This window comes from Equus caballus, chromosome 13 (genome assembly GCF_041296265.1).
Source record: "Equus caballus isolate H_3958 breed thoroughbred chromosome 13, TB-T2T, whole genome shotgun sequence".
Taxonomy (NCBI): domain Eukaryota; kingdom Metazoa; phylum Chordata; class Mammalia; order Perissodactyla; family Equidae; genus Equus; species Equus caballus.
The window spans coordinates 8,105,997-8,178,085 of NC_091696.1; the positions used below are offsets into that span (position 1 = coordinate 8,105,997).

Consider the following 72,089-nt stretch of genomic DNA (forward strand, 5'->3'; position numbering starts at 1 on the left):
GAATCAATAGTTCCTTTTTGTAATTTGATGAGTTTTCTCTGTCCCTATTATCCATATTCTGCAAGAAGTGTAGCTCTGCTCTGTGAGTTTGAGCCCTTGCGATGCTCTCTCATTGTGTCAGTCTAGGCTGCTTGCTCCTGGCAGCTTCTGCAGAGCTGTGGTTTTGGGCATTTCCCTCCCCTCTCTCCTGCCCTGGATTGCCTGGTCCCGCATCCGATGCCTTCTCTTTGTTGGTTTTCTCCCTTGTTTTGGTAGAGGGCACTTTCTTGTAACTTTCTAGGAAAGATGTGCAAGAGTAAATCTTTTTTGAAAGAACTTGCATGTCTGAATAATTCTGTATTCTACCCTCAGGCTTGATTGATAGTTTAGACGTAGAATTCTAGGTGGCATAGAATTTTTTCTCTGAATTTGAAGCCATAGAGTCTTGCTTTTACTATTGTTGTTGAGAAGTTGAATGCCCTTCAGATTTCTGATCCTTTGTAGGTGACCTCTTTCTTGCTCCCCTACCCTCTTTGGAAGCTTTTGGGATCTTCATTTTGTTCCTGGTGTTCTGAAAGTTCATGGCCTTGTGCCTTGGTGGATCTGCTTTCATCCATTATTCTAGGCCAGGGTTATCCAATCAGGGTTTCTCCAGTGATGCAAATGCTCTATGTCTGTGTTGTCCAATATGGTAGCCTCCATCGCACGAGGCTATTGAGGACCTGAATTGTGGCTGGTGTGACCAAGAAATCGTGTTTCTCATTTTATCTGATTTTAATAAATTTGTACTTAAATTTAGCCACATTTGTCTAGGGGGCTCCTCTGTTTGACAATGCAGTGTATGGGCCTTCGGTTATGGGAAATTTTCTTGAATTATTTCTTTCATTTTTTCTTTTCTCTATTCTGAAAACCCTATTTGTCAGATGAGGGAACTCCTGGAATGATTCTCCAATTTTCTTATTTTTCTCTCGCATTTTCGTCTATTCTCTTTTGGAGTCAAATGCTTAACTATATCTTTGTACCTTTCTACAGAGTGTTACATCTTCTGTTATATATTTTTATTCCCAAGAGTTCCTTTTTGCTCTCCATTCTGATTTCACGTGAATTCAGCTCTCAGGCTGCTGTAACAGTTTTCGAAGCTCCCTTCTTCCTCCCACATTCATTCATGTCCTTTGAACGTGTTTCTCTGTTTTTTGGGTGTTTTTGACATGCCATTGAATGTTGGCTGGACCTTGCCTGGCAGCTTGTATTTGAGAGTGCATGGGATTTGTGGATGGTGAGCTTCCAGGTAGAACCATCGGGCTGGAGACTGCCTAATATCAGGATCTATAGATCCTTTGGGCTGTGCAGCTTCCCAAGGAAGAATTCTCTGGTTTTCTGCCCAGGAGGTGGACATCTGGCCTCCTGGCCAGGTGGCTGAGGGTGATGGAAATCTCATGGTTCCTTCAAGTTTCCATTAAGCATCCCATCCTCCTTTCTGCCAGTGTCTCCAAGTTCAGTGAGTGTTCAGTTCAATAAGTGCAGAGAATAGTCCTTCACTCTTCTGCAGGATTGATGAGTTGGTCGTAGCAAGGTACCACTAACTGTTGTCTTAAAACAACAGAAATTGATTCTCTCACTGTTCTGGAGTCTAGGATCCCAAGAGTAAAGCGTTGGCAGGGTGAGTTCCTACTGGAGACTCTGAGCGAGAATCTGCTCCATGCCTCTTCCAAGCATCTGGTGGTTGCCAGCAATCCTTGGTGTTCCTTGACTTGTGGCAGTGTCAGTTCAATCTCTGCACTGAGCTTCACACAGCTGCCTTCCCTCTTGGTGTCTCTGTGTGTCTTCTTATAAGGACATCAGTCATTGAATTAGGGCTCCCTCAACTCCAGTTTGACCATATCTTAACTAGTCACATCTGAAAAGACCCTGTTTCCAAATAGGGCCACATACTGAGGTTGCCGGTGGACATGACTTGGTGGAGAATTATATTCAACCAAGTACAGGAGGGAATCTGGAAGTCTAACACTTTCTCATACAGACTTTAAACAGTTTTCTGTTTTCAGCCTCCCTCTCACCTTCCAATTTCAAACATACCTGGTTAATTCAGTTTCTGAGTGTTTCTGGGCTCCAACAGCCTGGTTCTGGTTGCTGCTGGTCTCCCCAGTGCTGTGAGCCTCAGTTTCAACCTTCTCTGCTTTGAGAATTGAGAGATATTTCATGGAAGACATACAGTGGTCACAGGCATAGACTCTAGGTCCAGACCACCTGGGTTTACATCGTGGCTCTGTGGTTGTGTGACCTTTCCCGAGTGACTTAACCTCTCTGTTCCTGTAGAAAGGGGGAGATAATAAGATGATAAAACTTACTGCATACAGTTATTCTGAGGACTAAGGAGAGCACTTAGAAATTTGTCTGGAATGAAGAGCTTCTGATGACTCTTGGCTATGTCTACTTGCATGTTTAAAGGTTTGGTGGCTCTCATCTCCTCTCTGGTTGTCTTTGTCCCCATTGACTTATGTGTTTTAAGAAAGTCCCTTAGTGCATTTTTACTGAGACCGCAGGAGGGTTTAGAAGTAAATGCACGTGTTCTATCCACTATGTTTAAGTTTCTGAAGGACTCTGAAAGATGAGGAGGTATTTGGGAGTGAATAGGCAGGCAGAGCACCCTTAGCAAAGGTGTGGAGCATGGGGTATGCAGGGACCTGCAAAGACTCCAGTTTGAGACACTATGGGGTCTGAGCAGGGGCTCTAGGAACCCAGCTGGGCTGTGATCTCTCACCGGACAAAGCACAGCAGCACTTGACCATGGGAGGGGTCTAACCTGGGAGCACCTGAGTAGATGTGCAAAGGTCCCCTCTGAAAGGAGATCAGCCAGGAGGCTGTGGTTATTGTCTAGGTCAGAGATGATGAGGGTCTGACTGGGGCATGGGGAGTGGGGAGTCAACTAAAGTGTATTTTGTCTGATATTAGTATAGCCACCCTTGCTCCCCTTTGGTTTTCCTTTACATGGAACATTTTTTTCTAGCCTTTCAATTTTAAAATCTGTGTGTCATTAGATCTAAAGTGAATCTCTTGCAGACACAACATAGTTGCATTCTATTTGTTTTACTTGATCTCACAATCTATGTCTTTTGCTTGGGTCATTTAGTTCATCTATATTTACCTTTATAGTAACTACTGTTAGGCAAGGACTTGCTCTTGCCATTTTGATGTCTTCTGCACGTCTTACCACTGTTGGCCCCTCAGTTCCTCCCTTACTACCTTCCTTTGAGTTTGGTGGACGTGTTGTAGTGACATAGTTTCATTCCCTTCTCATATCTTATTGTGCATATTCTACAGAGATTCTCTTTGTGGTTACCATAAGGATTACAGAAAACATCCCAAAGTTATAACAATATGCTTTAAACTAACTTCAATTGCATAAAAGTCTTTACTCCTTTACAGCTCTGCACTGCCCCTCCCATGTTATGTTACTGATGCCATAAATTAGATCTTTATGTAGTGTGTACCCATTAATATGGATTTATAGTTATTTTTTATGCTTTTGTGGTTATTTTTTTTCCTGAGGAAGATTCGCCCTGATCTAACATCTGTGCCATCTTCCGCTATTTTGGATGTGGTTTCCCGCCACAGTAGGGCTGCTGCTGAGTGGTGCAGATTTGCACAGGGGAACTGAACCCAGGCTGCTGAAGCAGAACATGCCGAACTTTACCACTAGGCCATGTGGCCAGCCCCTGTGGTTTTGTCTTTTAAATCCTATAGTAGAATAAAAAGTGGAATCACAAACCAAAATTACAATCACACAGGTTTTTATATTTGTCCATACGTTTACCTTTACTAGAGCACTATATATTTTTGTATGGTATGATTTATTGTGTAGCAACAAGAAAAGAAATGAGAATCCATTTCTACAAGCCTACCTGAGTCCTAAGGGAATGGTACACAGTCCCTTCTTCCTTTCTGAGAGGTATTTTAAAAATATTGGCTTCTGTCGTTGCTAAAATAAGTTCCCCAGTTTTGGGTTTTATTGATGAAAGTCCCCCAGATAATTAAGTGGGTATGAACCTATTATGTTTCAGTCAACTTCCATAGGGCCTTTGCTTTGGTGATTATAATGTCTGGACATCAAGAAACTGCCTTTTAGGTTCTACTTCATTGGCTACATTCTGGGAGAAGTGAAACTGTCAAAGAAATCTTGATGTTTAGTGGCAGGCACTAGAGTTGTCCCATAATAGCGTGTTCCTGGGGTGAGTTGAATTCATATTCTCAACTTGACTGAACTTTTCTGATTATAAGTGAAGTTGCTAAGGTTCATGTGCCAAGTTGCGGTAATTGTTTAATATTCAATAAAGATTATGCCAGGAGGCAGTGTTGTAGGAAAACATCAGATAAGTGTCATCATTGGTGATTTGATTTGAGTTGCAACATATTCCATCTGGCTACTGATCTCAGCCACCACCCCTGCCTTATCCTCTCTCTATCTCTGCAGTCTTGGAAGCTTTGAACTTTAATCATGGACTCCTAGTACCTGGGAACTGATAAGATGGAGTACAACCTCCCTATGTGACAGATGGGGAGTTGAGGATGGAAGGGTCAAGTGAGTGAATGACAGATTGGAGTGGGACGCTGGGGTCTAGAGTCCCATTATGACATCCCTTAACAAGAAGCTTCCATTTGTCCCTTCATTTCGTCCATAATGTCATGTCTGGTCTGATCTGGCTGTTTCCTGCTTTCTACTCCTTGCCTTCTCCAGTGCCCCTTTCCATAAGTCACTCTGTGACTCAGAGACTGACTGTGACCCTTGGCCACAGTCTTAGAAGGTATGCTAAGTCTCAATTTACAAGGCTCTTCTGGGTGAAGCCAATGGGCTTGTCCACTTGGGCATTGTCATCTGCTGACATCTGTTTTCCACCTGTGGTGGTGCCTTGGCTTGAACAGAGCTGATTTAGAAGGTCAGACAGGACACTTTGGCTCATCTTGGAGTGCTCACTTAAGCTGCTGCCCTGTTTTTTCCCTTCTCCATCTTTCATCCTCTAGACATATCCCCTGTTTCAACCCAGGAATTCTGTGTGTTGTCTCTCGGCAGGGACTTTGTCTTCCAGGACTATGCTGGACCCATGGAGATTGCTGCAGGCCTTTGGGAGCAGCTTTTTGAAGGCTCTGGGACAGGCCATGAGGGCAGCACCAGCCGTTGGCAGTCCAGGAAGGAAGGCTGAGCATAGAACGACCCTCACCGTCATCCTTGGATAAACAAATCTTCCTAAGCTCTCTTGCCAGGCATGGTGCTTGCTGGTGGAGAAATAAAAGGAATTTTACTTCTATCAAGATATTCAACCAGTGATGTTTTACTTTTCTTCTCCTGAGAACTTTTGCTTTAGGCAGAAAGGAGAAAAGGGAAGTAAAACTAACATTCAGCTTTGTGTGTATCAGAGTAGGTACTTTGGTGCCCTCACACATTCGTGCACACAGTCTATGCTGAGAGCTGCTTGGCTTGAGGGACTGAGGATGCTCTGTGCCCTCTAGTATGTACTTGGCTCCCTGAGGGACAAGCAGGAAGTGCTTGGTGGTTCATGTCCAAAGGAGCTGCTGCTGAGCACATAGTAGTCCCTCAGTAAAAACATCTCATGGTTGTTTGTGAAAGACAGATTAGAAACACCACATGTAGTCCCACTGTCACCAGTCATCTGTATGGTATTTGGGGAATTTCCAACACCTGATATGAGGAGGTCATCTGAACCTCAGTCACCCCTGGGAGGTCAGCCGGAAGGCTCTTCTCAGCATTTCTGTTTGGACCCACAGACATTTCCTGACCCACTCTGGTCAAGCATGAGATGCCCAAGTTTGGTGGGGAAAAGTCAGACCCATGGATGCACCAATTCAATGTGGTGGGAGGTCATCCTTGGCACTTTGGGTGCACCAGGAGGAGCACTTGTCCCCAAAGAGGATTGAGAGAAGCTGACAACTGATCTGAGGCTTTAAAAAATTTATTTAAAAAATGAAATTTATGGATGTACATGTTTTATAATATCACACAGTCCTACCAGTTTATAACAACATGGGGAGTGCCTTGCCCTACCTGATCCCTACTGATTTTTCCCTCCAGAATCGAGTTTTGACCAGTCTAATGGTTTCTTCTGGTGATTATTGCCATGCCATTAAATGACATGCTTATATTACTGTTTCTTGATTGCTCTGGAAGATGACAGTTTAGTTTTCTGACATCCTCCTTGCCCTATACCCACTTCCCACCTTCCCCAGACAGGGATGGGAATTAGATTCCTCTTTGGTGTCTGCATCAGTATGATTTAGGTACTTCTTATTCAAAATTGAGCCACACACACTTCTATGCTTCCGTTTATGTTCTTGACAACTTTTCATTTTCCTTGGAATCAAGAATTACGTTTTGTAATTTGAAGAGTTTTGTATGCCCCATAATCTGTTTTTCACCAGAAGCGTAACCCTGCTCTCTGCATGTTGAAGCCCTCCTAATGCTCTCTTCTTGCTTTAGTTCAGCCTGCTTGCTCTGGTCGCTTCCACAGTGCCATTGTCCTGGACATTCCCCTTGCTTCTCTGCTGCACTGGAGTGCCTGTTCCCTGATCCCACGGCTGTCTCTTTCTTGGTTTTTGCTCTCATTTCCTAGAGAGCATCTTCTTGTTGCTTTCTGATGAATGATGCAGAGGAGTAAGTTCTTTGTTTTTTTGTAAAGAACTTGCTTGTCTGAATAATTCTGTGTTCTACCCTCATACTTGATTGATAGTTTGGGTAAAGAATTCTAGGTAGGCTAGTATTTTCTCTCTGAATTTGAAGACATGGCGTCTTGCTTCTAGTATTGCTGTTGAGAAGTGTTTCCCTTTCTGATTTCTGAGTCTTTTTATGTGACCTGTTTCTTGTTCCCCCTACCCTTTCTGGAAGCTTTTGAGATCTTTGCTTTGTTCTTGGTGTTGTGAAATTCCATGACCATGTGCTTTGGTTGCTCTGCTTTCATCCATTACACTAACACCAGAGTTGTCCAATCAAACTTCTTGATGATGCAAATGTTCTGTACCTGTGTTGTCCAATATGGCGACCTTCACCACATGAGGCTATTGAACACTAGAATCATGGCTGTTGTGACCAATGAATTGCATTATCTAATTTTAATAAATCTATATTTAAATTTCACTAACTGCGTGGGCGTAGGAGCTAGTCTTTTGGACAACACAGAGTATTGACTTTTGTTTCTGGAATATTTTCTTGGATCATTTCTTTGCTTTTTCTATTCTGTTTTCTGAAACCCCTATTGGTTATATGATGGAACTCCCTGAGTGATTCTCTACTTCTCTTATTTTTCCTCTCCCATTTTCCATCTCTTTATTTTTTTGGGGGTGACTAAGTTAATTTCGTCTTCCTACCTCTACAGAATGATACATTTTATGTTATATTTTTTATTTCCAAGAGTTCCTCTTTTGCTTCCTGTTCTGATTTCACATTAGCACTGCTCTCAGGCTGCTTTGAATATTTTCCAATGTTTTCTTCCTCCTCTCACATTGCTGCAGTACCCTTGAGTCCCTTTCTTTTTTATTTATTCATTTATTTTTCATCATTTCCTTGAACGTTGGGTGGTGCTTGCCTCTCTGCTTGTATTTGTCAATGGTGGGCTTCAGTATAGAGGCTTCTTGCTGGACACCCCCCTCAATATCAGGATCTGTATATCTTTTGAGCTCTGCAGATTCTTGAAGAGGAATTCTGTGGTTTTATGCCCAGGAGATGGTTGACTGGTCTGCTGGCCAAGTAGCAGAGGGTGGTTGAAATCCCATCATTTCTCCCGCTTTCAATCCTGCATCTTGCTGGTCTCTCTACCAGGGGTCCCCAAGTCCAGAGTCTGTACAGTTCAGCACGTTCAGAGAAAAGTCCCTCAGTATTCTGCAGGGTACATGAGGTAGCTGTAATAAGTACCACTAATTGGGTGGCTTCAATTAACAGAAATTCATTTTCTCCCAGTGTGGAGGCAAGAATTTCAAGATCAAAGTGTTCACAGGGCAGGTTCCTACTGGAGGCTGTGAGGGAGAATCTGCTTCATGCCTCTTTTAAACTTCTCTTGGTTACCAGGATTCCTTGGTGCCCCTTGGCTTATGGCAGCATCACTCCAGTCTCTGCCTCCATCTTCACACAGCTGCCTTCCCTCTGTGTGTGTCTCTTCATATAAGGACACCAGTCATTGAATTAGGGCCCACACACTCCAGTATTACCACATCTTAATTAATTACATCTACAAAGACCCTATTTGCAAATAGGGTCACATTCTGAGGTTGCTGGTGGACTGGAATTTTTTGGGGGGAACACTATACAATCCAGTACACGCAAGAATCTGGAAGTTTAACTCTTTCTTATTTGGACTTTAAACAATATTCTGTTTTTAGCCCCACTTGTACCTCCTGATTTCAGAGGTCCCTGGTGCGTTCAGTTCCTGAGTCTTCCTGGGCTCCAGCAGCCTGGTTCTGTTTGCTTCTGGTGTCTGCAGCACTGCAGGCTTCAGCTTCAACTTTCTCTGCTCTGCCCAGTGAGTGCCCTTTCATGGCAGACATACAGTGGTCGTAGGCATAGACTCTTGGGCCAGACCACCTGGGTTTATAACCTGACTCTGTGTCTGTGTGACCTTGCCCAAGAAACTTAGCCTCTCTGTGCCTGTAAAAAGGGGATGTTAATGAGTACCTCCTATGTACGGTTATTGTGAGGACTAAGGAGAATGCTTAGAAAGGTGTCTGGCATGAAGAGCTTGTGATGACTCTTGGCTACATCTACTTGTAGGTTCAAACTCTTGTCTCCTCTCTGGTTGTCTGTCTCTGTGGATTTATGCCTTTTAAGAAAACCCTTTAGTGTACTTTACTGGGACTTCAGGTGGCTTCAGAGGTAAATGCAAGTGTCAAACCACCATCTTTAAGTTTGCGAAGGAGCCTTATAGATGAAGAGGCATTTGGGAGGGAATAAGGCAGGCACAGCAGCCTGAGCAAAGGTGCAGAGTAGGGTGTACAGGGACCTGCAAAGACTCTGGTCTGACACAGCATGGGGTCTGAAAAGGGGCACTGGGAACCTAGCTGGGTGTGGCCAACTCTCCCCTGTAGGAGGCATAGACAGTGCTGGACTGAGGGAGGGGTCAAATTTGAGAGTGCCCTGATTAAATGTGCAAAGGTGGCCCTCTGTAGTGAGGTCAGCAGGAGGCTGTGGTTGTTGTCTATGTGGGAGATGATGAGGGTCTGACCACGGCAGGACGAATGGGGAGAGGGCAGGGGAATGTTTGAAAGACATTTAAGCTCTTAAAAAACATGATAGTTGTCACCTCCCAAAATTTATAATGACAATTTTTCAATGCAGAAAATTTGAAGAATGTGATGAAAACAATGTCTTAGTAACAGCCATGTCGCCACCACCCAGACTGAACAATTAGCATTTTGCTTTATTTGCTTTATCACTTATCTTTACTCCTCTATCTATCCATTGATCCATTTCACTCTTTGTCTCATTTAGGTGTAAGATGCTGAAAAATAACACTCTGCCTCTAAACGCTGCAGTACATGTGTCATTAATTAGGTGAATCCTAATATAGAAGTAAAATTAACCTACTGATCCCATCTTTATTTGAAATTTTGATATTTTATCTCTCATGGTTTTTTTGCATGAATATTGGCTTTTAAAAATATTAGAGTATAATTCATCATGATTAGTGTAGATTTTGGCAGTTTTTTTCTCATGTAAAATACCTCACTCTCCCTCCCCCATTTCCAGCCTTGCCTGGAAGTCTTGACTAATTTTTATAAACACACTGTGCCTATAGAGAGGTAATGAGTTCTCTCTACCCATTTTTATGGTTCCTTTGAGGTTAGCCTTTTCTCTGCCTACAATGCACTCACATTTGTGAATTGTTTAGACACAGATTAGGTCCAGTCTAGGAGGATGAATGTGGAAAAAACTTCAACCAAGCAGGGCTTTAAGATCCTACATGGGTGGGGAAAGGTGGGACTTCGTGCTCCAGCTCTGGGCCCTGTGCTCACATTGTTGGACAGACACTGCCAGCCCCTATTAGAATCCTGGATTTAAGTTTCTGAACATTTGTGACCTCAGTGCCCGCTACACAGAAGGTGGTAAAAGTATTCCTTAAACACAATTGAAAAGAAGGAAATTTTAAGCAATCCACACTCAGCAAACCCCTAACCTTGTAATTATTTTTTCAACTAAAACTTGAACTCACATCTTCTCTTCTTGCTAAAAGAAAATATATTACATAATTTGTGGTTACTCTATAACTCTTGTCCTCTCTCAACTGCTGCTTGAACTGTCCATGAGTTCATACCGGGCGAACTTTTCCTGAGGCCCTTTCGAGTGTCAGTTGTCTGGCTGTGCAACATCTCGTGTTTTCTTCAGTCTAAGCCACCAGGAGCCAGACTTGCAGATCTAGGCCCCAAATTCCTGCAGGTCATGGGCCAGAGGTGGTCTGGTCTGGTTTCCTTTGGAAGGAACAACATAATTATTAATGCTCATTTATGGATTAGGCAACTGAGGCTGAGAGTGTTTATGTAACTCACAGAGGCCCTGCATATCAGTCACATTTTGTGGATCCTTACCTGCTTGCTGTCCACACAACAGAGAGCACACATGTCCCTGGAGTCCATAGAGAGCTCAGAGGCCACCTGGGCTAGGTTCTCAGCCACACTCTTTCCTTGTCCCCCTCTAGCTCTGGCATGTTCTCACAGATTCTTCCCCATTGTGGTTGCACTTAGTCAAAATCTCAAAAATTTTACTACTTCACAACCACTAGAATGGCTTTAAAATAAAAGGAAAATAAGAAGTGTTGGTGAGACAATGGAGAAATCGGAACCCTCCAACATTGCTGGTGGGAATGTAAAATGGTGCAGAAACTGTGGAGAATAGTTTGACAGTTCCTCAAAGAGTTAAGCATAGAATTGCCGTATGACCCAGCAATTCCACTCCTGAGTATACACCTGAGAGAACTGAAAACAGTTTCTCAAACAAATACATGTATCTTCATGTTCATAGCAGCACTAGTCGCAATAGCCAAAAGTTGGAAACAATGCAAATCAGTGGATGAATGGATAAAGAAATTGTGGCACAGCCATACAGTAGAATATTATTCAGCCATGAGAGGAATGAAGTGCTGACACATGCTCCAACAGGGATGAACATTGGGAACGTTATCCTAAATGAAAGAATCCTGATACAAGGGGCACATATTACATGGTTCCATTTACATGAAACTTCTAGAATGAGTAAATCCAAGAAGACAGAATGTAGATTGGAGGTTATCATGTTCTGGGAAGAGGAGAGGGAGGGTAGAAACTGCTTAATGGGCAAGGGATTTTCTTTGGTGGAATGGAAATGCTAGATGGAGGTGGAGGTTGCACAACATTGTGAACGTGTCAAATAACACTGAATTGTTCACTTTAAATTGGTTAATTTTATATTATGTGAATTTTACCTCAATAAATTGTTTAAAATCCCAGAAATATACCATAACAAGTACAACAGAGGTCACTTTGGTGACTACCAAACCCAGTGGCTTCTTCCAGAGGCCCTGCCCAGTCTCCAGCCCCTGCCGACCAAGACAGGGCTGAACCTGGGCCCTAGAAGCAGAGGATCCCTAGCTCGGCCTGTGTTCTGATTACTTCCTCTTAGCAGCGATAAAGTTGACTTGATTTAGACACTGTGTTTGCAACCAGGAAATGACAAACATACTCAGCAGTGAGAATGATGGTTAGCTGGGACATTCTCACAGCCTGAAATGCCCTCTCTCTTTGTCTGCTTTTGGCTCAACACTCCTGTGTGCATGGTGTGCAAGCACAGTGTCACCTAATCTGGGAAGCTCATCCCCCCAGGTGGCTCCAGATCCCACTTATCTCTGCCTTCCCAAAGCTCCTGTTGCCTTTGGAGGTGTCTGCTCACAGTGAAGCAAACCACCTGGGACCTCTGCATAGGTGTCTTTGTGACGGTCTTGTTCACACTTTGCACCCATGGTGCATCATAGCGCCAGGACAGCGAAGACCCAACTCAGACTTATAGAGAGGTACCCATAGCCCTGGGATCACCATGTGATCAGTCGGAATAGGGCATCTTGTGCTGGAGTTCAGGAGTAGACTGACTTTGCTGGGCTGGGCTCCTGGAAACATCACTGGGCATGCTGGCACCATGGTGACATGTCTCCTTGGGAACTCCTTGGAACTGAGTGCAAAAATGATGAGTGTTTGTCTATTTCCTGGGGAGATGGTTCAATAATAGTCCCATCTGATTATCAAAGGTGCTGGTTTTCTAACTAACGGTCAAGAATTCCAGCCTGTGTACCTAGGCTGAATGAACCAGTAGATCTCTCCCTTCGCCACTGCCTCTTGCTGGTGAGTTCAAGAAGCCTCACAAAGGAGAAAGATACTTATTTTTTTTCAGTGACTTTTGAATTTTTTACCCTCGCATACACAAAGTGGATTCCTGACAAAAACAAGTAATGTTGTTTTCCCCATTTACAGCAAAGAGTTAATTGATGGGATTTTCTTTGATTTTGAAAATCTTAGTAATTTTGAAAAGGCTAAATGTGCATGTGGTAAAACACTAAAATGATATAAAAGGATAATGGTTTCATACAATGAAGATTGATGTTTTCTTATGTTTTTTGGTAGATACTTTGATCAGTTAACGAAATTCCCCGCTATTAGCAGGTTAAGATTGTGTTTATATCGTAATGGGAGTTGAATATCATCAAAAGATTTTTCTGAAATTATTCCTATGATGTGACTTTTCTTTTTAATCAATTAACATGATAACTGATATTTGTATGTTTTCTCTGTTAACCACTCTTGGCTTCCCGGCTCAAATCCACATTGGCCATGGTGTGTCATCACTGCTGCAATTGGTTCGCTCCTAATTTTTTTAGCTCTTTTCATTGCCGCTCATGCGACAGGCACACTTCTTCTTTTCTTGTCCTTTTTCTATCTGATTTGAATCAAGTTGAGCTGCCCTTGTAGAATGAGCTGGGCATGATGTGTATTTTTCAATTCTCTGGATTGATTTTATGTGACACTTCAGATTCTCTTGGCTTCACCTCTGCGGTCCTGGCTCTAAGATGGCTGTCAATGGTCCCTGCCTCCTAGCAGTTATGCCCCTGTATAATCCTCTCTCCTTTTCTGGGAAACCAGACTAAGACCTACTTATTCCTTGAAGGTTAGTGTAAAACACTCTGGATGTGGTGTTATTGTTGTGGGACGATTTTGACTTCTGCTTAATTTTTCAGGAGCTTTTGGACTATTTCTCTTACTATTTCTTTTTGGGTTGGTTTTAGTCCATTATGTTTTCCTAGGAACTAGCCTATTGCTTCTAATATTTCAGTTAATAATTTTCAGTATTCTTAGCAGCAATTAAATTAACAGGTATGAATTTCTTGAGTTTAGGTATTTACCCCACAAGTTTGAAAAAAATTACCAGTGTGTGCTGCTAGCTAAGTGGTAGTAAGTGCTTGGTTTTGACAAAGGAAATGCAGAAGCAGCAAGTGAATATTGATTGATCAGCTGAGAAATGGCAGATTACGCCTTTTCCCTCTCAGACATGTGTACTTGTGGACTTAACTTTATATTCCAGTCATATGTCACAGTATATTGTTTGCTTAGTATTATATCTCCCAGTTGGCATGATGGAATAAAAACATCAATATTTTTTGAAACTAGACTCCTGTTTTCTAGAAGCAGTTACCTCTTAAAGAGGCTTCAACAAGGTTGGCTTCTCTCTGATGTGTTGGCAGGATCGGAACCAGCCATGCCCTCCACCTTCTCTACAAGTCCCTGCTTTGAGTCTGGTCTACAGGGAGCAGTGACAACAGTCCCCAAAGACTCTTAAATCACAGTGATGGTGAGTTTGTTTTATGTGCGAAACTGTTTTGTTTTCTCCACACCTGAGGCAAACAACCCCCATAAATAAAGAGACTTCCCCAAGTGGTATTTGCACTTATTTTGGTATAACATGGTTGGCTGCCTCACACAGTCAGTCAGATCCTTCTTGGTCATTATTCTCATTACTTGACTGTTTCCCAAATTTATCTCCCTGGTTACTAGCTTACTAGCTAGTTATCAGCTTAGGACATATTCAGTGTCTGGCTTGATACTGTTTCTTATTTGGGATTTCCAGGCTACTCCTTGCTATTGTCTTGACTCTCATTAAACTTCATCTGTTTTACTCATTCACAGTCTTTCACTCATTCAACAAACATTTACTAGTGTCTGTGATATGCCAGGCAGTGTGCTGGGCCAGGGATTCAGAATCGGTAAGACAAACTTCCTGCTCTCAAGGAGAAGATCCATGTGATATATACCTCATCTCCATTAGCAATTATCATCTGCATATTAGAGAGCCTTTAAGGGAGAAATTTTTTAATTTTGTTGTTTTTTGTTGTTTTTTAATGCCAATTCTTTGCTCCTACTTTCAGATATTCTGGTGGGCCCAGCATCTGTACTTTTAAATCTCTGATGCACATGGATTGTAATGAGTATCCTGGGCTGAGAGTCACAATGTGTTCCTCTGTAGCATCTGTGGGTCTGCAGAAGTGGGGCATATCCCACCTGCTACCTACTGAGGCAGTGGAGATGATGCCCTAGCTGACTCCGGGAGGATGGTTAGGAATTCACCAGATGGAAAAGAAGTTGAGTCTGCTCCAGGCACAAGAAGAGACTGTGCAGATATATACAACACAGACGTGTCTCATTTGGGGAGCTTGGGGTGTTAGAAATTATAGCCTTTGCTTAAAACACTATGTACACACGGGGAAGTGGACTGAGATAGGACTTCAGTTCATCAGCCGTGGCCAGATGAACAAGGGTCCTGCATTCCTATCCTGAGTTGTTTGGATTTTATCCTGGGGATGATGTGAGTGGTTGGAGGGAGTTTAGCAATGGAAGAACGTTACAAGGTCCATGTTTACCAGGCTCTGCTTTGTGACTGAGTAGGAGATTCCCTGGATGAGGCCAGCCAACGATATGATCAAACACTTTAGGGGTTTATTGCAAGAATTAGGAGACACCTCCAAGGGTTTGCCCCTCTTTTGAACATACCCCATGACACTCTTCTTTTCCTTCATCTTACACTTTTTGTTGCATTAATTCCCCTGCATGTGGTCTTCTGAAGTTTACCTTCCCTTCTCTGATTCCTCTTTCAGTCATTGGTTTCATCTCCTTTTACTATCTGCTTCCTGGAAACACAAATGATTCTTGTTGTGACGTATCAGAACTATTTGCAACATCCTTTATCTGCCATCACCTCTAGTTTATTGAATGCATAATTTAGTAATGGGTAGAAGGATGTGCCTGTCTTTTTTGTGGTTATAATCATCTCTGTAGCATTTTTGCAACTAAAGTGGAAGTGTGTTGGGAGGCATGGATGGAAATATTTATCCTTTGTGAGCCTTACACAACATGCCAAGTTATTTCAGGAGGCCCCTTGGGATCCAAGCAGGCATGCTACTGGCGTAATTTGGAATCACCAGATCTGCTCCATGCCCTGGGTTCATAATTTAATTGCTTGGCCTAGATTCTTCCCTACCCTGAGCTTCTGTTTCCACATCTGTAAAGTGGGAATTAAAATAATCCCAACACTGTTTATCTGACTGGGTTGTCTGGAGGATCAATTAAGAGGGACGTGAAAGAACTTTATAAATTCTTTACCCCTGTAGAGATCTTAGCGGTTAGTTTATTGGGAAGAGACACTCTGGGATGGAGTAGAAAGTGAGCATCCATGAGGAAGTCTCCTCCTCCTCTTCTCTACGTGTAAAGTCTATGGATGTGCTTCTTCTGCAGGGCAAGGGGACTTTCCGCATGGTGCAATGTGTGTGGGGGTCAGAAGGGACATCCCCCCACCTCACCCCAGCCTTCATTGAAGGGTTTCTAGGGGGCCTCACCTTGTCTCTCTGTTGGGGCAGAGCACTGGTCACTACTTTCTCAGAACACCTGGGCTCTAGTGCTAGTGCCCTCTAATTCTGTGTGGCCTCAGGCCTGGCTGAGCTTGGATAAAGTTAACACCTTTTGCTCTGAAGCTAGAGGATCTAAATTCGAGTCCCAGCTCTTCTAGGAATTAGTGATGAGATCTTGAATGCTTGCTTAACTTTTCTGTGCCAGGGTTTGCTCGTCTATCAAATAGGGATCACAATAAGACCTATTGTATAGGATCGTTGGGTGGATTGAACCAGTTCATGCTGGCCAAGTACTCAGAACAATATATATTACCTCTCACTGCCTGAGGTTAGGTCTTGCTCTTTGTGAGCGTGTCTGTGTGTAAGTATGTGTGTGTGTGTGTGTGTGTGTGTGTGTTTGTGTGTATGTGTGTGGTGTGTGGTGTGCTTCTTTTTCTGCAGCCCCAGTTGAGAGATCACTCTAGAATTTATAATTCAGGGCTTAAATGGGTGGTTGTCTTCTCCTGGGTCCATCCTACTACATCTTTGCTCTCCATCTTGTCCCTCAGGACTGGGCTAAGGGGCCCTGGGGAAGCCCAAATGACAGGAAGGAGAATAAAGGAGGAGGAAGAAGGGTTTAGAAAATCCTCAAGAGATACAGAGGCTGAAAGACGCAGACAGTGAAGGGGACTTGTGGTTGGAATGATATGTCTTAGGTTGATTCTCGTCAATTTCCTTCAAAGACGGATGAGGACACAAGCCAAGGCATGCTCAAGTTCACACACTTCCAATGTATCAAGTCCTATTGATTCTGTTGTCTTCATATCTTTAAAAGGAGGGGAGAGTTTAAGGAAAGAAAGAAGGGTCAACTGCATCCAGCACTGCTGCTTTGTTGCATGTGTCCCAATTTATAACTCAATATTTCTTTCTGTGGTTATTTGTTTAGCATCTCTCTCCCCCATGCCTTCCTGAGGGCAGGGATCCTGATTCTTTTATATTCAGTCTTGGTCCCTGGCCTGAATATAGCAGGCATGGAGCCCAACCAACATACCATTGTCACTGGGGAGAGGTGCCCCCTCCTCCAGCGCCAAGAGAGAATGTCCAAGGACTTACCACTCTCCTCACCACTTTCCCACCAACAACAAACCCTAGCCGCCTAAACTTACTAACACCTGCTTACCCCAAGTTGGCAAGATCAAGGTTAGCCCTACTGAGAAGAATGGGGGCTCAAGAGCTGAGTTACAGGCACACAATCTTGCTTTCATTTTTTTGCATACTCTAGATTGTGACCTGTGAAACTTGAATCTAATGCACAAATTATTCCAGAGCAGCAGCGCCATCCTATACCAGCAGCAATTTGCTTTGTCAGTGGAAGTCAGGAGTGGCTTCCCAAAGAGGAGCCATATGGCCTAACAATATAAAAGGATGGGAATGTCAGACTGATGGTGATCCCTGCATCACTGAGTCCCTGACAACCTGTCCATCTGTACTGATATTGAGCCTAATGCTTCCCTGAACGCTAGTTGAGATTCAACTTTGACTGATTGCTAAGGAGGCTGAGAGAGAAGATAAGGCATTCTCTGTTAATGAGGACACTATGTTTTTTGACAACTGTATGAATATTTTTACTTGTCTGTATTGTAATTGTGTATTAATTTGTCTATGTCTTCAACCTGAATAATGTCTGGGTCTTAGTCATATTTTTCCCCTAACTATTTGGAACAGAGCTTTGAAAATACACGAGGAGCCCATTAGTACATAAACAAGTAGATGAGAGACACAGGGTATGTGGGGTGTTCTTCCAACACGCAGTGTCTTCCTTCAGACACTCAGGACAACTGTTAGTATGGGAGTCTCTTCATGTTAGGTGATCCCTTCTGTGGAATGAAGGTGCACAAAGATCATTCTTTCCATTATTTCCTCTTGCAGAGCAAGGCCATTTGAACTGGGTAGCACATGGTGCTGGCTACATTTTAGTCCTAAGGAATGATTAGCTTCTCGCCCTTGGGATAGATCCTCACCAGCTGGACCAGGCCCTGAGGTGACTAAGGGCAGGCAGAGGGTCATATTAGGGTTAGTTACAAAATCGCTGTAGCTGAGCATGCATTTTGGAGGAAGATGAATGCATATTAGTTTCCATGGAGGTTTTGTTTCCAAGAAGAATAAGAGGCTTTGTTTTTAGGTGAGGGAATTAAATTGTCAATAGTTATCAGATGATGCTTCAGTTTTTCCTTCTTTGGATGTATTCTGTGTACTTCTCTGGCTGGGAGCATAGAGGGCAGATCCTACCCAACAACACCCTTAGATCTTCCTGGCTTGCATCTGTCTTTGTTCCTGCTGAGACGAGACCCATGGGAAGACCCATGGGATAGCTGCTGTGGGGGTCTCCATTGAGACAGGAACCAGAATTTTCACCAGTTTGCTCTTTGAGCCTTGGGCCTCATTAGTCCCCATAGCGGCCCTTACCAGGAAATGGCAAACATTGAATGTTGGCATCTCAGAGCAGCAGCAGTCTTTTCAGTCTCCCTTCGTATTAGCTTATTTATAGTATGTTATGATCAATTGCTGTTGGGAAACCACTTGCTGTCACTGAACCTGAGTTTCTACATCTGTAAACTGGGGATAGTAGTATGACCCTATTTACCACTACCCAGGGAAGGCAAAAAAATGAGCTAGCAACATATTGGAATTCCTGGGACTTTGTATCTTACTTTTGCTGGGGATCTTCTTCCAGCTTCCCATGTGTGACCTTTGTTGGTTTTCCCACTTGCAACCACTTCTCTGCTTAATTCTCTCTTGGTAGGACTCCATTATCCCAGAGATCCCAGGGGTAATCTGTGTTCTGAGCACAGTTATGTGTCTCTATCCCTCCACTGGGGTGCTGCTCCTGAGGAAGGGGACTGTATGGCTTCTAGCCCACAGCCTGCAAGATACCTACACATAACATTCACCCATTTGGCCTTGAATCATTCCATGGATGAATAGATGTATTCATGCAATACACTTTCCAGTGTCAGTTATAGATTTTAACAGATGCCTCCTGCAGAAATCCTTAACCCAAAGATGACAAACTGTGAAAGCAGAAATTTCAGGTTGCATGACAAGCTCCCAAGAAAATTAATGGAGGTGAGTGAGATAGTTGGGACTTACTGCGTTTTACCGATGAGACATCCACCTACTCAGGCCAGTGTTGAGCAATCCTGGAAACTTTCACTTCAGAGGAATGTAAAGAGTGAGCAGTGAGTATCACTTGGTACAGAAGGGCTGAAAGCGAGAAAGGATAAAGAAAGAAGGAAGTGCACCAACACAGCTTAAATGTCCTCTGTTTTTGTTGAGTTTAAGGAAGACTTGAGGTTTTGTTTTTCACATAATCCACGGTTTCAGGCCAAACAGACACAGAACATGGGTCAGAGTGATGACAATGCGCTGGTATAGTTTCCAGATAGCCAGTCCTCAGATCTTTCCCATCAAGAATGTGGTGAGGGATTCACTGGTGACAGTGACTGCTATTACAAGCCTCCTTTTTACTAACTCCTCACTACCCATTAGAAAACCTCTCACTCATCAAAAAGAAAAAAGCCATCTGCTTTGACCCATTTGTCCAGAGAAAAACCTCATGTCATCTTTTTGGAGTGTGCCTGCTGCCTATAGTGACATCTGCCATATCATTGTTGACTAAGGTGGTTGGGGTTCATTTGGCCATCCAGGATGCTGTTCTCCTCTTTGCTCCCTTCATACCCATTCTTCTTAGACGTTCATCTTTCCAGAGAGAGGGGACCATTCTTTGGTCAAGAATTTGTCTAACTGGCTGTCTACTGCAGGATCCTCTGAGGGGCAGGATAGGAAGCTGCATGGATTGTTACCATTTGGTGCAGCCATTGCTATCTCATCCATGTCACGCCTTTCCTTCAGGGGCCCTCTTGTCAAGGGGCCCTAGGTCCTCTTGTCAGTGGACATAGGTTGTTTGAAGGATTTCAAGTATTTTGGAATGTGGGAAGCCATGGAGTCAAGGGCAGGTTAGAGATTAAAGGCCAGTGGCTTTATTTGAATTTCTGTAATATTTGGGCTTACTGATAACACTGATTGAGTTGTTTATTGATTTCCCACAGAATTTGAACTCAGAGGACATCAACCTGGTATGCCCATGATGATTTGCCAAGTATCAGGTGGGGGTGGCACCTGAAAGTGGAGCACAAGTGGCCCTTCTGCTGGCTGCAGCTCCAGCCCCACCCCCTTACCCAGCATATAAACCTTCCAGCCGTATTGAATCTCCACTGGGCTGGAAGGAAGCTCTGTGCCCACAGGCCTGCAAACAGTAGCACCGACTGCTGAAAGGAAAACTCAGAGGAGAGAATCTCAGAAGGAAAGTGGCCATGGACCTGATCCCAAGCTTTTCCATGGAAACCTGGGTTCTCCTGGCTACCAGCCTGGTGCTCCTCTATCTGTGAGTAATTGTCCAGGCTTGTGTCCTCTGTAACCATGAACTTGGGGAGCTAATTGGGCCCCCCTTTCCCTTATCTGTGTTGAAGACTAAAAGAGTTAATGAAGGGGAAGTTGCTTAAGCATTGGGTATCTCAAACACATGAGGGGTTATTATTGATCTTACTCAAATCTGTTGAAAGAGTAAACCCCTACTCTCGATTTCTGTAGATAGGAGGGTTTAGTGACATTATATGCTCCTGGGAATAATCTTCTGATTGACTACCAGTGTGGACCTAGACTAATCAACCAGAATTCACCAGAGACAGATTAAAAACAACAAGACCCTGGGCAGTGGGCTCCTAACCCCTTCCCAAGGTCTGGAGATCCTGGAGGCAAGAGGAAGGGCTTTGGTTCTGTCTCATTATCTTTGTCTTCTGGGTCCTGAATCTTCTGCAAGAGACATGTACAGGGACCAGCCCCTTTGTCACTCAGGTGGCTCCCGCTCACCTCCCACTCACTGCTGGCATTTATACCAGGAACCTGGTTCACCCAGACTTTGCAGGTGTTGGAGATTGCTCCATCTCTCTCCTGAGACTCAGCTCTTCTATTTTTCTGAGCCCCTCTCTGGGAATCCTTTCCTAAGACTGAATTCTTCCATCCCATAATATGCAGTACTATTTACTCCTAAATAAAGAATCTTTAGAACAGAGGAGACCTGGCTGAAATCTTGAAATTGTATTCTTTTCTTTCACTTTTTCCTTCCATTCTCTGGGAGGGTTACCATCAGTATAGAGATTTCTTTTCCTCCTAATATGAAATCTGCTAGCAGCCTGCCAAGCCACTAGCCCCGAAAGCCAATCTGGGTTTTAAATATTTTTTTTCCCTCATGTTAATACAGGAGGATGAATCAAAACCATCCAGCAGAGGAAGTCCTTTCAATGGTGGAATTCTTGGCATCAGGGATCAGGTTGACAGAGGTGCTATTTTCCACGTGTGGATAGGGAAGGCTGCTCCATGTTACATTTGACCTCTGTCTCATTTCTCTTTTTGAGAGTAGGAAATCATGAACACAGATGTGAACAAAGAAAACATACATCTGATTTTTTTCTTTGAAAGAAATGTTAGGAATTCTGGGTATTTTGGCAACGTATTTTCTAACGGATGACATTTTAAAATTAATTAATGTGGTTTAACTTCATTCTATTTAATATTAGATTTTTTTTTACTGAGATAAGATTATTTTCAGCATGTACTTTCTGAAGGATAAAAGAAGGCTTTGGTTTAGGCTTTGTGACTATGAATGTGCATAAATAACCTCATCTTTGTAGAATAATGTCAGGAATGTGAGACTAGTGTACAAATATATACTTCCATTATGTAGATTGTATATATGCTAAATATGCCCGCCCAGCAGGTATCTTAATTTCTCACTGCAGATGAGTAAGTGAGGCTGTGAGCCAGTGATGACATGAGAGGCTTCCAGCTAGGAGTCAGGATGAAGCTGGAGAATATTCCTCATCCCTTGGAGCGGAGATACTCCTTGGTGCTGGTCCCACAGGAGGTCCCTCACAGGGCACCAGGGTTAGCATCTCATCTGCTTTAAACCTGGAGACAGGGATGCCATCTAAGTCACTCTGTGTGTGGTCTCTCTGGCAGTGTGCATGTCACCAGAGAGTGCCAAGAATGGGCAAACAACTCTGTAGCCCTAGGACACTGATGCAGCCAGGAATCAGTAGTTGTAGAGTAGACAATGCCCTCCTTATGCCAACATAATGTAAATGTAATAAAAATAATTGGCTTTATTGTTAGTCCCTTCATTTGTACCAAAAGCAGCATTACTCTATCAAAAAGGGGGAAGCTGGAAAGAAACTGAAGAATTCACCCAGCCCACCCTCTACCTTGGTATGGAACCATGTGAGTTTAGACACTAGACCAGATCTTTCCTTGGAGACCAATGTTGCTGACACGTTCACTCAATTGCTAGGACTCACTTGAGAGTTCACGTAATACATTGAAAGTTCAGAAGCAGAAATTGGTTTAATTGATTTGCAATGGTTGTGATGGCAAAAGAAGGAACTGGGGTGGGACTAACTGAGGCCACCCTCATTTTTAGCAGTCACTGCACATGCTTCTACCAACTATTCTGGAAGAAGGATCCAAATGCCCTTCTGGGCCTGGCTGAGGTGCCTCTGCTGGGTCCTTCAAGCGCAGGTCCTTTCATGCAATTTTTGGGGTTTATTTTATCACATATTATAAGATTTGATGGATTTATGTAGAATGTTTGGGACCTATACTGCCTTAAAGGCTAATCTCCAAAGAAAAAGAGACAAGGTCTTAATTCAACTCTCTAGAACATTTTATGATTCCTCATTATGTTGCATTACACATCTTTTGCTATCAACAGGAAGGTTCCCGAAGTTTGGACAGCCTCATATCTTTTAGCTGAAAGCACTTGTAGGGCCTATTGAAACATTTACATGTGGTTCACTTTTCAGCCATATTTTCCTAATTTGCCTCTATGGGGTTAGTCTTGTAGGCCTAGCAACTTCGTGGTTAAAAGCACTGTCAGCAGCCTCTTCCCTCACCCTCTCCTTTTCCTCCGCTCTGCCATCTCTCAGTAACACCAGAGTGAGAAGAATTGCAAGAATCGAGAATCCCCAGTTGTGGGATTCCACAGGTGACACATCAAAGATGAGTTGCAGGCAGGCCTGTCATAGGGAGCACTAACCGTGATAGATTTTTAAGATATTTGATCCACAGAGGCAGTAAAGTAACTGCTTTGTGTGGCCATCTTAAAAAAAAATCTGTGTTTATGGCACTGTGCTCAGGAGGTAAGTATCACAGTTTGGAGGACCAGATGCCATGAGGGAAGAATGGTCTGGAAATGGATTCTTTATCCACTGATTCCTTTATACAGTATCCTTCAGGGACCATATGGGCCAATTACCCTTCTCCTAGCTCAGGTCAGCCAAATTTCCTGACAAAAGAGATTTGTGTGTGGCTGAAACACATATTTCTACAAGGCCAATGGAAGCCTTGAATATGGTTTTCATTCTATAGAAAGATGAACACTGGCTGATCCAAGGCCTCACTATGAAGGTAGATTTAAGATGAACCAGATCCTAAAATGGGGTCAGAGTGTGAAGGGAGGGCAAAGCATAAAAGTCTCTGAGCAAACTATAAGAACAATGTCACAGTAGGCTCTCAAGTAACTCTCTTTTCTGAGTAGGTGTAGTTACACAAAAATCTCAGTGGAGCAGAAAAAATTTTTTCCCCTTTTCACGTAGAATGAGAATCTCCAAATGATGGAAGAGTCAACATACTGAATAGACATGAATGAATTGTTGGGAGAATTCCAGTCTGAACCTCTCAGGAGCACTCAAGTTTCGAAACGTTTATCAAGTATTCATTCTAGGATTGGGACCATGGAGACTTCAGCTGTTTTTACATACTCATCATTACTATTTGTGGGTCTCACTGTGGAGGTGGGAAAGGACAGGATGAGTGAATGTAGTTATTGCTGCTGGAGCTGCTGTTATTATTCGTTGCCCACACGTTACCTCCCTCTCTTGAGAGTTCCAGTTCTGAGTCAGGCACTGGCCAGTCCCAGCACCTTTTCCACAATCCCTATGACCTGGCTTTCTCTTTCACTTTATAGATACGGGACCTACACTCATGGACTTTTTAAGAAGCTAGGAATTCCTGGGCCAACACCTCTGCCTTTTTTTGGAAATGTTCTGAGTTACCATAAGGTGAGTATTCTTTGAGCTTCCTCTTTTGCTTCTCATGGTTGCAAGTCCCACCTTAGTTTTATAGTAAAAATGCCCATGCTCAGGGAGAAGTTCTGAGACTTCACATTTTCCAGAAATGACATCGTAGGCCCCACCCAGCATGTGACCAGGCTGACCCCAGGGCTATGTTGTCAGCTGTTATTAGCGTCAGGTTTTGCCTCAGTTGGACAGCCCAGCTCTCTGGTTGATTCAGCACAGGACTTGATGTTCCAACTTGTGAGCATTGTGAAGAGGGTTTTCTTTCTGCTAGCTGCAGGTTCCCAGGAAGGCACAATTGTACTGAGTATTAGGAGAAAAGAATGAAGGGAACGCCCAGTAGTAACTCATTAAGCCGCGTACACTAGAGTCAGACTTCCCTGTTCATAGCATAAACTCTGGGTAGCCATTTGGTTTTGTCTCCTTCCTCCTGGGTAATTTTAAACTTCATTTTCCTAGGCAAGCCAGGTATTTACCATCAGTTATTTTGCACATCCTTGAATTCTCTCAAGAACTGCTAAACCCTGGCAGTTATTTGTTCTATTTGGGATTTCAGAGATGGAACAAGAGCTTTCTGCTTTACTTTTCTTCCTTAAAAGGAGGCTCTCTATAGGTGAGTCTGAGCAGGGAGTGGGTACAACTGAAACAAGGTGATAATCTATCCACCTCAAATATTTAACCACTAATTGAGTTGTGTTTTTCCTTTAAACAAAGGCAGACTCACTTATACAAAGGCACTAGAAGGGAGATTATTTGACAACATTGTTAAAAATTTAACATCACTGAATGGAATGTACTAGGTGAATGGAATGTACTAGGTGACACATGGACTGTGAGTTTTGGCGGAGACTTTGTGGTTCATCCAGATGCCTCTCCCAGGGCCTGGCCACTGGATAGAAGGTTAAAACCTCGGGTCCAGAAGGCCAGCAGACAGACCCCTTCATGCAGGCTGCCCTCCGCCTCAGATTTCCTTTCCGTGAGAACTGAGGCTCGTTTCTCAGATTCCAATTCTCCCAACAGAGGCTTTCAGTCCCTAATTACTGCCTAAAAACATTCATACATTCTTCCCTGTGAAAAGACAATAGTTTCCTTTCCACTTTTCCCAGATTATCTCCTTAGTAAATGCACCCCAAGACCCACATTCCTGGGATCTTCTTTTGCATAGTCAAAACGTCACAACTGAAACTTGGTGATTTGAAGATTTTTTTTTAGGCTACAGAAGTGAAAATTCAGAGCATGTGTTTTAATTTCCTCTGTCCTTTGTGGAGTGGTGGTCTCTCGCCATCTTTTCCATGTTGAGCTGGAAAACTGAAAGGCGAGTCCACTTTGTCATTCATTCATTCACTCACTCACTTTCTCACTCAACATACATGGCTTAGACTTATTTAAATCTGCTAGACTAAAAGAGGTCACTCGTGTCTTTAACTTCCTAATTCTGCTCGAATTCTAGAGAGGGCTCAGGAGATAAATGAAAAGGATGCTTAACAAGGAGATCAAAGAGCATGTAGGCCGCTCTCCCTTTCTCTCAGCTTCAGATTTCTCATGTGTACATAGAGTTAATAATTCAGAGAGTTATTTGATTTCAGAGACAACACTTGCACAAGCAAAAACACTTTAGAAAGAGAAGGAGTTACTTAGTATTCATAGAAATGGGTAAGTTTATTTAATATCTATGATACTTGGAGAAAAGTCAAAATTAAATTCTCCATGTCAAATATCTCCTCAACATTTTCTTCTTTCCTTTAAGACGTCTCGGAATAAGAACTTCTTTCTCACTGCCAGTGAAAGATAGTAAGACTGATTTCATGGGATTGGAGTCATTTTTGTCCCAGCTAGAGGTGCCGTTCAATACATTTAGATTACTAATGTAATTTTGTTTCTCCTTGCAGGGTATTTGGGATTTTGATAAGAAATGTTTTGAAAAGTATGGAAAAATGTGGGGGTGAGTATTCTGGAAACTTCCACTGGCTAGACTTGTTATGACAAGGCTTCCTGGAGTTGAAGGCAATGTCAGTTCAGAGACTCTTTTAGAAATTTTAGAAGTAGAAGAATGAAATCATCTGTAATCCTACTATCACTTTTTGAACATTCCAAATCTTTTTTCCATGTGTAGACACATTTTTACATATTTATGATCACTATGTCTACAGTTTTCATCTCACATTATGTCGTAGGCATTTATCATGTTTTGATGGATCTTCAAGACTGTAAATTTTCATGACTGAGTGGGTAGACTTTCCTTTATTATTGTTTTGTTCTTAGACAATTTATTTACCTTCAATTATTCACTAACCTACCTTTCTTTTTGTAATGAAATATTTTAAACATAGAAAAAATTGTGGAGGGGCTGGCCCCAGTGGTTGAATGGTTAAGTTCACACGCTCTGCTTTGGCGGCCCAGGGTTTCACTGGTTCAGATCCTGAGTGCAGACCTCGCACCGTTCATCAAACTATGCTGAGGCAGCGTCTCCCATAGCAGAACCAGAAGGATCTACAACTAGAATTTACAACTACATACGCGGGGGCTTTGGGGAGAAGAAGAAGAAAAAAAAGAAGATTGGCAACAGATGTTAGCTCAGGTGGAAATCTTAAAAAAAAAAAAGAAAAATAATTATGGAGAATGGTACAGGAAATACCCATGTACACACCACCTAGACTTAACAAATGTTCTATTGTTATTTCTAACCATAATCTCTAGGAATGTGGATTATGTAATGTCAGGGTGAAAGTCTGGACTGCAGGTGTAGCTCCAGCTGTAGAATCCAGCTTGTTTAATTTAATCAGCTCTGTCTCCCCAACAGGACTTATCATGGCACAAAACCTGTGCTGGCTATCACAGATCCAGACATGATCAAAACAGTACTAGTGAAAGAATGCTATTCTGTCTTTACAAACCGGCGGGTAGGTATACATCTTTTTTTAATTTAAAATCTTATTTATTTATTAAATTTTTGTTTAGAAATAGTTATAGATTCACAGGAAGTTTCCAAAAAAAAAAAAAAAAAAAAGTAAGGTGGTGCCATGTCATCTTACCCTTCATCCTGTTTCCCCCAGTTGGTAATAACTTGCATAACTATCGTACAATATCAAAGCAGGAAATTGACATTGGTAGTATCCACAGAGCTTATTCAGATTTAATCAGTTTTATGTGGACTCATTTGTGTGTGTTGCCCTATGAGAATTTATCATGTATGTAGATTTGTGTAACAACCACCATAATCAAGATACAGAATTGTTCCGTCACCATAAGTCTCCCTCTTACTATTCTTTTATTGTCATTGTATGCAGTTTGCCTTTTCCTTTTATCAGGGTCTTTAGCAGAGCAAACATTTTTTATTTTGATGAGGCCAATTTATCAATTTTTCCTTTTATGTGTTGTGGCTTTGGTGTCAAGTCTGAAAACTATTTACCTAGCCCTAGTTTTCAAAGATTTTCTCCTATTTTATTTCCAAACAGCATATAGTTTTATATTTTACTTTTAAGTCCATGATATGTTTTGCATTAAGTTTTGTCTAAGGTGTGAGGTTTAGGCCAAGGTCCTTTTTGTCACCTATGGATGTCTTAATTGCTCCAGGCCTGTTTGTGGAAAGGCTCTCTTTGCTCCTTTGAATAGGTTTTGCACCATTGTAAAAAAATCAGTTGGACCTATTTGTTTGGGTCCAATTCTCATTTTCTACTCTGTTCATTGATCTATGGATATGTCCCTCCACTTGTACCACACAGTCTTGATAGCCATAGGTAAAGAGTAAGTCTTAACATCGTGTAGAATGATTCCTCCCACTTTATTTTTTTTGGTTTCAGAATTGTTTTAGCTATTCTAGGTCCTTTGCCTTTCCATACAAATTTAGAATAAGCTTACCTACGTTTACAGAAAAATTGCTGAGATTTTCATAATCTCTGCCGATCTCTTTTGGAAAATCTATATCTCTACTAGGTCAATACTTTCAATTCACAAATACAGTGTGTCTCCATTTATCTAGGTTTTCTTTGATTCCTTTCATCAACAGTTTGTAATCTCAGCACAGGGATCCTGTATATGTTTTGTTAAATTTACACCTAAAGTATTTCATTTTCCTTGGAGTGGTTCTAAACGGTATTGTGTTTTTAATGTGTTTTCATATATTCATTGTTAATATATAGAAATGTGGTTGATTTTTGTGTGTTGATCTTGTATGCTACAACCTTGCTGAGCTCGTTTATTAGTTCCAGAGATTTTTCTTTTTATGTTCCTTGGGATTTTCTACCTTGACAATTGTGTCACCTGAAAATTCAGACACTTCTATTTTTCCTTTCCAATCTGTATGCCTTTTATTTCTTTTTCTTGTCTTACTGCACTGGCTAAGACTTCCAGTATGATGTTGAATAAGCATGGTGACAGTGGATATTTTTCTCTTGCTCCTGATCTCAGGGGGATGCATTTAGTCTTTCACCATTTTAAAATTTTTATTTATTTACTTTGGACAAACAAAAATGTATATATTTAAGGTACACAATATGTTTTGATATATGTATATGTATATGTTGTGAAATGATTGCCACAAATGAATTAACATATCCATCACCCCCCATAGGTACCTTTTCTTGTGTGTGTGGTAACATGCACTTAAGATCTGCTATCTTAGCAAATTTAAAGTATAAAATACAGTATTATAAACTATAGTCATGATACTGTTCATTCGGTCTCCAGAACTTATCTTATAACTGAAAGTTTTTACCCTTTTAACAATATCATCCCTTTTCCCCACCCCAGCCCCTGATAGCCACCATTCAACTCTGTTACTATCAGTTTGACTTTTCTCTTTTAGATTCCACATATGAGTGTGGTCATGTGATATTTGTCCTTCTCTTTCTGACTTAATTTTCTTAGCATGATGTCCTCCAGGTTCATCCATGTTGTCACAAATGAAAGGATTTCTTTCTTTTTTAAGGCTGAATAATTTTTCACTGTCTGTTTTATACACACACACACACACACACATGCACATTTTCTATATCTATTCATCTATCCACTGACATTTAAAGTAATTATTGATTGAAAGGACGTATTGCCATTTTGTTAACCTAGGTTTTTCACAGATCCTTTGTTCCTTCTTCCTCTCTTTTTTGTGACTTGATGATTTTCTATAGTGATATGCTTTGATTCCTTTCTCTTGATCTGTTCTGTATCTACTATAGATTTTTGCGCTGTGGTTATCATGAGGCTTCCATAAATCACTTTCCATATGTAAACAGTCTATTTTAAGTTGATAGCAGCTTAGTTTTGCTCTCACTCAAAAACTCAATGCTTTTACTCTCCCACTGTTTAAGGTTTTTGATGTCACAACTTACATCTTTTTATATGGTGTATTCAGTAACAAATTACTTTAGCTATAGTTATCTTTAATTCTTTTGTTTTTTAATTTTTGCACTAGAGTTGTAAGTGATTTGCACACCACCATTACAATACTACTGTATTTTGAATTGGACTATATATATTTACCAGTGAGTTTTATATTTTCGTATGATTTCATGTTACTTGTTAGCATCCTTTCTTTTCAGATTGAAGAACTCCCTTTAGCATTTTTTTTTATGAGGCAGGTCTAGCGGTGATGAACTCTTTCTGGTTTTGTTTGCCTGGAAATGTTTTTATCTCTCCCTCATTTCTGAAGATGGCATTTCAAGGTAAAGTATTCTTGGTTGGTAGGTTTTTTCTTTCAGAACTCTGAATACATCATTTCATCCTCTTCTTGCCTTCAAGGTTTCTGCTGAGAAGTCCACTGATAGCCTTATGGGGGTTCCCTTGAAGCTTTCTGTTGCAGTTTTTAGTTCAGTCTTTGTATTCTTCAGCTTTAAAATTTCTTTTTTTTGGTTCTTTTTTTACGTTTTATATCTCCTTGTTGAACTTATTTTGTTTTTGTAATTTTTTTCTGACTTTATTGAATTGTTTATCTGTGTTCTCTTGTACCTCTCTGAGCTTCTTTAGAACAATTATTTCAAATTCTTTGTCATGCAATTTGTGGATCTCCATTTCTTTGGGGTCAGTTACTGGAAGTTTATTGTGTTCTTTGCTGGTGTCATGTTTCCCTAGTTCTTTGTGGTCTCTGTAGACTTGCAATGGTGTCTGTGCAACTGAAGCAGTCACCTCTCCCAGACTTTATGAGCTAACTTCAGTGAGAAAAGACCTTTGCTTGAGGGTTGGGTCAAACTGGAGTATGCTGTGACCCTCAGTCTAGTGGTGTGAGGTCCCCTGTGTGTGGGTATGTAGCGGCTTCATTTCATGGGGGCATGGCTGGCTCAGCAGCTGGGGTTCATAATATCACCAACTACATGATCCTTGGCAGCAAGAGCTATGGAGGGTCCACAGTGGCTGCAAGTACTATTGGGTTATTAAGCATCACCTCCAGATCAGGTGGTGAGGGACCAAACAGTGGTGGCCAGATTTGGTGGTATGCACACACTCATCTGTGGGGGCCTGACTGCAGGCACACGCACTGAAGTTGGGGCTGGTGACTAGAGCTGAAGCTGGCAGTGTGCAGGTGTGTGGCTGCAGGGGTTAGTTGTGGGCACATGTGGCAGTGCAGTCCACTGACAGGAGTCAGGGCTGGCTCTAGGCACCTGAGCAGCTGCAGGGACCTGGGCTGTTGTTATGCACGCACCCAGGCATAGAGCCCAGGGCTGGCTGCTGGTGCAGATCCCAGGGCTCAGAGAGTTGTTAGTGGCCCTGGCTAGGGCAGCTCTGGCAGGGGAGGAGTGACACACGGCAGGACTCAGGCAGCTGGAGTCTGTGAATGTGAAAACCTGTGGAGCTGACAGTAAGCAACATCTGCAGGGTGTCTGCAGCATCTGCGCTGGCTGTTGGTTTCCTCAGCAGCAATGGCTTCTGGAGTCCTCTGCAGAGCAGGCAACAGAGAACCATGGTCACTCCCATCATATTGCTGATGCTGGCAGTCCCTGCCCTTCTTTGTTCCTAGCTTTCTCAAGACGTGTCAGCTATGTCAGTCTCTGGGTGTGGTAAAAGCCAACTGGGTCATTTGTGCAGTGCCCTGAAAGGCTGGAGAAACTGGTCACTTGCCCTGCTGTCCTAGTCCCAGCAAAAGGAAGTCTCTCAGCCTGGGGAGTTCCCTCTTGGACATTGGCAGTGCTAGCCTGGGAGATGGGATGATGCAGGGAAAATGAAACTATTCTCCCTACCCATTTGTGCAGTTATTCTCAGGTTTGAGGATAGCATTAGTGGATAGCTGTCTAATTGTTGTTGTTTATGGGGCAATGGAGGCCGAAGTCTTCTCCTCAGACATCCTAGTGATGTCACTCCAGTCTTTCATCAAGTGTCTTGTTAGCTGTAGGTTTTTTGTAGATACTCTTATGTAGTTTCCTTCTTTTCCTAGTTTTTGAGCATTTATCACGAATGAGTATTGGAGCTATGCATTTTAAAGCAAAATATAGTTTTGGAAGATAAAAGAAAGGCTCAAGGAGGTTGGCTTGGTAGACCCATCTCAAGCTGAGAAATAGAATTATCTTTTTTTCCTTTGTATCCCTAGAGGAAAAATGTAATGCAAAGGGGTTTCCATGTGATTGTACCATTTCTTTAGAATAGCAAAAGATTACTAGTTTTTTAGGTATTAACTACTATTGTTTTAAAAAATCATCATATTAAGATATCCTCTTTTTTGAGTTGCTTGTGTTGTATGTATATCTAAGGACAGAACTTGCCTGAGGCAGCACACAGTTTGCCAAGGCTATCTGGCTATCTGCCACCAATCCCTTTCTACTCTGAGCATCCCTGGTGGATGTACTAGGTCTTATTCCTGTCTCTTCCTTGGAGTAACAGCTTTCCTACCGTATGGATCATTTTCATTTAAAAGGAGATTAGAATACAAGGCTGCAAACTGCAACAGTTGGCTGGATGTGTCCTCCACCCTCATAGGAACCTAGGCATGGGATAATATTTATTGAGCATGTATCATAGGGCCTGCTACTAAGTATACAGTCACTAAGTATTTGTTGAATAACTGATGCCCATTTAACAAATTTTCCACAATTGTTGAGACCTCCAAAACTCAGGTAGGGCAAAATGTCTTTTGTTTTTGAGTCTAGCCTTTTGGTCCATTCGGATTTATGAAAAGTGCCATCTCTCTGTCTGAGGATGAACAATGGAAGAGAATACGAACATTGCTGTCTCCAACCTTCACGAGTGGAAAGCTCAAGGAGGTAAGAAATGAAGAGGACTTTTAATCAGAAACTTAAATAATGCATCTGGGGTCAGGTAGAAAATAAGATTGTAGTCTCTTTCCAAGGGGTATTTTGCTGAATTTGAGCTACTGAAAAATGGTCTTTTATCTTTATGTCCTAGAAGAGGTGTCATAAGATTCATTATAAAATGTCACTTACTGCTCCATGTTTGTTAAAGCCAGGTCCTCCTAGGACTTGATTCTCCATATTTAACTTTGGGTCATATTGTGTATTGTCTAGATGTTCCCCATCCTTGGCCAGTATGGAGACGTGTTGGTTAGGAACCTGAAGAAGGAAGCAGAGAAAGGCAAGCCCATCACCTTGAAAGAGTGAGTAGGAGTGTACCTGCTGGGATTCTGAGCTCTGTCACGGGACCCTCCAACCACCTGTGATGGAGCCAAAATTCCCACAGTTGAGTTACTCTAGTGACCAAACAGAAGTATGTGTGTGGTGTTACAACTCCAATGAGTCATCCAAGAAGGAGTGGCCTGCCCAAGAAGGCAGGGAATTCAGGATAGAGAGGCTCTTCTCACCTGTGTACGTGAACCAAGATTAATTTATCTGCTTAATTGTCACCTTAGACATTCTGGAAGATAAAGATAGGTAGTTTCAAAAGAGAAACATGATCATACTAAAGTTTTGAGTGTAGAGGGTATGGAATAGTGAGAGGGGAAGGTGTTTGGTACCTATTGGTGGGCAGTGAGTGGGGCAGGACAGTTACAATGTGGAACTTGGAACACTTAAACCCCTTCGTGATTTTGCTGCGTATCCTCAGCAAAATACTAAATACAAAGTCTTACCACCACTTCTCCTTCCTTCAGTCTCAGAAGAGAGAAGGCCCTGTATAAGCTATGAGTAGGGTGACCATTTCATCTACTGTCTAAAGTGGGATATTTTTAATTATTCAGGGACAACAGGTGTGAACTTGGATTGTCCTGGGAAACCTGGGGACATATGATCACTTAACTATGGGATCACCTGAATCAGTGTTGGAGGCTGTATTATTATTGTTTTTTAACTAGGAACATTCTTAGTTCTTACGTTTACAGAAATGAGTCTGCCCTCAGGGCAATGTGAGATTACTGGAGTTAAGGAAGTGTGCGTCATTCAGGAGCCTTCTCAGGGGTGTAGAGAAGGAGGGATGACATTCCTGGCAAATCAGAACTGGGTGCTGCTGTTCTGTAATATGCTAAAGAGGAATCAGCTCAGAGCATAGATACTTAGTGAGGCAAACCCAGATCAATGTCACCTTTCTTGACTGCCTTAGGAAGAGTTAATTATTCCACCCTTTGTCCTGCTCAAACACAGTGCTTATAAAGTTGCTGTTGCCCATACTCAAAACAACTCATTAGTTGCCAAACTCAATAGTTTGTAATTTGCGTGATTATGGGTCTCTACCCCTCTATGACTCAGCTCTTTGAGCTCAGAAGTGGGTTTAACATGTTTTAGTGTCCCCATCACTCCTAGCACAGGGCCAGCTGCATCACTGGAACCTGATAAACACCTCATGAATGTGATGGTAGCATAGACTCTTCAGATGATCCAACAGAACGTTCTGAATGTGTGTGGCTCTTTACCTGTCTTGTCTGGGCATATGAGTTTACGTACACTTCTTGCTGCATGTGTTGGATAAGGAGAGTAAAGAGGTGCTGATTTTAATTTTTCATGTCTTTCTTTTTCTACTCAGCATCTTTGGGGCCTACAGCATGGATGTGATTACTAGCACATCATTTGGAGTGAACATCGACTCCCTCAACAATCCACAAGATCCCTTTGTGGAAAATACCAAGAAGCTCTTCAGTTTTGATTTCCTTGATCCATTACTTCTCTCAATAAGTATGTGGACTATTATTTTTCTTTTCCTTCCTTCCTTCCTTCCTTCCTTCCTTATCTCACCTTCCATCTCTCCTTTTTTTCTTCCTTCCTTCCTTCTTTCTTTCTGTAACAGCTTTATTGAGATATGATTTATATATAATATCTTTCACCCATTTAAAATGTACAATTCAATTGTTTTTACAACCTAAGTATCCATCTACAGATTAATTGATAAATAAAATGTGTTATAATTGTACAATGGTATACTATTCAGCCATAATGAGGATGAAAATCCTGCCATTGTGACAATATGAATGGACCTTGAGGGCATTATGCTAAGTGAAATAAGTCAGACAGAGAAAGACAAATACTGTATGATCTCACTTATATGTGAAACACAAACTCCCCACCCCCGCCCCCCCCAAACTCGTAGAGGCAAGATCAGATTTTTGGTTACCAGAGGTGAGGATTAGGGTGGAGGAATTGGAGGAAGGTGGTCAAAAGATACAAACTTTTGATTATAAGATAAATAAATACTGGGGATAGAATGCACAACACAATGTCTATAGCTAACACTGCTGTATGGTATATTTGTACGTTGCTAGAGAGTAGATCTTAATAGTTCTCATCACAAGGGAAATTTTTTTTGTGACTGTAAGAGATGATGGATGTCAATGAAACATTGTGCTAATCTTTCACAACGTACGTATATCAAGTCATTATCCTGTACTTCTTAAACTTATACAGTACTGTATGTCAATTATAATTCAATACACCTGAAAAAAAAAAGATTTTTGTTACATTCAAAGATATGTTCAACCATCACTACAGTCAATCATTAGAACATTTTTATCAATGCAGATACCCTGTACATTTTAACTGTGACCTCCAACTCCCCTTAGTCTTAAGCAACCACCAATTTACTTTCTGTCTCTATAGACTTACCTATTTTGGACACTTCATGGATGGTATCATACAACATGTGATCTTTTGTGGCTGGCTTTCTTTATTTAGCATAATGTTTTCAAGGTTCATCCATGTTGTAGCATGTAACAGTCCTTCATTTCTTTTTGGGGTTGAATAGTTCCTTAGGATTTTCTATATATAAAATCATGTTATCTGGTAATAGAGATAGTTTTACTTCTTCATTTCCTATGTGGATACCTTTTATTTCTTTTTCTTGCCTAATTCTCCTGGCTAGAACCTCTAGTACAATGCTGAAGAGGAGTGGTGAGAGAGGCATCCCAGTCTTATTCTTAATCTTAGGGGAGAATATACAGTCTTTCACTCTAAAGTACAGTGTTAGCTATGTTTTTTTGTGGATGCCCTTTATCACACTGAGGAAATTCCCTTCTACTCTTAGCTGGCTGAAGGTTTTTAACACAAAAGGGTGTTGGATTTTATGAAATGCTTTTTCGGCATCTATTGAGATGATCATGTGGTTTTTGAGTTTTTTTCTATTGATATGGTGCATTACACAGCCTTTCATTCCTGGAAAAAAAATCCCACTTGGTTATGATGTGTACTTCTTTTTACATGTTGCTGGATTCCGTTGCTAATATTTTGTTGAGGATTTGTGCATCCATGTTCATAAGATATTTTGGTCTGTAGTTTGTTTTTCCTGTGATGTCTTTGTCTGGTTTTAGTATCAGGGAATACTGGCTTTGTAGAATGAGTTTGGATGTGTTCACTCCTTTTCTATTTTTTGGAAGAGTTTGTGAAAAATTAGTGTTAATTCTTTTTTAAGTATTTGGTAGAATTCCCCATTAAACCATTTGGGTCTGAGCTTTTCTTTGTTGTTAGGTTCTGAATTACTAACTCAACCTTTTTACTTGTTATAGGTCTATTCAGATTGTCTTTTTTTACTGAGGTCACACTGGTATATAACGTTATGTAAATTTTAGGTGTACATCCTTTTACTTCGACTTCTGTCGGATGACGGAAGTCAATTTGTTATAGACTGCTTTGTGTTCACCACCAAAAGTCTAGTTGACATCAGTCACCCTGTACATGTGCCCCTTTATACCATTGACCCTCCCACACCCCATTCCCCTCTGGTAAACCACCACAGATTGTCTGTTTCTTTTTGAGTCAGTTCCTGTAGTTTGTGTCTTTCTGGAAAATTGTCCATTTCATAAAGTATCTAATTTATTGGTGTACAATTGTTCATAGTATTCATTTATAGTTCATTTGATTTTTTAGTGTCAGCAGTAATGTCCCCTCTTTCATTTCTGATGCTAGTAAGTTGAATCTTCTCTCCTTTTTCCTTGGTCAATCTAGCTTAAGTTCTTTTCAAAGAATCAGCTTTTGGTTTCATTGATTTTCTCTATTGTTTTTTATTCTCTATTTTATTAGTTTCTGCTCATCTTTATTATTTTATTTCTTCTGCTTTCTTAAGGCTTTGTTTTGCTCTTCTTTTTTCAGTGTGTTAAGGTGGAAAATTAGGTTATTGATTCGAGACCTTTGTTCTTTTTAAACATAGAAATTTATAGCCATAAATTTCTCTCTGAGCACTGCTTTTGTTACATCCCATAAGTTTTGGTATGTTCTGTCTCCATTTTTATTTATTTCAAAGTAATTTCTAATTGCCTTTTTGATTTCTTCTTTGACTTATTGGTTGTTTAGGAGCGTATTGTTTAATTTTCACATATTTAAGAATTTCCAAATTTTCTTTCTCTTATTGATTTATAATTTCACTTTATTGTGATTAAAAGACATCACGTATTATTTCTATCCTGACTCATATTTCTTGAAGTGTACCATTAATTAAAGTATCAGACTATGGTCTGGTTTATTCAGAGACACTAGTCCAATAGATAAAAAGCTAACAGGTTAAGGAATGCAATCTTGTGCCTTTGGTCACTCCCAAGATGTGGATGGGGCCACTGATCTCACAGCTGTAGTGATGGACCCTATATGGACTCACCATTCGCTTGGAAATTTGAGCAAAGTGTCGCATGGAAGTCTGAGCAAAGGTGATTGATGAAATTGCTCCTGATTGAGAACCCTGGTGTCTTTTACTCTTGTGATCGGTAGAGAAAATTATAGTTGTTACAGGTAAAATTTGCATTTTCATTGTGCTTTCTTTTTTCTTTTTCCTACAGCACTCTTTCCATTTCTTAATGCAGTTTTTGAAGTATTAAATGTCTTTGTGTTTCCAAAAAGTGTTACTGATTTTTTCATAAAATCTGTAAAAAGGATGAAAGAAAGTCGCCTCAAAGATAAAGAAAAGGTAAAATATGGTGGTGCTTACATGAGTGTGTTTGCTTTTTATAATTTATTGAGCTGTATACATATGATTTGTGCACTTCACTGTAGTTTTTTCAGATGGTAGAGATCTCTAAGTTTTAGAGCAGGAGACTCCTAATATTTTGGGGAAAATGGAGAAGGTGGAAGTTGGGGGGGATATAAGAAAATGAGTCAGAAGGCAATGTTTAAAATTTAATAATAGGCATGAAAATTACTGTGTCACTGTGTGAATGTTGTTGAGACAAAACTTTATCACTTCCCTTCAACAAATTGTCAAAGGATAAAAATTTCTGCTTAAAAATTATTTTACTGGTATTATAATTTCCCCAGATCTTAGATTGGCAAAGAATCATTTCAATTCCAAGCCTCTTGTTTTACACTTTCCCCAATGGACCCCCCATTAGGATACCTGTAGAGTATAGTCCGTGTTAAATTGGTACCCTCTCATAGTCTGGAGTGGGCAGGAGTCTTCTTTGGCATTGAGGCTGCAAGTTGGCTAACCCAGCTTTGCCTTCATGAGGCCTGGAGACCAGCACTAGGATGTCTGCAGGTCAGGTAGACAGGGCTGGGTACTCCCAGTAAGTTACTGAAGATTGTGTAGAGTTCTGGGAGTTTGGGGCACTTTAAGATGTTCAGAGAAAAGTTGCTGAAGAATTCTGCAAATGTCAGGGGATTAATTTATGTGGCAATTCATTAAAAGTTAAGGATGTATAAAAAGAAGGGATCAAAGTCAGGGACTTCCTCCTGAGCAAGCAGGCACATTAGGAAAGGGAGCAGGCAACTCTTTGGCTGAGAGGCTGTGTTCAAAAGCCAGAACAGCCAAAGATCAGAGAGAGGGAGAACCAAAAAAGCAGTTGGACGTAGTGGCTGGATTTCTCTTAGGGAAACATCCTACTCTCCAAGATTTTTATCTGGTGGCTCTGTTCACTCATGACTCAGGCAACACTAGTCAGACTTTTGGGCTTAAAGGGACCATATTCTCAGGAAAGAGGCTAAATACTGCACTCCCAAGTTATTTCTGACTACACAAGTGACTGTCCATCATTGAAATATCTCTCTCTTCTTCAAGCACCGAGTTGATTTTCTTCAGCTGATGATTAACTCTCAGAATTCAAAAGAACTGGACACCCATAAAGGTAACCAAGGAATGTGTCAGAGGGCCACTGTGGGGAAGCTCATGGGGAGAGGCTGGTTCTAAAAACATGCAGAAAATTTTCCAGACAGATGAGAACTTAAGCCAAATTGAAGAAAGGCAGATTTTCAGATATAAATGGTAGCCCAAGACACTTTCTAGAAACACAGAGGCACAATTTTCTTCAAATCTTGAAGAGCACCAATAAACAAATATTTCATGCTCCAAAGTCATTCAGTGGTATGAGGTTCACCTATATCAGAACCTCTAGGGATCTTGTTTCCATATCAATTCTCAGGGCTCATCTAGACCCACTCATTCAAAACCTCTCCCTGGAAATACACATCAAGTCTTCCTCACATCAGGAGGCACATTGCCCCAGTGTTGGTGACATTAATTTGGACATTTGGTTAAAGTTGTGTTTGCTAGCTTAATCTACTGTAAAGTTTTATTTTTCTCTTTGTATTAATAAGTAAACTGTGAGGGAAGCCTTTGAGACTGCGTAAACATTCTCTTTCTCTTCAAATTTCACCTACTAGTTTTATCATCCATTGATGGATTTAGATTGAAACTATTATTACTATGTTAGTTTCAAAATGATGACTTTCTAATTCCACCATTTTTTATACATTTATGAGTTGATGTTCCATTGTAAGGAGAGGTTTCCATTCTCCCTCACTTATTTACTTGTTTATATATTTATGTCAATATGATGATATATTACTAATTTAGTTTCATATCGTTCTTTGTTTTGATGCGCAAATTCTCTCAGGTTTGTCCACTGGAAGCCTTTTCAAGTGGATTCCTGTGTCCTTTCTTCTTCTTCTTATTTTTTAATTTTATTTTTTCAGTAGACTTATTTAGAACAGTTTTAGATGCACAGCAACACTGAGTGAAAGGTACAGAGATTTCCCATATACCACCTTCCCCCAACTATACACAGTCTACCCCACAATAGAAATCCCTACCAGAGTGGTACATTTTCACAATCAATGAACCTACATTAGCATATTATTGCCCAAAGTCCATAGTTTACTTTAAGTTTCGCTCTTGGTGTTGTACTTTCTATGCATTTTTACAAATGTATAATGTTGTATATCCACCATTATAATATACAGAGTATTCTATTTCTTTTCACATATTATTTTCCGAGAACTTCCTTGCTTTCTGATGGAAGACATTCCATGTTTCTCTCCTATTTCTCCCAACCAGCCCTTGGGGAATCAACCAATTCCCCAAGGCACTCTGGTTCTTTGTAAAGATAAATGGCATTTAGAAACCAAAATCTGGGATGTAGGAGTTCTCATTGCTTCCAGGGTTTCTCTGCTTCCAGATCCTCTCAGTTGACAAAGCTAGAACATCAAATATATTTACATGGAACTGATAAACAGAAATGTTTCTATGTCTACCCATAACCAGTGATGTAAACATACTCTGTCTGTCTGTCTCTCAAAAAAGGGCCTAATTTATAGTTTCTTTCCATGACATGATTAGTCCTATATGGTTAATTTCAAGCTGCCAATGGCTTGATAGCCATCTCACAGAATTTTCTGATATTTAACAATTGGTCCTAGAGAGCAGGGATGATTTGAGTCTATCACACCACTAGAAGTATATCTATATCTATGTTTACTTCTATCTGTCTATATGGGCCAATCCAACTTTCTGTGGTGAAGGAAATACTCTTTATCTACCCTGTTCAATACAGTAACCACTAGACACATGTGGCTATTGAACACTTGACATGTGGCCAGTGGCACTGAAAAATGGAACATTATATTATATTTAAATTTAAGTAATTTAAATTTAAATTTAAATAGACACACATGGCTACCACATTGGACAGCACAGCTCTAAACTTTGAGTATCATGAGATTTATGCTAACTGGGGGAAAGGATTTGGTAGTTGAGTTTACCCACAACAGCATCACAGGAGTCATCACTGGGAAGTCAGAACTCTGTAGATCTCTCTTACACTCTTTCTGCAGTATTTTGGTTGTAAATCACATGTTTGTAGCAGGTACCAACCACGTTTATTTCAGTGTCCTAAGTACCTAAATGTCCTAATCTAGTCCCAAGCAAATAGATTAGAGTGTGACCATGCTTAGTTTCTTCCAGGAAAAGGTGAAAATGGAGGCCAACTTATAAACAAAAGGGCTTTTTGCTGAGCATAAAGTAGAGCAAAGAAAGGCATCATGTGCTGAGGAAGTTGACATTCAGGCCATGATTGAATAAACATTGCTGTTCTACTCACTGGACCCTATTTTTCTACATTTCATGCTACCTAATACCCTATATTGACACATTCTTTCTTCCTCTATTGTAGTGATGTTGATTAGACTAGGGTCAATCACCACTCTTCTAGCATTTTGTGTGTCTCTGTAGTTCCTGTATACGTCTGAGATATTCCAATTGAAGACTGGTGCTCAGGTCTTCCATTATCTGATGCCTCTTAAGGTACAATCCATACTTCTCAAGCTAGGTTGTGCTCACAAAACATCACGTCTCATGAAAGTTCACATTTTGATTTGATGGTTCTAGAGTAGGTGTTGAAATTCTGTGTTTCTAATGAGCTCCTAGATGCTGCTTATGCTGCTGGTCCATGGAGAATACTTTGAGTAGCAAGAGTTTATCTGTAGTCCATTATTATTCTCTTAAATTCCCTCAAACGTGTTTAGAGGAAAGATCCTTTAATTTTCTCTACAGTTAAGCCTTAGAATTGCACAGACTTTAACAAATTCTATATTTTAGCTAGTGTAATTTAAGTTTTTCCTGGGGGTAGTGCTATTCCATATTACTTGCAGCTAAAGTACTTTTAGGGTTATCCAAGGGACATACTGATAAGGCTGTGTATGTTAGAGAGAAATGCTATCTCTTAAATTACCTAGCTGTGTTGCTGGGGACCAGTGGCATAACCAGGAGGTGATGGCCAAGAACAGCATAAACTTTAGGGAAAACTGAATTAGGACAATGTTTTCTTTTTCCTGGCTCTGTCAGATAGACATCAGAGTATAAAACACTCCCAACTTGACTCTGAACTGATTTTCTATTATTTTCCTTAGGGGTTTGGGAATTTCATTTGGATTTCTAAGTATCTAAACTGTGATGTTTTACATTGACCTGCTTTACCTAACATGTCTTTCCTTTCCTCTTAGCTCTGTCTGATCTGGAGCTCGTGGCCCAATCTATTATCTTTATTTTTGCTGGCTATGAGACCACTAGCAGTTCTCTTTCCTTCCTTATGTATTTTTTGGCCACTCACCCTGATGTCCAGCAGAAGCTGCAGGAGGAGATTGATGTGACTTTCCCCAATAAGGTGAGTGGATGAGATACTTGGAGAGGGAGGGAGAAGGTGAAGTCTTAGCAAGGATTCTCCTCACCACTTGCTGAGCATAAAGTAGAGCAAAGAAAGTCATCATGTGCTGAGGAAGTTGACATTCAGGCCATGATTGAATAAACATTGCTTTTCCACTCACTGAACCCTAATTTTCTACATTTCATGCTACCTAACAGCCTATTTTTTTTGAAAAAGCAGAAACATCAATTCTTTCACCTACTCTATTCAAGCTGGATCCAAAGAAACAAAAACAAAGGGAGAAACCTGGGCAATGTATGCTACTCAGATAAGTATAAGATCTTTGAAAAAAAGTGCTGGTCCTGGCTTATCTGTTATCTTTTGCCACAATATTGCCAGGTAAAACATCACGAAGCATCAGTGGCATCTAGGAATAATAATTTATTGCTCAAGTGTCTGGATAGTTATCTCCGTTGATTTTGGCTGGACTTGCTTTGATCTGGCTAGTGGCTGATCTAGGCTGGCCTTGTCTAAGCTAGCTCGCAGGACTTAGCTCCACATGTCTCTCAGGCTCCAGAAAGCCAGCCTGAGTGTGCTCTTCTCAGGGCAATAGTAGAGGGCAAGAGCAAGAAGCCCAGTCATATGGGTGCATTTCGAATCTGTGCTTGCATCACACTTAACCAACACTGCATTTGTTCAAAGGAAGCCATAAGGCCAACCCCAGAGTCAGAATGAGAGGGCACCACAAAGTTAAATGGAAAGGTCATGGACAAAGGAAAGAGTTAAGAATTGGGACCATTAGTGCACTCTACCACCCTGGGTAGACTTTGCAGATTAAGAGAAGCCTGGTGTAGAGGAAAGACTATAGGGTATGAAGTAAAAGACATATCTTTGAGTTCTCTGTATGGTTTTGGACAAGTCTTATGAACTTTATGAGTCTTAGGTCCTTCAGACATAAGATAAGAAAACATTTTAGGGGCCATCCAAATTAGAGATTATCTTTTTTCTCTGGTAAAGCCCATATTGGGATTCTTTTGTTTTCAGTATGATGAAAAGGTCACTTAGAGACAGAGACTAGCTAACCATTGTGTCTCCCTTTTTTATAATAATAATTACAAGGATAATAACAACGTGAGTACCTAACATTTGCTTATGAATAAATATGTCTCTTGTAAATGCTTTCTATTTACAAATGAATTAACCTGCACAAAATTCTATGTTAGTCAGGATAGACTAGGTTTAGCCTAAGTAACTGATTATCCCTGATTATCTGGAACATGAGTCCTTCCTGTTGACTGGGGAAAAAAAGGTAGAATGTTGCTTGCTGGCTTTCCAAATGTTTGGTCTCCAAAGTGACATACACCATCTCAGCTCACAGCCCATCAGCAAAGCTAATTTCCCCTAAGTTAAAGTGGGCTGGGAAGTTAGGGGACTACATGGATGTTAGGTGAACAGTGAATGTCTCTGCCACACAACCATATGAAGTGACAACTCTAATTATCTCCATGGAACATGTCAAAAAAAACTGAACTAGAAAGAGATGAAATAACTTTCATATGCTAGTTATATAACTAGTGGTGAAGAAGCCAAGCTATGATTCAGGGTATCAGGCTCCTGAGCCAAACTATTAAGGTCTACAACATTGCCTCGTCAATATAACACCAGGTGATAGCCACGTATTGTCCATACTTTTTTTCTGATCTTTGCCCAAACTGGAATTATTTGTGGTGTATGGAGACCTAGCCTCTGGGGCTGGAGTGCTTGTTTATATCTTCAGAGCTTATAGTCAAATCCTGAAGTGACAATTAGGAGACTGTTTCAGCAACAGAGGATGGGTCTGAGAGTGGGGTTCCAATGTTCTTTAAAACTTTCCCGAGAAATGGTGCTCCCTGGTAGTATCCAATCTTATCCTTCTTTTGTCATGTTTGATTTAGAAAGGAACTTGTTTCTTTCCAAATTATTTATAGAGTTTTTATATAATACTGTGTTTCTTTCGAGATTATATATTTATAAATGGAAGAGTTATCAAATAGGATTTTTTGACTAAAAACTTTATGATAAATAGGGGATTCGCTCTTTTACACATTCTCTTTTCTTGGTACAGATATGTGACCTCTCCTTTGAAAGGAAATCGTGACTTTGGCATATTTCACTTAAGAGTAAGGGTCATAGTATATTAGTCACATGTGTTCACTTGAGAGAGAAAAACCACTACATGGTAATGTGAGGGATTTCAGTCCCTGTTTAGGGTATTGTCCCAACGGTGTCTCATAGACCTAGCTCCTCCACATATCTCAGTGGGCCATTGGGCAGGTCAAAGGATATGATAGATATTAAAATATATATAAATGCTAAGGTTCTTTGTCAAATAAATTATTCTTTTGTGCTCCTACCATTTCAATAGTACTGCAGAGATTGAGTGGAAAGTTGATCCCAAATCTCAGTTTATCAAAACCTCTTTCTTTCTTCCCAGGCTCCTCCCACCTATGATGCCCTGGTACAGATGGAGTATCTTGACATGGTGTTGAATGAATCCCTCAGATTATTCCCAATTGCTGTTAGACTTGAGCGGGTCTGTAAGAAAGATGTGGAAATCAATGGGGTGTTCATTCCTAAAGGGACAGTGGTGATGGTGCCAACCTTTGCTCTTCACAAACACCCAGAGTTCTGGCCAGAGCCTGAGGAGTTCCGTCCTGAAAGGTACAGGGCCCCTGGGAAAGGGAACTCACCTTTATCTAGGTTGGTTAGAGCATATCATGACATCTCTTAGGATAAAGGACAAATGAGTGATTGTACAATCATTTATTTGTACATATTTTTATTTTTGGCATTTTTTTCTTATGACAAGAGTGGTCATTGTCAAAATTTTACAAACTGTGGACTAGAAAAAAGAAAATTATAGCTGCGCACAGTGCCGATACCTTAAGATAGGCCTCATTAACAATGTGATGCATATCCTTGTGGACACTTTTCTCTGTATGTATAGATTTTTAAAAATTAGAATGATAATATATTTTATTTGGATGTGTACTGCTTGCTTTATTTACCAGTAAACTATAAACAACATCATATGTTACTATATATATATGTAGTGTATATATTTGTGTGTGACTGCATGCATTTGCCCTAATTTACTGAACGACTATCTGACTTTGGGAATATAGGGCTTATTTTTCCTCTGTGTTTTTCTGTGCTGTTCTCTTCAGCTCTCTGAATTTACCACCAAAATTTCTGCATTCCATTTTTTTAAACATTGGTGTTGTTTTGGCTAGCACTATTGTGAAAGTGCAGGTAATGACCTGAGAGGTCCTCAACCCTGATGTTTTAAGCAGCCTCATTGATGTTGGAAGTGAACACAGGTCCTCAAGTCCTGTCTGTGGCTGCACTCCTGTGCCAGCTCCCCTCGACTCTCAGTATTGGGTGACCCTTCCAAAATGAAGTCATCTGCTCTCTTGATGTCTGAGACATCCTCCCTGGAGGGATCTTGAGCATGTTCCTCTGGGAATTCAGAGCCAATATCTGAATTGGGCATAGCTTGAACTCTGGAAAGAGCTGATGCTTTTGCATTTATTGCATTGGTGAGAAAAATTTGGAATGCACTTTCTAGGGCACTAGCATGGATCTAGACTTTTATTAGCCCCTGAGTATAAGCTCCCAGATGGCAGGGACCTTGTCTTGTTGGCCATGGTGTCCCTAGTGCTGGCATAGCATCTACACATAGTACTTGTTGAAAGAAGAAGTCAGAGTTGACCAACTCCTCTGTTTTCTGGACCAGGGGACATCTGTGTTTCCTCCAAGCTCAGTGGTTCCCCTCCTGCAGCTTCACAAACATAAAATTAGAGATCACTCACTGTACTTCTCTTGATTCAGTCATTAAACAGAGAGTAAGTGCTTACTGTGTGTCAGGGACTGGGCAAAGCAGTGACAAATCTAAATGTTAAAAATATCCTATTAAGAAGAATTTTTGATATATACACAAATATATGTGTTTTGACATATGCATAAGCATATTCTATAGACACAAGTCTATGGAATACTTTTAATGTGCATATATGTGTCTACCACCTGCCCAACAAGCATCAGCGCATGTCAGCTGTATCATCTCACACCACTGCTACCCTTCTCCTGGTTTCCATACTACTTTAAGGCATATCGTGTATAACTATTCCAGAAAGTTCTCCAAAATATAAGGACTCTTTAAAAGTACATAGCCACAATGCCATTATCACTTTCCAGAAATCCACAATTTTTCTTCGTGTAATCACGTATTGAGAAATCAAATTGAATAAAACATAGGTCTAACCTTCAAGGAATTTATAGCCTAGTGGAACAGATAGAGAAGGAAACCAGTGATTATATTACAGTAGAGTAGCATCATATGTCCATGCAAATCATCTGATGTAAGCTATTCTGTGGGAGAGATAGAGAGAAGTGTGGGTAGAGGAAGGGAAGAGAAGAGAAAATAACAATTTAAATAATAGGAGGTATTTCTTCCACTTTTTTCAATAATGTCTTATAGTTTTCAGTGATTAGGTATTGTACCACCTTGGTGAAGTTTATTCCTAGGTATTTTATTCTTTTTATTGAAATTATAAATGGGACTGTATTCTTGATTTCTCTTTTGCTAGTTCTTTATTAGAGTATAGAAATATAACTGATTTTTATATGTTGATTTTGTGCTCTGCAACTTTGCTGTATTTGTTGATAATTCTTAATAGCTTTGGGTCGATTCTTGAAGGTTTTCTGTGTATAGAATCAAGAGATCTGCAAATAATGACAGTTTGCTTCTTCCTCCCAATTTGGATCCCTTTTATTTTTTTGCCTAATTTCTTTGGCTGAAACTTCTAGTACTATGTTGAATAAGAGTGGTGAGAGTGGGTATCCTTGTCTTGTTCCTGTTCTCAGGGGAAGAAGTTTCAGTTTTTTCACCATTGAGTGTGATGTTGGCTATGAGTCTGTCACATGTGGCCTCTATTATGTTGAGCTACTTTCCTTCTATATCCATTTTATTGAGAGGTTTTTTTTTAAATCATAAACGGATGTTGGATCTTGTCAAATACTTTCTCTGTGTCTATTGAGATGATCATGTGATTTTTCTTCTTCACTGTGTTAGTGTGGTGTATCACATTGATTGATTTGTGGATGTTGAACCATGCCTGCATCCCTGGAATAAATTCCATTTGATCACGGTGTTTGATCCTTTTAATGTATTGTTGTATCCAATTTGCTAATTTTTTTTTGAGGATTTTTGCATCTATGTTCACCAGCAATATTGGCCTGAAATTTTCCATTTTTTGTGTTGTTCTTGACTGGTTTTGGTGTCAGGGAAATGTTGGCCTTGTAAAATGAGTTAGAAAGTATCTCATCCTCTTCAATTTTTTTGAAGACTTTGAGAGGTTAGGTATTAAATCTTCTTTGAATGTTTCATAGAACTGATCAGAAAAGCTGTCTGGTCATGGACTTTTGTTTCTTGGGGGGTTTTTGATTATTATTTCAATTCCTTCACTTGTCATTGGTCTATTCACATTCTTTATTTCTTGTTGATTCAGTTTAGGAGGTTCTATGATTCTAAGAATTTATCCATTTCTTCTAGGTTAACCAATTTATAGGAGTATAGCTTTTCATAGTATTATTTTATAATCCTCTATATTTCTGTGATTTGCATTGCAATTTTTCTTCATTTATGACTTTACTCATTTGAATCTTCTCCCTTTTTTTGCTAGTGAGTCTGCCTAAGGGTTTGACAATGTTGTTTATCTTCTCAAAGAATGAGCTCTTTGTTTTGTTGGTCTTTTCTATTTTATTTAAATCTTTACTTCATTTATTTCTGCTCTGATTTTTATTATTTCCTTCCTTCTACTGACTTTGGGCTTTGTTCTTCTTTTCCTGTTTCTTTTAGGCACAGTGTAAAATTGTTTACTTGAGATTTTTCTTGTTTTTTTCCAGATAGGCCTGTATTACTATAAACGTCCTTCTTAGTACCACTTTTGCTGCAACCCATCATTTTTGGTATGTTGTTCTTTGTTTTCATTCGTTTGCAGGTATTTTTTGATTTCTCCTTTGATTTCTTCATTGATCTGATAGTTGTTCAGTAGCATATTGTTTGGTCTCCACATTTTTATGACTTTCCTAGCTTTTTTCTTTTAGTTGATTTCTAGTTTCATGCATTGTGGTCAGAAAAGATGCTTGACATGATTTCAATCTTCTTAAATTTATTGAGGCTTGTTTTGTTTCCCAAGATATGGTCTGTCTCTGAGACTGTTCCATGTACACCTGAGAAGAATGTGTATTCTGCTGTTTTTGGATAGAACATTCTATGTATGTCTATTAAGTCCATTTGGTATAGTGTTTCCTTTAAGTTCACTGTTTCCTTGTTGACTTTGGATGATCTATGCATTGATGTAAGTGGGGTACTAACGACCCTACTAATATTGTGTTCCCAGCAATTTCTTCCTTTAGGTCTGTTAATAATTGCTTTATATACTTGGTAGCTCCTATCTTAGATGCATATATATTAATAAATATTATGTCTTTTTGATGGTTTGTCCCATTTATCATTATATAATGTCCATCTTTGTCTCTTGTTATGTTTTTTGGCTTGAAGTCTATTTTGTTTGTTATAAGTATGACTACACTCGCATTTTTTTGGTTGTCATTTGCTTGCAGCATCATCTTCCATCCCTTACCTTGGAGCCTATGTTTGTCTTTAGACCTGAGATTTGTTTCCTGGAGGGAGAATGTTGCTGAGTCTTGGTTTTAATTCATCCAGCTACACTGTGTCTTTTGATGGGTGAATTCGATCCATTTACATTTAGAGTGATTATTGATATATGAGGGCTTAATACTGTCATTTTATCTTTTGCTTTATGGTTGTTATTTATTTCCATTGTTTTTTTTTTCTTTGTATTTCTGTCTGCCACTTCAGTTGGGTGGTTTTCTGTGATGTTTTTCTCTTCATTTATGATTTGTAACTCGGCTCTGATCTTTTGCTTTGTGGTCACCATGAGGTTTGTATAAAAGATCTCAAAAATTAAGTAGCCCTTTTTCTGCTGATAGCATCTTATCTCCATTAGCTGATGTATGTCCCATCTTTTTCCTCTTTCCCTTCTAGGTTATTGTAGTCACATTATTCTTTTTCTGTGCTGTGAGTTTGTGACCAAATTGAGGCGCTTATAGTTATGTTTGATACTTTCTTTCCCTTTAGCCTTCATGTTATAATTAAGTGTTTACTAACCTATTCTTTTATAGATTTGCCACTTTATGATTCTGCCTATTCATCACCTTGCTCAAGGCTTTGTAAACCTTTGCCTTTGTGTTTCAGGTAAGAAAGTTCATTCGAACATTTCTTGTAAAGCAGGGCCAGTGGCAGTGAACTCCCTCAGATTTTTTTTTTGTCTAGGAAAGCTTTTAGTTCTTCATCATAACTGAAGGATAATTTTTCTAGATAGAGTATTCTTGGCTGATAGTTTTTGCCTTTCAGTGTTTTGAATATATTATTCCACTCTCTCCTAGCCTGTAGGGTTTCTGCTGAGACATGTGCTGAAAACCTAATAGGGGTTCCTTTGTGGGTTATTTTCTTTTTCCTTGCTGTCCTTAATATTTTTTCTCAGTCATTGACTTCTATCAGTTTTAATATTATATGCTTCAGAGAAGGTCTTTTTGGCTTGGTGTAATTAAGAGTTCTATTAAGTTCATGTACTTGCATGTCCAGTTCCTTCCCCAGGTTTGGGATGTTCTCAGCTAGTATTTCTTTGAATAATCTGTCTGCTTCTTTCTCCCTGTCTTCTCCCTCTAGGATACCTATTATCTTTATGTTTTCCTAATTGAGTCAGATATTTCTCGAAGAATATCTTCATTTTTTTAAAAAAGTCAGTTTTCTCTCCTCCACCACCTGAATCATTTCTTGATTTCTATTTTTGAGCTCACTAACTCTCTCCTCCATATGGTCTGCTCTATTTTTAATGCTTTCTACATTATTTTTCTTGCTTTAACTGTGTTCTTCATCTCCAGAATTTCTGTTGTCTTCTTTTTAGAGTTTCCATTTCTGTGGTAAAGTACTTCTTCTATTCATTAATTTTATTCCCGAGCTTATTTAACTTTTTGAGTTTTCTTGTGACTCATTGAGTTTCTTAATGACAGCTATTTTGAATTCTCTGTCAGTTAGATGGTAATCTTCTGTGACTTCAAGATTGGTTTCTGGAGAGTAGTCATTTTCATTCTGTTGTACCATGTTACTTTAGTTTTTCATGATGTTTGATGAAATGATCCTCTGCTGGTGCATTTGTGGTAGTAACCACCTTTCTTATTTGGGTATGGCTTTACTTACTTTGGTTCTGAGATGCTTTTGGTTGTATTTGAGAACCTGCACTTTTCTCCCTCCACTGCCTCTGCTAGAGGCATTGTCAGTGTCCTCCTTGTGCCACTTGTGCTTCTGAGATTGGTGATGGCTTTCTGCTTATGATGTCACTGCCATCTCAGGTGTCACTGCTGAGGTCACCAGGCTGTGAGCATTTCTGTTGCTTCCAGGGTCACCTGGGTCTTGCGTTCCTACACTGGATCTTCATGGGTTCTCCATGGGCTCAGACGCTGGTCTGCTGTGTGCCACTCACACTGCTGCTCCTGGGTTGTCTGACAGAGCTGATTACATCAGTGCCAGGGGTGCTGGGTTCATGGGTGTTGCTGTCACTGCCAGGGGCCTGGGGACCCAGGGACTTGTATGTAGCTCCTGCTGCTGGTGGAGTTGGTGTCAGGTATGCGTCTACTGGGGGCTTGGTCAATGGTTCTATTGTGGTTCCTGAAGCCTATGCTTGCAGGTTCCACCTGCCATCACTGGGTTTGAGCAGGGGCTAAGCTGGGAGAGGGTGTTGTTGCTGCTAATTCATGCATCTTCTGGTCGTTGGCGCTAGCCATTGTGTTTTGAAAACTCAGGACAAGGTACCCCACTGCAGCTGGGGAAATCTGAGTTTCTGCATACAATCCCCACTGTCAGAAAGACTTGACCACTGCCAGGGGAGGGTTGGAGCACATGCATGCTGGATCCCCTGGGAAACAGGAAGTGACACTATCTGGTTTTGCTCAAGCCATGTCTGGTTCCAGTTGTATGAGCCACAGTGCCCTCTTCCTCAGCTCCCACTATGCCCACTGTTTCTGCTCTGCTTGCAGTTATGCAAGCTGCAGTGCCCACTCTTTAGTCTCTACTCACAGTCATGTGAGCTGTGGCACCTGTTTCTGCTCTGCTTGCAGTGACTGTCAGCAGGCGCATGTCCAGCATGAGGATCCACACTCTGAACTGCTGCTGCCAAGGGAGGGGGAGAGGGATGCTCCCCTAGTTCCACTGCTTCCTGGGGTTTCAATCCACCCACCTTCAGATGTACAGATGTGTGGATCTCTTATGTGTCCTGTTGTGCTGTGTATGTAATCCGCTGTTGGTCAATGGATGTCTGATTGATTGTAAATTTGAGGGGAGACACAAAGGGAACAACTCACTCCACTATGATGCTGACTTCACTTTCCTAGCTCTTGTGGTTTTTCTCTTTCATTAACTTGTTTTCATCTACTGTTGTGGAACCAGGTTCAGTAAGGAGAACAAGGACAGCATAAATCCTTATATATACCTGCCCTTTGGAGCTGGACCTCGAAACTGCATTGGCATGAGGTTCGCTCTGATGAACATGAAACTTGCTCTTGTCAGAATGCTGCAGAACTTCTCCTTCAAACCTTGTAAAGAAACACAGGTCAGAGAGCTAATGTTCTGTGTAAATAATGTTTATTTGGGAGTTTTTTTTTTTTTAATCTGGGGCATCTTTCTCTCTATGTAAAAGAATATGTTCTATTCAAAGAGTAATTTATTTATTGCCAGAGAATTTATTTGGAGCCATCTATGACCTTTAGGGCCCTTCAGCTGTGGACTACTAAGTCTGTGGCATTATAAAGACTCAGCCATGAAGGTCATCTAGAGTCAATTCAATTAGCCCGACATGATTATGTGCAGTTCTTTGAACTTGAGCAAAGTTTAAAATTCTATTTCTAGCCCATTGGGAGGAAAGGGAAGTGTTATGCACAGCCATGAAGTGCAGCGATTACCACGTCCTCACTTTTGAAGGATAGTCTTCTCCCCCAGACCTTACAGAAGCTCTGTGAGAGCAGTTCTAAACCATTGTCTATATAATGAAATCAATGGAGAGCTTTAAAAAAATCCTGATGCCTAGGTCATCTCAGAAATTCTAAAATAGTTCATGAGAGTGGGGCTTAAAAACACCCCTGTTGTATCTCATGTGTAGCCAAAGTTGAGAATCATTGATTTAAATGTTTTCTACCAGATGTGAAGGACTCCCACAACCAGGGTCATCCTGGCTATTTGACCTCACCTTCCAGGAACCCTGCTCCAGTCAAGCTGGGCTCCTTTTACATCCTAGTAATAACTTAATGAATGTTTTTCTTGCTCTCCTTCACATCCTGTTCTCACCTTTCAAGTCCTTTTTCAATCCCCACACCCCTCCATGGAGCCTTCCCATCTAGTCCAGAGCCCATTCTCTCCTATGCTCTATCAGTTTCTGCAGGCTGGTATCTCATCAATTGGACCATGAAAGTTAATATTTTGTCATTAAACCATCCTGTTTGGTTCTCTATGTTTTCTTTGTACCTAGGAATGTTTTTAACTTTGTCTGGTGCCATGTAGTCATTCAGTAAATGCCTAAGGAGTGAGTTGAAGTTTATTTACAGCTCTTGGTTACAAATTTTGAACAATTTTATCTTTAAAAATTTAACAAATATGCAGCCAGCCCAGTGGTGTAGTGGTTAAATTTGCGCCCTCTACTTTGGCCATCTGTGGTTCGCAGGTTCAGATCCCAGGCACAGATCCACACACTGCTTATCAAGCCATGCTGTGGTGGCATCCCACACACAAAATAGAGGAAGGTTGGCACAGATGTTAGCTCAGTGACAATATTCTCAAGCAAAAAGAGGAAGATTGACAATGGATGTTAGCTCAGGGTGAATCGTGCTCACCAAAAAGCAAAAGAAAAATTTAACAAATGATATTTATGTATGTGTGTGTGCATGTGTGTGTGTCTGTCTGTCTTTCTGCAGAGGAAATTCATGTATGCCATTGAAATGATAAAATAACAAGGTTGTATATTTATAGAAAGATCTGGAATCTCTCCTCTGAAGAACATAAATAATGGTTGCCATTGTTTCATATCAAACAAGGCCCTATAATAAGGCTTATTTCTAGGACTCATGCATTTAATATGCAACTCCTCCCCTTATGTAGTGTCTCTGAAGGAGAGAGGAAGATAAAGATGGTTTCTATCTTAGTTTTGGCTTTAGGGCAGTTATGTGGCAGTCCTGTAAGTGTGTCCAAACAGAAGACTCAACTCTGAGAGAAAGCAGGTCTCTGTCACACCTTGGATGGGCAGGCACTCTCTGCAAGCTCCCAGTCATCCACAGGCTGGCGCTTCTCACCCTACATGACAATTTGCTTGCCCTTCAGTCAACTGAGTCCCAAAGATGACTCTGCTGCTGGCTCCACCACCACTGAAAGGGTGACTTGGTGAGGATGGAGCTAAAACTATCAGTCAAAACACTGTAGGTCAGAAATTCCCCATTTGCACTACATGGGGGATCCTAGAGATTAAAAAACAGGCATAATGCTTCACAAAGATCTCTTCCAATCATGAAACTGGATGGGTACCACTAGGATAGGTGACTGAACTCTTTAGAAGTCAAGGATTATTTGTACAATTAAAATGTGTAATCCCCACTCAGGATTAATTGCAAGTTCCAACATACACAAAATTAACTCTATGCTGCTTTTGTAAATAGTTTGCCATAATCCTTAAGAATCTGGTTTAAATTTTAATAGTTCATTCTTTTTACTTAAAATTTATAAAAAATGAACACAAGCCAACATGGTTTTATCTCTGTCTTGGTCTAAAATGGTGCTGCATAAATATTTTGTTGAATGAATGGATGGATGAAAGCTTTCACTATCCACACACACACAGACTTACACACAGATACAGCTTAGAGACTAAGTATAAAGAATTGAAGATATATGATCTTAAAAGTAGTTTTTATATGTTTGTGAAGCACTATTATTCTCAATGTATCTTGTCAACGTTGCTTCTGTTCTTGGGGAAGCTTATAAGTCAATTCTCATATGCTTGTTTAACTGTTGCAGATCCCCCTGAAATTAGGCAATCAAGGACTTCTTCAACCACAAAAACCCATTGTTCTAAAGGTTGAGTCCAGAGATGGGACAGTGAGTGGAGCCTGACTTTCCACAAGGACTTCTGTTTTGTTCTTCAAGGAAGTTGTATCTCAGAACATCAGAGACCTCAATTTACTTTATGAATAAAACCCGGAATGAAGATGGGCTTAACCTACTGTATTTGATGGATGCCTAGAGATTCTTGCATTCTTTGAAATTTCTCAATGCCTATGTAGAGTATTATATGCTGTGTGATATAAAGGAGGGGGCTATATAAGTGTCAGATATATGGACTCAGCTTATCTGGTTCTCACAGGATGAGCTCCATCCACCCCCAGTTAGTACCATCTATTTTTCCTGAGCACTGATCAAGAATAAAACTTTCTCAACAATTTTATCAACAAACTTTAATGAAAAAAAATTATTGTGCTGACTGTAGTAGTGACATTTATATTTCATGTTCATTTTGAATCTACTATGAAGCATTATACTGAGCAAGCCAATAAATAGCTCTTTACAAAAGTATTATCTTATTCCTTTGTGCACATTAAAGGGAATCTACAGAACTGAATCAGTGAGAGCCAGTGACTAAATGTTTTTGACCATCACAATCACTGGTTGGGTGGGGTCTTTTTCAGAAGTCCCATTTGATATGTTGAGATAGGTGAGAGTTAATCTATTGTGACTTTTCCCATTACTTAGAAAGTATATTCATAGTTTAATTCTCCCTTTTTTGGAGCACATATTTTTTGTAACACTCAATTGAGGTACTTATTATTTTATTAGTTTTGATTTAATGTTTTCATCTCATGTCTCTTGACTTTTCTGATGGCAGGAAACAAGTTTTCTTGTACCTCTTTGTGATCCATCCTCATCTTCCAAATGTCTTAACACAATGGAGATCAAATAAAAAAATGGTTGGTTGGTCAATTGATTGGGCAAAAAGGCTACAAGTTTTCTCTACTTTCAGTTGGTATCAGAAACTGCATGGGTTCTTCCTTTTCCTTTTCTGCCCTTTCCTTCCCCTCCTCTTCCCTTCTTGGATGATTCAGTCCTATAGCAAGCAGGTGGGGCACTCAAGGTGGGCAGCCACACACTGGGGGAGAGGGGCAGAGAAAGGAGTTACAGTGCCTCCAAGTCAGAGCAGAGTAGGATGGGGAGGGTATGTACAGGGAATGTCAGTCTGGTATGGGTGTGGGAGGCAAGCAAATTGAGAAGGGGCTCCATGCAGAGGGTTGCACTGGTGAGACTAGCCAAGAGCTTAAATAGGGTGTGGAGAATCCAAGTAGGGCAAGGAGGGCATCCATGAGTGGAAAGTGATGTAGTGAGGATTGGCCACATAAAGGGGGATTGATCAACTATATTAAGGATGATGGAAGCCAGATTTCTCACTGTTGGAGAAAGGAGTCAATGATTTGGAAAGGGAGTAAACCATAATGAATTCTGCAGAGTCAGAGATTGGAACTTAATGTATCAGTAAATTCATGCATTGTAGATGATTGATAGATAGATGCACTTGCACAGGTGTGTGTGTGTGTGTGTGTGTGTGTATAAAAACATATCTCCCCTGCTTCTCTCCACTGATGAGGCTTAGAAATACCAATGAGTACATGGTGCCAAGATCTTGGCTTATAAATATCATTTTCCAGTAAAAGGATTCAGGGCTGCTTGGAGTAATGACTGATTCCAGGGCTGGGACTGGGAAAGTAGAAGCTGAACCTGGAATATCTTGTTGTGCTAGAAAGAAAGCGAATGCTAAACAGTGATGGGCACATGTCAAAAGACACAGAAGCCAACCTGAGGGACTTCCACTAACCAAATCAGGTATAATTTGAGCATCATAATAAAGAATGATGATATGAGATTTTAACACACAGAACAAAATAGGAAAATATTAGTATGTACAGAAATATATAAATAAATGGATAAATTGCACCTTGATGAGGATATTTACACAAAGTGCTGCTGCTCAAAATTCCCATTAATTACAAGGGAGAAAGGGTAACTTCATAGTGGAGAAATATGGCTGACTCTCCCTTAATGAAGTGATCAGAGAGAGAATCACCAGGAACAGGGAGAAATGATTGAGCATCACCTGATGGGATGTAGTGAGAAGAACTCTGTATCAGCTCTGTGACAGTCCTTCCAGGGAAGGAAACCGGAAAGAAATTCTGAACAAGTCAGACAAACCCAAACTGAGGAATGTTCTACTCCTCCTGTCTGACTGGTGTGTCACCTTCAAAAGAGTCAAGGTCATGAAAGCCAAACACCGAGGAAGTGTTCCAGACTGAAAGAGACTAAAGAGAAGTGACATCTAAACACAGCACATGGTTTGGGTCTTTCTGCTATAAAGGACATTGTTGGGATAGCTGGAGGGATTCAATGTGGTGTGAGGGTTAGATGGCAGTGATAACTTTCTGACTTTGATGGTCGTATTGAGGTAAAGTAGGAGAACATCATTTTTGTAGGAAATACAGGGGGTTATGAAGTATCCAGTCGGCAGTTTACTCTGAGATGGATTAGGAAAATAGTTCTCTGAGTAGACTCTCCCTTAAGTTCGTGATTGTGGGAGCAACAGCCACAAAAGCACCTTTTGTCTTTCACAGCTCTCCCCTTCTCTCACCTTAGTCTACTTGTATTATTTTAATCTAAATAGGCAGCACCAAACAATGATTGAGAGATGGGGTTCTCCAAAGCTGGATCTCCTGGATTTTGAATCCTACTTCAGTCCAGGGCTGAGTCTTGACCAATCAGTGGCTTTGGACAAATGCTTAAATTCTCAGGTAAAGTGACTTTAGTTTGGCTAAGGGTGATTCTCCAGTGAATGGGGCAGTTATGAGCTAGTTACAGCCAATACTTCCAGCAACTTCCAGCCAAAAGGACAGCCTAGCCTCCCCAGGAACCTGCAGCAAAAACAACCCTGCCACAACATAAGGACACATGTAGTCCACACAGAGGACACCCCTGGAACTGGTGATGAGAGGGAAGCACACTGCTGGGCCTCAGGGCATCTCTTACATAAGGTCAGTTCTCCAAGATCAAGAGAAATAGCTGACCCACCTAATACATAGATATAAGCACAAAGGAAGAGGAAAAATGAGAAGCAAAAGAATACATTTCAAGTAAGGGAACAGAACAAAACCCCAGAAAAAGAACTGAATGAAACAGAGAAAAAAGTCTACCCAACAAAGAGTTCAAACAGAGTCATAAGGATGTTCACTGATCTTGGGAGAAGAATGGGTGAACTTAGTGAGAATTTCAAGAGAGAATTGGAAAATATAAAAAAGAACCAATTAGAAATGAAGAAGACAACACTGGAAATGAAAATTTCACTAGGGGGACTCAATAGCAGAGTAGATGATACAGAAGAATGGATCAGTGAACCAGATGAAAGACTAGAGGAAATCACCCAAGCTGAACAGATAAAAGAAAAAAGAATTAAGAAGAATAAGTACAGTCAAAGGGGCCTCTGGGACAACATCAAGTACAATAACATCCATGTTATACGTGTCCCAGAAGGAGAAGAGAGAGACAAAGGGGCAGAGAATCTATTTGAAGAAATAATAGCTGAAAACTTTCCTAACCTAAGAATGAAAAACCCCAGGTACAGGAAGCACAGAGAGCACTAAATAGGGTTAACCCAAAGAGGCTCACACCAAGACGCATTATAATTAAAATGTCAAGAATTAAAGATAAAGAGAAAATCTTAAAAGACACAAGAAAAGGCAACAAGGTACATACAAAGGAAACCCCATAAAGCTATCAGCTGACTTCTCAGCAGAAACATTACAGTCTAGAAGGGAGTGGCATGATATTATGTAAAGTGCTGAAAATAAAACCTACAGCCAAGAATGCTCTACCCAGCAAGGTTATCATTCGGAATGGAAGGAAAGATAAAGAGTTTCCCAGACAAGCAAAAACTAAAGGATTTTATCACCAAGAAACCACCTTTACAAGAAATGCTAAAGGGACTTATTTAAGTGGAAAAGAGAAGACCACAATAGGAATAAGAAAATTATTGAAAAAAAAGAGGAATAAAATCACTGATAAAGGCAAATATACAACAAAGGTAGCAAATCAATCATCTATGAAGCTAATATTAAGGTCAAAAGAGAAAAGTACTAAAATTAGCCATTTCCATAATAAGAGGGTAATGGACACACATGCACAAAAAGGAGGTTAGATATGATATCAAAAACATAATATGTGGGAAGAGGGGACTAATAGAGTAGAGCTTTTAGCAAGAGGTTAAACTAAAGAGACCATCAATTTAACACAGAATGCTGTATACCTGGGTTATTATATATCAACCTTATGGTAATCACAAGCCAGAAACCTATAATAAACACACAAAATATTAAGAGAAAGAAACTCAAAAATAATACTGAAGAAAACCATCAAATTAAAAGGGAAGAGAGCATGAGAAGAAGAAAGGAATAGAGAAGAACTACTAAAACACCCAGAAAAGGTATCAAAATGGCAGTAAGTGCATTCTTGTCAATAGCTACTTTAAATGTCAGTGGACTAAATTCTCCAATCAAGTGGCATAGGATGGCAGATTGAATAAAGAAACAAGACCCATATATATTCTGTGTATAAGAGACATGCTTCAAACCTGAAGACACTCTTAAACTGAAAGTGAAGGGATGGAAAAACATACTCCATACAAATGCTAATGAAAAGAAAGCTGGGGTAGCAATACTTACATTGACAAAATAGGCTTCAAAACAAAAGTTATAACAAGAGACAAGGGCACTACATAATGATAAAGGGAACAACCCAACAAGAGGATGTAATACTTGTAAATATCTATTCACTCAATATAGAGCTCCTAAATATATAAATAAATTTTAACAGACATAAAAAGAGAAAGAGTCAGCAACACAATAACAGTAGTTGACTTTAACACTCTGCTTACACCAATAGATAAATAAGCCAAACAGAAGATCAATAAGGAAACATTGGCCTTAAATGACACATTAGACCAGTCAGACTTAGTAGATACATACAGAACATTCCATCCCAAAACCGCAGAATACACATTCTTTTCAAATGCCCATGGAACATTCTCCAGGATAGATCACATATTAGGCAAGAAAACAAGTCTCAATAAATTTAAGAAGATTAAAATAATACAAAGCATTTTTTCTGACAACAATGGTATGAAACTACAAGTGAACTACAGGAAGAAAATTGGAAAAGCCACAAATATGTGGAGATTAAACAAAATGCTATTGAATAACGATTGGGTCCATGAAGAAATCAAAAGGAGAAACCAAAAAATAGCTGGAGATAAATGAATGTGAAAATACGACATACCAAAAGTTATGGGCCACAGCACAAGTGATTCTAATAGGGAAGTTGATAGCAATACAGTCCTTCCTCAACAAACAAGAAAAATCTCAAATAAACAATCTAACATTGCACCTAAAGGAACTGGAAAAAGAAGAACAAAGAAAGCCCAAATTCAGTAGAAGTAAGGACATAATAAAAATCAGAACAAAAATAAATGAAATAGAGACTACAAAATTAATAGAAAAAAATCGATGAAACCAAGAGCTGCTTCTTTGAAAAGATAAACACAATTAACAAGGCTTTAGCTAGAATCATCAAGAAAAATGACTCAAATAAATAAAATAAGAAATGGAAGAGGAGAGATAAGAGCAGACGCCTCAGAAATAAAAAAGATTAGAAAGAACACTATGAAAATCTATATGCCAACAAATTGGATAATCTAGAAGAAATGGATAAATTCTTAGAACCATACAACCTTCCAAAACTGAATCAAGAAGAAATAGAGAATTTGAGTTTACCAATCACCAGTAAGGAGATCAAAACTGTATCAAAAACTTCCCAAAACATAAAAGTCCAGGACCAGACAGTGTCCCTGTTGTATTCTACTAAACATTCAAAGAAGATTTAATATATATTTTTTGCAAATGCTTCCAAAAAATTGAAGAGGAGAGGAAGCTTCCTAACTCATTCTATGAAGTGAACATTACCCATATATCAAAACCAGACAAGGAGAACACAAAAAAGAAAATTACAGGCCAATATCATTGATGAACATCAATGCAAAAATCCTCAATAAAATACTAGCACATCAAATACAACAATACATTAAAAAGGTCATACACGACAATCAAGTGGGATTTATTCCAGGGGTGCAGGGATGGTTCCACATCCACAAATCAATCAAGGTAATACACCACATCAACAAGATGAAGCACAAAAATCACATGATCATCTTAATAGGTGCACAGAAAGCATTTTACAAGATCCAACATCTGTTTATGATAAAAATTCTCAATAAAATGGGTATAGAAGGAAAGTACCTCAACATAATAAAGGCCATAGGTGACAAACACAAAGCTGATAAAATTATCAATGGATTAAAAACTGAAACTATCCCTCTAAGAACAGGAACCAGACAAGGATACTCACTTTCACAACTCTTATTTAACATAATATTGGAAGTCATAGCCAGAGAAATCAGACAAGAAAAAGAAATAAAAGTTATCCAAATTGGAAAGGAAGAAGTGAAACTATCACTATATGCAGATGACATGATTTTATATATAGGAAACCCTAAAGAACCCACTAAAAACTTTTAGAAATAATAAATGAATACAGTCAAGTTGCAGGATACAAAATCAGCATACAAAAATCAGTTGTGTTTCTATACACTGACAATGAAGTAGCAGAAAGAGAAATTAAGAATACAATGGTAACAAAAAGAATAAAATACCCAGGAATAAACTTAACTAAAGAGGGGAAAGATCTGTGCACTGAAAACTATAAAACATTGTTGAAAGAAGTTGAAGAAGACACAAAGAAATGGAAAGATAGTCTGTGCTCTTGGATTGGAAGAAATAAAACAATTAAAGAGTCCATACGTCCTAAAGCAAGCGACAGATTCAATGCAATCTCTATCAAAGTCCCAATAAGGTTTTTCACAGAAATAGAACAAAGAATCCTAACATTTATATGGAAAAACAAAAAGATCCAAAATAGCCACAGCAAGCCTGAGAAAAAAGAACAAAACTGTAAGGATCACATTCCCTGATTTCAAAATATAGTACAGAGCTATAGTAACCAAAACAGTGTGGTACTGGAACAAAAACAGATACCCAGACCAATGGAACAGAATGAAGATCCCAGAAATAAACCCACACATCCACGGACAGCTAATTTTCATCAAGGGAGCCAAGAATGTACAATGGAGCATGGAAAGTGTCTTCAATAAGAGGTGTTGGCAAAACTGGAAAGCCAAATGCAAAAGAATGAAAGTAGACCATCATCTTATTTTTTTCATTGCAGTGGCAGTGGTTTGTAAAATTATATAAATTTCAGGTGTACATCACTATATTTTGATTTCTGTGTAGATTACATCATGTTCACCACCTAAAGACTAATTACAATCTGTCACCATACATTTGCCTAATAACCCCTTTCACCCTTCTCCCTCCTCCCTTCCCATTTGGTAAGCACCAATCCAATCTTTGTCTCTATGTGATTGTTGCTATTTTTATCTTGTAGTTATGAATGAGATCATATGGCATTTGACTTTCTCCCTCTGACTTATTTTGCTTAGCATAACACCCTCGAAGTCCATCCATGTTGTCACAAATGGCTGCACTTCATCATTTCTTATGGCTGAGTAGTATTCAATTATGCATATATACCACATCTTCTTCATCCATTCATCCCCTGATAGGCTTTTAGGTTGCTTCCAACTCTTGGCTATTGTGAATAATGCTGCAATGAAGTAGGGGTGCATGTATCTTTATGCATTCATGTTATCATGTTCTTTGGATATGCCAGTAGAGGAATAGCTGGATCATGCAGTAGTTCTATTCTTAATTTTTAAAGGGATCTCCATACTGTTTTCCATAGTGGCTGCATCCATTTGCACTCCCACCAGCAGTGTATGAGAGGTGCCCTCTCTCCACATCTTCTCTCACACTTGCTGTTTCTTGTCTTGTTATTATAGCCATTTTGACCGGAGTGAGGTGATATCTTGTAGTTTTTTTTTTTTTTAAAGGTTGGCACCTGAGCTAACGACTGTTGCCAATCTTCTTATTCTTTTTTTTTTCTTCTTCTCCCCAAAGCCCCCCAGTACATGGTTGTATATACTACTTGTGAGTGCCTCTGCTTGTGCTATGTGGCACGCAGCCTCAGCATGGCTTGATGAGCAGTGCCATGTCTGTGCCCAGGATGCAAACCAATGAAACCCTGGGCCGCCAAAGAGGAGCACGTGAACTTAACTACTTAGTCATGGGGCCAGCCCCTCATTGTAGTTTTGATTTGCATTTCCCTGATAGTTAATGATGTTAAACATCTTTTCATGTGCCTGTTGGCCATCTGTATATCTTCTTTGGAGAAGGTACTTGAAAATATGCTGCTAAGATTGATGTCGAAGAGCCTACTGCCTTTGTTTTCTTCTGGAAGTTTCACGGTTTCAGGTCTTACATTCAAGTCTTTAATCAATTTTGAGTTAACTTTTGTGTATAGTGTAAGATAGTAGATTATTTTTATTCTTTTGGATGTGGCTGCCCAATTTTCCTAACATCACTTTTTAAATTTATTATTGGTTTTTTTTGTGTGTGTGTTCTTTTGAGGAAGATTAGCCCTGAGCTAACATCCGTGCCCATCTTCTTTTGCTTTACATGTGGGATGCCTGCCACAGCATGGCCGGATAAACGGTGTATAGTTCTGCACCCAGGGTCCGAACCAGCAAACCCCAGCCCACCAAAGTAGAGTGTGCAAACTTAACCACTGTTCCACTGGGTCCGCCCCTCCAAACATCACTTATTAAAGAGAGTTTTCTTTCTCCATTCTATGTTCTTGGCTCCCTTGTTGAAAATGAGCTGTCCAGAGATGTGTGGGTTTATTTCTGAGCTCTCAATTCTGTTCCATTGATCTACGTGTCTATTTTTGTGCCAGTACCATGCAGTTTTGCTTGCCAAAGGTTAGCAGTATATTTTGATCTCAGGGAGTATGATACCTTCATCTTTGTTCTTCACTCTCAGGATTGCTTTGGTAATATGGGGTGTTTTGTCGTTCCATATAAATTTTAGGATTCTTTATACTATTTCTGTGAAAATCTTGTTGGGATTTTGATAGGGATTGCATTGAATCTGTAGCTTGCTTTAGGACGTATGGACACTTTAACTATTTTAATTCTACTAATCCAAGAGTGTGGAATATCTTTCCATTTGTTTGTCTTCTTCAATTTCTTTCAACAACGTTTTATAGTTTTCAGTGTACAGATCTTTCCCCTCTTTGGTTAAGTTCATTCCTAGGTATTTTATTCTTTTTGTTACAATTGTCAATGGGGTTGCATTCTTAATTTCTCTTTCTGCTACTTTGTTGTCAGTGTATAGAAATGCAACTGATTTTTGTATGTTGATTTTGTATCTTGAAACTTTACCGTATTCACTTATTATGTCTAAAAGTTTTTTAGTGGATTCTTCAGGGCTTTCTACATATAAAATCATGTCATCTGCAAATAGTGACAATTTCACTTCTTACTTTCCAGTTTGGATACATTTTATTTCTTCTTTTTTGCCTGATCACCCTGGCTAGGACTTCCAATATTATGTTAAATAAGAGTGGTGAAAGTGGGTATCCTTGTCTGGTTCCTGTTCTTGGAGGGATAGCTTTCAGGTTTTTTTCCATTGAGAATGATATTAGCTGTGGGTTTATCATATATGGACTTTGTTATATGGAGGTACTTTCCTTCTATATCCATTATATTCATTCTATCATAAATGGATGTAGTATCTTGTCAAATGCTTTCTCTGCATCTGTTTAGATGATGATGTGATTTGTATTCTTTATTTTGTTGATGTATGTATCATATTGATTGATTTGCGGATGTTGAACCTTCCTGCTTCACTGGAATAAATCCCACTTGATCATGGTGCACGGTCTTTTTTGATGTATTGTATTTCTTTTGCTAGTATTTTATTGAAGATTTTTACATCTATGTTCACCAATAATATTGGCCTGTACTTTTCTTTTTTTGTGTGTTGTGCTTGTCGGGTTTTGGTATCAATGCAATGTTGGCCTCAGAATGAGTTAGGAACCATCCCTTCCTCTTCAATTCTTTGTAAGAGTTTGAGAAGAATTGATGTTAAATCTCCTTTGAATGTTTGGTAGAACTCACCACCGAAGTCGTCTGCTCCTGGACTTTTATGTTTGGGGAAGTTTTTGATTACTATTTTGATCTCCTTACTGGTGATTGGCATATTAAAATTCTCTACTTCTTCTTGATTCAGTTTTGCAAGGTTCTATGATTCTAAGAATTTATCCATTTCTTCTAGATTATCCAATTTGTTGGCATATAGCTTTTCATAGTGTTTAATATTTTGTATTTCTGAGGTGGACGTTGTAATTTCTCCTCTTTAATTTCTGATTTTATTTATTTGAGGTGTCTCTCTTTTTTTCTTTGTGAATCTAGCTAAAACCTTGTCAATTTTGTTTGTCTTTTCAAAGAACCAGCTCTTGGTACCATTGAGTTTTTTCTATTTTTTTGCTCTCTATTTCATTTATTTCTGCTCTAATTTTCAGTATTTCCCAAGTTCTACTGAATTTTGGCTTTGTTTGTTCTTTTTTCCAGTTCCTTTAGGTGCATTTTTAGATTGTTTATTTGAGACTTTTCTTGTTTGTTGATGTAGGTCTCTAGTCCTATAAATTTCCATGTTAAAATTGCTTTTGCTGTATCCTGTAAATTTTGGCATGTCATATTTTCACTTCCATTTGCCTCCAGGTAATTTTTGGTTTCTTCTTTGATTTCTTCACTGACCCAATCGTTATTCATAGAATTTTGTTTAATCTCCACATATTTGTCGCTTTTCCAATTTTCTTCCTGTAGTTGATTTGTAGTTTCATACCACTGTGGTCAGAAAAGATGCTTGGTATTATTTTAATCTTCTTAATTTTATTGAGACTTGTTTTCTTGCCTAATATGTGATCAACCCTGGAGAATGTTCCATGTGCATTTGAAAAGAATGTGTATTCTGTGGCTTTGGATGGAATGCTGTGTATATATCTACTGAGTTCATGTGATCTAATGTGTCATTTATGGCCAATGTTTCCTTATTGATATTCTGTTTGGATGATCTATTCATTGGTGTAAGTGGAGTGTTAAAGTGCCCTACTATTATTATGTTACTGCCTATTTCTCCTTTTATGTCTGTTAATAATTGCTTTATATATTTAGGTGCTCCTATGTTGGGTGCAGAGATATTTACAAGTGTTACATTCTCGTGTTAGATTCTTCCCTTTATCATTATGCCTCTTGTTACAGTTTTTGTTTTAAAGTTCATTTTGTCTGATATAAGTATTGCTACCAAGCTTTTTTTATCATTGCCATTTGCATGGAATATCTCTTTATATTCCATCATTTTCAGTTTGTGAGTGTCTTTAGATCTGAAGTATGTCTCTTGTATTCAGCATATGTATGGGTCTTGTTTTTTTATCTGTCAGTCATCCTATGCCTTTTGATTGGAGCATTTGGTCCATTGATATTTTAAGTAGCTATTGAGAAGTATGTACTTATTGCTATTATGTTACTTTTTTCTGACTGTTGTAGAAGTTCTTCTCTATTTCTTTCTTCTCTTTTGGTTATCATTTGCATGAAATATCTTTTTCCATCACTTCACTTTCAAGCTATGCCTTTTGTTAGATCTAAAGTGACTCCCTTGTAAACACAATACAGTTGAATTTTATTTGTTTCACTTGATGTCACCATCTATGTCTTTTGATTTGGTAGTTTAATCCATTTATATTTATAATTAAAGTAATTAATGATAGAGAAGCACTTGCTGTTGCCATTTTGATATTTGTCTTCATATGTCTTACAGCTCTTTGCCTCTCAGTTCCTGCCTTCCTTTGAGTTTGGTGGATGTTTTGTAGTGACCTGTTTGATTCCCTTCAATTTTCTATTGTGCATATTCCACAGAGATTTCTTTGTAGTTACCACAGCGATTTTGTCAAATGCCCTAAAGTTATAACAATATGCTTTAAACTAACTTCAATCACATAAAAAATCTTTACTCCTTTACAGCTTTGCACCTTCCATTTCATGTTATTGATGTCATAAATTAAATCTGTCTATAGTGTGTACCCATTAATATAGATTTATAGTTATTGTTATGCTTTTGTCTTTTAAATCCCATAACAGAACAAGAAGTAGGGTTGCAAATGAAAGTTACAATAATACAGGTTTTTATATTTGTCCATATATTTATATTTACTGGAGAACTATATATTTTTTTATGGTTTGAGTTAGTGAGTTGCAAAAAAAAAAAAAAAAGGAAAAGCAGAATCCATTTCTCCCCACCTAGCAAAATCCTAAGGGAAAGGTACACAGTCCCTCCTCCTTTCTGAGATGTATTTGAAAAGTTCTGGCTTCTGTCATTGCTAAAGTAACTTCCCCAGCATTAGGTTTTATTGATGAAAGTCCCACAGGAAATTTAGTGGGTATGAACCTATTATGTTTCAGTCAACTTCCATAGGGACTTTTCATAGGTGATTATGATGTCTATGAATGCAAGTATCTGCCTTTTATGTTCTACTTCAATGGCTACATCCTGGGAGAATTGAAACTGCCAAATAAATCTTGACTCTCAGTGGCAGGCCATAGAATTGTCCCATAATAGTGCGTGCCTAGGGTGAGCTGAATTCATATTCTCAACTTGCCTGAACTTTTCTGATTGTGATCTGAACTTACTAAGGTCCGTGTGTCAAGTTGAGGTCATTGTTTTATATTCAACAAGGGTTATGTCAGTGAGGCAGTTCTGTAGGAAAACATCAGATATGTGTCATCATTGTTGACTTGATTTGAGTTGCAACATATTCCGTCTGCCTATTGATCTCAGCCACCACATCTGCCTTCTCCTGTCTCTCTCTGCAATCTTTGACGTTTTGAACTTAGCTCATGGACTCGTAGTACCTGGGCACTGAGAACATAATGTACAACCTCCCACGTGGCAGATGGAGAGTTGAAAGTGGAAGGGTCTTGTCCGTGGTCAAGTGCGTGAATAACAGATTGTATTGGGACCCTGCAGTCCAGACTCCCATGATGACTCTCTCTCAATAATACTGTTCCAATTGTCCCTTCATTTCATCCATAATCTCATGTCTGGTCTGATCAGGCTGTTTTCTGCTTTCCACTCCCTGCCTTCTCCAATGTCCCATTCCATAGGTCACTCTGTGCCTTAGAGGCCCTTGGTGGCCCTTGACCATATACTTAGAGGAAATGCTTAGCCTCAATTTACAAAGCCGTTCTGGGTGAGGCTGATGGGAGGCTTAGGCTTCTGCATTTGGCATAATTGTCTTCTGACATCTGTTTTCCACCTTTGGTGGTGGCTCCTACTTGAAAAGAGCTAATCCAGAAAGTCAGACTCAACACTTTGGCTGATCTTGGAGTGCTCACTCAAGCTGCTGCCGTGTTCTTTCCTACTCCATCTTTCATTGCTCTAGTCATGTTTTCCGTTCCAACCCAGGAATTCTGTGTCTCCCTGCAGGGACTTTGCCTTCCAGGCTGTGTTGGACTCCGTGGAGACAGCTGCTTGCTCTTGGGAGTAGCTTGTAGAAGGCTCTGGAAGAGAAGGTGAGGACAACATCAGCAGTTGAGAGGCCAGGAGGGAAGGGGAGCACAGAAAGACCCTCACTGTCATCCAGTTGGATAAGCAAGTCTTCCTAAGTTGTCTTGCCAGGCATGATGCTTGCTGGTGGAGAAACAAACACAATTTTACTTTTCTCAACATTTCCAGCCTATCATCTATTAAGTTGATTCTCCTGAGAATTTTGAGGGAATATGCTCTAGACAAAAAAGGAGAAAGGGGAAGGAAAAGTAACGTCCAGTTATGCACGTATTGGAGTAGGTGCTTTGGTGCCCTCACATATCTCTGCAGACAGTTTCCATTCCACAGGCTTTCTGTGTTTCTGGGTCTGGGCATACTCTGTGCACTCTTGCTTGTGCTTGGCTCCCTGAGGGACAGGTGGAAATTCCTAGGTGGTTAATGCCCAAAGGAGCATGCTGCTGAGCACTTACTAGACCTTCAGTAAAAACATCTCATGGTTTTTTGTGAAACACATATTGGAATCATCACATGGACTCCCACTGGCACTGCTCTACCTTACATCATTTGGGGATTTCCTTACACCTGAGGTCCATTTGAACCTCAAACTAGCCTGAGAGGTCAGAAAGAAGGTTCTTGTCTAGGCTTCTGTTTAAACCCACAAATATTTCCTGAGCACCAGTCTGGGTCAGGCATGAGACACTCCCAGTTAGGTGGGGAAACATCAGACCCAGGAACAGATGAATTCAATATGGTAGGAGAACAGCCCTGGTGCTTTGGGAGTACAGAGAAGGAACTCTTGTCCCCAAAGGGGGTTTACAGGAGCTGACACCTGATCTGAGACTTAAAAAAATATTTTATTGAGGTCACACTGATACATAACATTGTGTAAATTGCAGGTGCATATTATTATATTTCAGCTGCTGTATAGACTGCATCATGTTCACCACCAAAAGTCTAATTTCCTTCTGTCACCATACATATGTGCCCCTTTACCCCTTTAGCCCTCCCACACCTCGTCCCTCTCTAGTAATTACCAATTCTCCTTATCTGTGTATTTGTTTGTTTTTCTTCCACATATGAGTGAAATCAAATAGTATTTGTCTTTGCTTAGCATAATAACCTGAAGGTCCATCCATATTGTCACAAGTGGGACAATCTTGTCTTTTTTCTGGTTAAGTAGTATTCCATTTTATGTATATACCACATCTTTTCTTCTTTATCTTATTTTAATTTTTTTGGTGAGGAAGATTCGCCTTGAGCTAACGTCTGTGGAAAATGTTCCTATATTTTTATGTGTGATGTCTCCACAGCATGGCTGAAGAGTGGAGTAGTGCACTCCCAGGTTCTGAACCCATGAACCTGGGATGTCGAAGTGGAGCACATGGAACTGTAACCACTCAGCAATGGGACCGGCCCCTGTACCACATCTTCTTTATCTATTCATCCTTTGATGGGCACTTGGGTTGTTACCAAGTCTTGGTTATTGTGAATAATGCAGTGATGAACATAGTGGTTCATATGTCTTTTTTATTTTATTTTATATATATATTTTTTTAGATTTTATTTTTTTCCTTTTTCTCCCCAAAGCCCTCCAGTGCATAGTTGTATATTCTTCGTTGTGGGTCCTTCTAGTTGTGGCATGTGGGATGCCGCCTCAGCGTGGTTTGATGAGCAGTGCCATGTCCATGCCCAGGATTCGAACCAACGAAATACTGGGCCTCCTGCAGCAGAGCGCACAAACTTAACCACTCAGCCATGGGGCCAGCCCCTCATATGTCTTTTTTAAATTACTATTTTCATGTTCTTTGGATAAACACTCAGAAGTGGAATAGCTGGGTCATACGGTATTTCTATTTTTAACTTTTTGAGAAATCTACGTACTGCTTTCCATAGTGGCTTCCCAGTTTGCACTCTCACCAGAAGTGTATGAGGGTTCCATTTTCTCCACAACCTCTCCAACACTTGTTATTTCTTGTCTTTAATAATAACCTCCCTGATGGGTGTGAGTTGATGTCTCATTGCAGTTTTGATTGGCATTTCCCTAATAATTAGTGACATTCAACATCATTTCACGTGCCTGTTGGTCATCTGTATATAGTCTTTCAAAAAATGTCTGTTCATATCTTCTGCCATTTTGTGATCAGGTTGTTCATCTTTTTGTGTTGAGTTGCATGATTTCTTTATATAGTTTGGAAATTAATCTCTTGTTGGATATATGATTTGCAAATATTTTCTCCCAGTTGGCGTGTTGTCTTTTCATTTTGTTGATGGTTTCCTTTGATGTGCAGAAGATTTTGAGTTTGATGTAGTCCCATTTGTTTATTTTTTCTTTTGTTTCCATTGCCTGAGAACACATGGTATTCAAAAAGATACTGCTAAGACTGATGTCAAACACCATATTGCCGTGATTTCTTCTAGGACTTTTATGGTTTCAAGTCTTTCATTCAAGTTTTTGATCATTTTTGAGTTAATTTTTGTGTATGGTATAACATAATGGTCTACAGTTCTTCTTTTGCAAGTGAGTCTTCAGTTTTCCCAGCACCGTTTATTGAGGAGACTTTCTTTTCTCCACTGTTTGTTCTTGGCTCCCTTGTTGAAAATTAGCTGTCCATAGATATGTGGGTTTATTTCTGAGCTCTTGATTCTGTTCCACTGAGCTTTCTGTCTGTTTTTGTGCCAGTATCATGCTGTTTTGATTACTATAGTTTTGTAGTTTATTTTGAAATCAGGGAGTGTGATACCTCCATCTTTGTTCTTTCTTTCTCAGGATTCCTTTGGCTATTCAGAGTATATAAATCAAGTGTTAACAGACTTACAGTAGGAAACTGACAGCAACACAATAATAGTAGGGGATGTTAATACCCTAATTGCATCACTGGATAGTCCATCCAAACAGAAAGTCAACATGGAAACTGTGGTTTTAATGAAACATTAAACCAGAATTACTTAATATATATAGAGACAACATTCCATCCTAAAGCAACAGAATATCATTCTTCTCAGGTGCACATGGGACATGCTCAAAGATAGATTATACATTGATAAAACTAGTCCCAATAAATTCAAGAAGATTGAAATCATATCAGGCATCTTTTCTGACCACAATGCTATGAAACTAGAAATCAACTATAAGAAGAAACCTAGAAAAGTCACAAATATGTGGAGACTAAATAGCATGCTACAGAACAACTATTGGATCCATGAAGAAACCAAAGGAGAAATAAAAAAATACCTGGAGACAAATGAAAATGAAAACACAACATCCAAAAACTTATGGGGTGCTTCAAAACCAGTACAAAGAAGGAGGTTTGTAGCAATACAGGCTTACCTGAGAAAACAAGAAAAATCTCAAACAATCTAAAGCTATACATAAAAGAACTAGAAAAATAAGAGCAAACAAAGCCCCAAATAAGTAGAAGGAAGGAAATAATAAAAATCAGAGCAGAAATAAAGGAAACAGAGACTAAAAAACCAATAGAAAAAAATCAATGTAGTGAAGAGCTGGTTCTTCAAAAAGAAGAAAGAAATTGATAAACCCTTAGCTAGACTCAGTGAGAAAAAATGAGAAAAGACTCAAATGAATTAAATCAAAACTGAAAGAGGAGGAATTACAATGGCTACCCCAGAAAAACAAAGGATTATAAGAGAATACTAGGAAAAGCTGTATGCTAACAAATTGGATAACCTATAAAAAATTGATAAATTGTTAGAATTATACAATCTCCCAAAACTGAATCAAGAAGCATTAGAGAATCTAAATATATCTATCACCAGCGAAGAGATTGAAAGAGTAATCAAAAACCTCCCAGGAAACAAAAGTCCAGGAGCAGATGACTTTTCTATTGAATTCTACCAAACATTCAAAGAACGTTTAACACATCTTCTCAAACTCTTCCAAAAAATTGAAGAGGACAGGATGCATCCTAACTAATTTTATGATGCCAACATTACGCTGATACCCAAACCAGACAAGGACAACACAAAAAAGGAAAATTACAGGCCAAAATTGCTGATGAACAAAGATGCAAAAATCCTCAAAAAAAATATTAACAAAATGACTACTACAATACATTAAAAGTGTCATACACCATAGTCAAGTGAGTTTTATGCCAGGGATGCAGGGATGGTTCTACATCCACAAATCAATCAATGCACCACATTAACAAAATGAAGAATAAAAATCACATGATCATCTCAATAGATGCAGAGAAAGCATTTGACAAGATCAAGCATCCATTTATGATAAAAACTCTCAATAAAATGGATATAGGAGGAAAGTACCTAAACATAGTAAAAGCCATGCATGACAAACCCACAGCAACAACTGTGAAAAACTGAAAGCTATTCCTCTGAAGACGGGAACAAGACAAGGATGACCACTCTTGTCACTCTTACTTTCAACATAGTATTGAAAATTTTTAACAATTATTCTTTTTTTTGTGTTGTGAGTTTGTGATCAAATCGAAGTGGTTATAGTTATTTTTGACACTTTCTTTCCCTTTAGCCTTTATGTTTTAATTAAGT

The 72,089-nt window shown here is 39.7% G+C and overlaps 1 protein-coding gene across 1 annotated transcript; it reads left to right on the forward strand.

Moving 5' to 3' along the window:
* The first annotated feature begins 20,153 nt into the window (after window positions 1–20,153).
* Window positions 20,154–54,492, forward strand: CYP3A89 (cytochrome P450 family 3 subfamily A member 89). The gene is given in 13 exon segments (NM_001101651.1): window positions 20,154–20,316; window positions 23,953–24,046; window positions 25,951–26,003; window positions 26,862–26,961; window positions 32,134–32,247; window positions 32,509–32,597; window positions 33,956–34,104; window positions 37,188–37,315; window positions 38,402–38,468; window positions 41,620–41,780; window positions 44,233–44,459; window positions 51,331–51,493; window positions 53,941–54,492. Coding segments are annotated over 13 exon segments (1,512 nt in total). The 5' UTR covers window positions 20,154–20,245; the 3' UTR covers window positions 54,037–54,492.
* Window positions 54,493–72,089: the final 17,597 nt, after the last annotated feature.